At 42.9% G+C, this 60,948-nt stretch overlaps 2 protein-coding genes and 1 pseudogene across 6 annotated transcripts; all 3 read left to right on the forward strand.

The window, feature by feature from the left end:
- The first annotated feature begins 27,509 nt into the window (after positions 1–27,509).
- On the forward strand, positions 27,510–28,410 carry LOC123726915 (transcription factor Sox-14-like; annotated as a pseudogene).
- An 11,001-nt stretch (positions 28,411–39,411) lies between these two features.
- On the forward strand, positions 39,412–42,261 carry LOC106568993 (GTPase IMAP family member 7). Its single transcript, XM_014139928.2, has 3 exons — positions 39,412–39,750; positions 40,421–40,480; positions 41,025–42,261. Exons 1-3 carry the CDS (start codon positions 39,726–39,728, stop codon positions 41,951–41,953), a joined length of 1,014 nt encoding a protein of 337 aa, XP_013995403.1. The 5' UTR covers positions 39,412–39,725; the 3' UTR covers positions 41,954–42,261.
- Positions 42,262–42,961: 700 nt separating this feature from the next.
- On the forward strand, positions 42,962–48,284 carry LOC106568992 (GTPase IMAP family member 8). Of its 5 annotated transcripts, none has more exons than XM_045693869.1 (4): positions 42,962–43,212; positions 44,193–44,295; positions 44,499–44,777; positions 45,720–48,284. In XM_045693869.1, the coding sequence occupies exons 3-4, from the start codon at positions 44,624–44,626 to the stop codon at positions 46,610–46,612; spliced, it is 1,047 nt and encodes a 348-aa protein (XP_045549825.1). In that variant the 5' UTR covers positions 42,962–43,212; positions 44,193–44,295; positions 44,499–44,623; the 3' UTR covers positions 46,613–48,284. The 5 variants fall into 5 exon arrangements, with proteins under 5 accessions (XP_045549825.1, XP_013995401.1, XP_045549826.1 ...); XM_045693870.1 differs by having other exon boundaries at positions 43,022–43,674; XM_014139926.2 differs by having other exon boundaries at positions 44,193–44,777.
- The last annotated feature ends 12,664 nt before the right edge of the window (positions 48,285–60,948 follow it).

Consider the following 60,948-nt stretch of genomic DNA (forward strand, 5'->3'; position numbering starts at 1 on the left):
TGTCCGTGTGCCATCTGTTGCCTGCTCTGCCTAATGACATCAATGTGAAACATTTCTATTAGCATTTCACTTCTTTCTTATGAACATTTTATCAACTAGTCTTTGAGATATTAGGCTACTAGGGTTCTTAATTTGTGTTTTGGTGTACTGAAAAATACTCTGATGTCCGTCTTTTTTCTGCCATTTTTCTACCTGGCTGGCTGGCTGGCTACACACACACACACACACACACACACACAGTGTGTAGGTTATTTACAGTAGGAGATGGGTTTCTATCATCTTCAATCATTCTATATGGACTTCGATCTAAAAGGTAGCTAGCAAATGTGAAACGGATTAAAATGACAAGAGTTGACAGCTGTATGAGTTCATCATTTACACAACATATGCTGCATCCTTTTGTAATTTTAATCGTTTGTTTCATATTGGCTGGCTTCCAACAATAGCTGAATTTGCAAAGCTAGTGAGCACCAATTCCGTTTCAGTGGTGTTTGCTATAATCTTTTCTACCCGGGTTAAATAAAGTTGAAATAAAATAAATAAATAAAGTTCCCTTGCGACAATTTAGCTTTTGCAACGAGACCATTAAATATATTTAAGACAATGGTAAGAAGATAGTGTAGTTCTGTTCAGTTTGGACTTCAGTTTATCGCTAACCTTATCATGCTGATCTTGGAATAAATTGACTATAGCAAAGATTCCATCTTTGACGAGGCCACATAAATGGAATAGGTACTAGCTAGCTTAATAGTTCATATTTGCCCGCTAGCGCTGCATATTCAGCTAGTAGTGTGTGTGCGCGAATGTCTGGATGAACCTCACGTCAGTTACGTTCATTGAGTGCCTTTCAGACAGTAGATACGACCTCTCTGTTACGGAGCAAGCTAAGGAACTGGCAGTGGATCAAACCATTGTGAGGCAAAGGGTGGGGGTGTCGCAATCTATTGAAACTTAAAAATGCGCTATTAAGTGTCTATAATCAGCACAATTGCTTTCATTGCGTATTATTAATATTATTTAAATTACATAGTTATGTTTCAGTGATATATTGGGGGGGACAAATCATATTTTTCCCAGGATGGGGGGGGGTCGTGTCCCCCCCGTCCCCCCGGGATTTCCGCCCCTGCTTTCAAGCAGCACTTCATTTACTGCAAGACATTTTAAATCTCTAGCCCGCATTTTGATTTGTGCCCTGGTCCTATAAGAGCTCTTTGTTACTTCCCACGAGTCGGGTTGTGACAAAAAACTCACGCTCATTCTTATGTTTAATAAATGTATCGTATAGTGTGTGTGTGTGTGTGTGAGTGTGTGTGTGTGAAGCACACACACAATGATGGCAAAAAACAACATTTGAGAGTGCGCTGACCCTGGTGCGCAGCTGGAGGTTGAATGTTAAAAAAGAACTCCCGAGAGTGGGATTTTTTTTTGATAGCCAAGTCAGTTACGACAATCTATCAGGGAACAGCGGGTTAACTGCCTTGCTCAAGGGCAGAACGACAGAGTATAAGTTTGTTCGCTCTGGGCCACGAACCTGCAACCTGTGAGTTACCGAAGCGAGGCTCGAACCACTAGGCTACCTGCCGCCCCGATACAAATCGTCGTATATACTCATTAAGTAGTTCACATACAGTATGTTAGCATGGGTATTTGAACACTGCTCAGGTGTCTTCAAGTATCTCTTCTTTTGTAGCCAGCGTTACAAGCTGGCTAACGAGGAAATGAATCAACAACTTCAGTGCTCGTGAAACTTCGGCGGTAGAATTTTGTTTGAACGTTAAATGACAAGTAACCAGTCTTGTTCAGTACATTACAATACATACGGGTATTTCAAGCACACAGGTAAAAACACTGGAGTTGCAGTAATTAACATTTACCAACACCAATAACAAATTTGTGCACCAAACATTTTTTGTTGACAAAATGTTAAGACAAATTGGGTGAAATTGAGGTATGTAAAGCCAGGGTTTTGCCCATAATAAAAAAGGAAAGTCTGTATTTTCCAAGTGATTAGTTTGCCGCCAACATCCGGTTAAAGTTTTGACAAAATCGATGGCTACAAATTCATTGCATACGAAAAGTGTCATGTTCTGTGCGTCTTGACGTTTGGTATGTAGTAATATGTCGACATATGCAGGCTTTCTAAGTGGCTCGTTGGATTAGTGGTGATCTTGTCGTTTTGGGTGCGAGAGGTCCCGGGTTCAAATCTTTTGCCACCTTGGTCCTCACATTCTTTTCAACATTTTCATTATGTTTGTAGCAAGGACAATGATCCTAAACTTTTCTTCCCTCGAACATTCACATCGTCTGTCCATAAATTCATCTTGATCTGGAATGTGTTTTTATAGGTTGCTTTACTGATTATGTTGCCAGCTCTGACCTCTAAGACTGAAAGTAGGCCTAATGACGCTTGAGAATAAATGTCTAGTCTCAGAAATAACACAGGGATGGATCTAACCTCACGTTTAGCTTTTTCCAAATGTTGATGAAAAAAAATGTACAGGTTACTTGCTGTATTGTAGCCCAATGAATGACTGTTGTTATACTGATCTCTTCTGGCCTTCTTCAGTACTGCAATCGTGTGCAGTTAAACAAATACACTGTAGGCCTAATCTGCCCTACCAAGCAAAAAGGCAGTAACTGCTCATTTGGTCGAAAATGAGTTCATGTCATTTTTGCAACCGTAAATACATGCTTAAATATGTGGACAAATATCCTGTCTCTATTGTATTGTGTTTTGGAGAAAATGGGGGTCATGTTAGCAGTAACCGCATAAAGTTACTGTGGAACCAAGGTAAATAAAAGCCATTTTTCTCAGTTCCACGCTATGAGCAGTTACTCCCTTTCTGCTTGGTAAATGCCTGCTGCTGGTCCATTACACCTTACATCAATCAATCAATCAATCAATCAATCAATCAATCAATCAATCAAATGTATTTATAAAACCCATTTTACATCAACCAATGTCAAAAAGTGCTTTACAGAAACCCAGCCTAAAGCCCCAAACAGCAAGCAATGCAGATGTAGAAGCACATGTCATGCTATTGTCAGCTCTAACCTCAGTGTGTGCATTGATTTTTCTTGGTGTGCTTCTCCAACTTGCTCTAAATCTAGATGCTTCTCCAATCATGGTATTGGGGTTTGTTTTCAGATTGGCTTTCTGTCATGTCTTAGTGCTTTTATCATGTCTCCTGTCTTGTTCATCATTGCTCAGTGTTTACTATGGAATCAGGGGGGAAATGCAAGAAATATGCTTCAGAGAAACACAACAACGAGGCACATTCATAAGGAACGTTTTGATAAAGAGGAGGATTACCAAGATTTTCCAGTCCCTTATCTTTTGCCTGTGTTGTGTATTGCTGAGCTCTACCCAGCCCACCTCAGAAACGGGCACAATGGCTCTGTCAAAAGGGAAATAAACAATACAAATGAACAGTAAACATTACACTCACAGAAGTTACAAAGAATAAAGACATTACAAATGTCATATTATGTATATATACAGTGTTGTAACTATGTACAAATGGTTAAAGTACAAAAGGGGAAATAAATAAGCATTTCTATGGGTTGTATTTACAATGGTGTTTGTTCTTCACTGGTTGACCTTTCCTTGTGGCAACAGGTCACAAATCTTGCTGCTGTGATGGCAAACTGTGGTATTTCACCCAGTAGATATGGGAGTTTATCAAAATCGGGATTGTTTTCAAATTCTTTGTGGATCTGTGTAATCGGAGGGAAATATGTGTCTCTAATATGGTCATACATTGGGCAGGAGGTTAGGAAGTGCAGCTCAGTTTCCACCTCATTTTGTGGGCAGTGGGTCTTCTCTTGAGAGCCAAGTCTGCCTAGGGCGGCCTTTCTCAACAGCAAGGCTATGTTCACTGAGTCTGTACATAGTCAAAGCTTTCCTTAAGTTTGGGTCAGTCACAGTGGTCAGGTATTCTTCCACTGTGTGCTCTCTTTTTAGGGCCAAATAGCATTCTAGTTTTCTCAGTTTTTTGTTCATTCTTTGCAATGTGTCAAGTAATTATCTGTTTGTTTTCTCATGATTTGGTTGGGTCTAATTGTGTTGCTGTACAGGTGCTCTATGGGGTGTGTTTGTGTTTGTGAACAGAGCCCCAGGACCAGCTTGCTTAGGGGACTCTTCTCCAGGTTCATCTCTCTGTAGGTGATGGCTTTGTTATGGAAGGTTTGTGAATCTTTTCCTTCTAGGTGGTTGTAGAATTGAACGGCTCTTTTCTGGATTTTGATCATTAGCGGGTATCGGCCTAATTCTGCTCCGCGTGCATTATTTGTTGTTCTACGTTGTACACGGAGGATATTTTTGCAGAATTCTGCATGCAGAGTCTCAATTCAGTGTTTGTCCCATTTTGTGAATTCTTGGTTGGTGAGCGGACCCCAGACTTCACAACCATAAAGGGCAATGGGTCCTTTAACTGATTCAAGTATTTTTAGCCAGATCCTAATTGGTATGTCGAATTTTATGTTCCTTTTGATGGCATAGAATGCCCTTCTTGCCTTGTCTCTCAGATCGCTCACAGCTTTGTGGAAGTTACCTGTGGGGCTGATGTTTAGGCCAAGGTATGTATCGTTTTTTGTGTGCTTTAGGGCAACGGTGTCTAGATGGAATTTGTATTTGTGGTCCTGGCGATTGGACCTTTTTTGGAACACCGTTATTTTGGTCTTATTGAGATTTACTGTAAGGGCCCAGGTCTGGCAGAATCTGTGCAGAAGATCTAGGTGCTGCTGTAGGCCCTCCTTGGTTGGTCTCTCTCTCTCTCTCTCTCTCTCTCTCTCTCTCTCTCTCTCTCTCTCTCTCTCACACACACACACACACACACACACACACACACACACCACACACACACACACACATCTGGTCATGTGGGTGGTGGTCACTCCTCTATGGGGTTTAGGAAGGGGGTATATGGAGGCAGGAATAGTACTGGGATGTGCAGCAAACCAGTCTGTGATTGCAGCAGAGTGGTGGAATGCCACATTATCGCACCAGGGACACCTGAGCAGAACATGAACCTTTTGTACACAAAATGCATTCAATGACCACATTCTTTGAAATCCATGAACTCTTTTCCCGTTCATACTCCACCACCTGCAAAACGATATATTTGCATAATATATCATGTCAGTAGGAATGAGTAAAGAGTTCATGGATTTCTAAGAATGTGGTCATTCAATGCATTTTGTGTGAAAGCAATTAAAAATTATTCACTGTTTGCTCCACATACACTTCTGTTTCACTGACTGTGAGAAGAGTTTGGACTATGTGACTTCACTTTTGACCAATGCATGAAACTGAAACATTTGAAAAAAACTGTATTGCAACAAAAGAGGGCAAATCACTGTGTATGTAAAACATTTGTCTCTTTTCTTTATCCCTTGGTAGGTCCCTGTTTCAAATGCAGTAGTTCATAAATGATGGAATTGGTGAAGGATGACCTATCACAAAACTCATAGCCGTTCATGAGAAAGATCAATATCATCTTCACAACCTACTTTGTTTCAAAAAAATATGAGGAGTTCAATTCATTTGAGGTGGATATAAAAGCAACTATGGGTCAGTATAACGTTGATGGGTCAACTGACTATGGGTCAGTTGTGCTAGTTTGAAAGTCATGAATCATGGTCAAGAGTTGTGACGCTTTCGTTCGCTCAGATGTCAAGTGCTCCTACCGAACGCTCACCAAGGAGGATACAAAATTAACTGGACTGAATTTGAAGCTAATCCAACTGGGGAGCACTCTCACGCCCCTGCCATTTAAAAGGAAAGCATTGCCCCGCTTAGCCGACACCTTTCACTTTCAAGCAGGGGCGAAAATCTGACATCAACTTTGGAGGGGACAATTACATTACATTTTCTCAAGAGCAATTCTTGAGGGGGACACCAAAAGTAGTGCTGTAACACATAGCCTACGTTGTAATATGTTAAATGTATATTGAGGAACCATAATTACTACTACTGGATAATTGATAGGTACAGTAGTTAACAGAAGGGTTGTCCCAACTTGTTCAAATGTTTAAATCATCATAATACTACTACTAATAATAGTTATAGCAGTGTTCCTTATCAGTCCAGTATGTCTGCAGGTATTTGTATTTACAACCAGCAATACCAAGAAAGGCCAGTAGGTGGCAATGGTACTGTACACTGTATGGGTGCAGTTTTTGTAAATACAATGAACATGGTGTGATCTCGTCTAAAATAATCTCCATTGAGTAACATCACAAAGTTGTTCTCCGTATTGAATTGACCTTTTAATTTTACTTTTTCTGATACATTTATAAAGTCATTAAATATGTGCCACTGCCCTGAGTCTACTACAATAGCTTTACAAGAACAAAAAGCTAGAAATAAGTACAGTTCTATAACTACTTCAATGAATAACCCAAATAAATCAACCAAAATATCCTTCAGTCTGTATCTCAACTCTTCAAACAGCAGCTATGGACAAGTATGTCACACAAAGTATGCAATTTTAAATAAAATAACATGAAATAAATAATTAGTAAGTGTACTGCCATGTACTAAAAACTGAAAACTACTAAACAAAAGAACAAATATCATACTATACACCAGGGGTTCTCAAACAGGGGTCCATGGAGCCCTAGGGGTACCTGGTGTAATTGCAAGGGGTCCGTGAAATAAAAAAGTGTAATGAACGTATTCAGTACCACAAGGTTTCCAGTAACTTTACATATAATATAGAGGGGGTGGAGGTCCCTGAGGACCGCTCAAAACCTTGCCTGCCTTGCCTCAAAATATGCAGGGGTTCTAGTACCCCTCACTGCTATACACACTACAGAACAAAAGAACCGAACATATGTTTGCGGGTTTCAATGGATCCAACAAATTGCTGGCAGATATTTTCCCTCTTGAGACTGTCCAGCCTGTCTTTATGTACATTACAGACAACTACGCCGTTCAGTCTCTCTTGGCCCATGCTAGCTCGTAGCCAAGTCTTTAACCTGCGGAGTGCACTGAAACTCCTCTCAGCCTCACATGAAGACACTGGCACCACAAACAAAATTCTGATCAGCACCTCAACTTGGTCAAACAACCCCCGCACCTCCACTGGAAGCCTCCTGAGGACCTCTGCTGCCTCTCCACTGCTGCTACAGGGGTATTTGTTGTGAAAGAGAGGGATCTGCACTGAAAGAGAATCTATGTTCAGCTCTGGGTACTGATCTAGAGACTCATCCAACTCCCCCGTGAGAAGCGCTCTTTCCAACTTTTGCAGGACGTTTAGACTGTGCTGGTCAAAACGGTCGCCAAACTGAACCTCCACACCATCCAACACTTAAAAAAATTCTGCCCTATAGTGATCCACTGCTTTGCCAGCAAATCGTCTTGAGTGCGTCTCAATGGATTCAATGGATTCAATAGAGTCAATCAATGTTGTTGCTTTCTCATACAGTGCAAGGTAGCTTTCGTCATTTCTCTTGCCCCTAAGAGATGACCGCACACACTCGACTGCAGCCTGCATACCAGAGACAGTCTGAGTTTTCTTCTGCAGTGAAATGTTTAGACATTCAAGCTCTCCAAGAACAGCAGAGGCAAGTGTGAGGCCCAACACAGTCTTACCTTTGCTGAAGTGCTCGAATAAGCCACTGGCAGTTGAAGCTGTCTTGGATGCAGTTTTTGCCATCTCCTCTAGGCTGCTTAGTACCCGCTCATACTGCCCTAGCACAGCTCTAATAGCAGTATTCCGCACAGTCCACCTCGTTGGACATAGGGGTTTCAGGGTGGTCAGATTTGTATCTTTGGACGTGGCAATTGATTCAAACATGCTCTTAAACTTTCCTGACTGGCCATAGAGGACACCTAACTGATGGACCCAAGAAAGGGAATCCCGGATCAGTGGGGAGGCTGTGCAGCCAGCCTGTGTAATCAGATTTACACAGTGTGCTCCACAATGCACATAGAGGGCTAATGGCTGCTGCCTCCTCACAATTGCCTGTGCACCTGTGTATTTTCCTGCCATGTTTGAGGCACCATCGTAACTCTGCCCACGTAAGCCAGACATGGGCAAATTGAGCCTCAACAACACATCAGTTGCCACTTTCGCAATGCCCTCGCCTGTTGTCTCCGACACCCTGTATAGCCCAATAAACTCCTCGTGAGGGACAAGGTCATGGTCAACATAACGCAGGCAGACACTCTCCTGTTCAGCACCAGAGACATCTTGAGTACCATCAACAATTACTGAAAATTGTACAATCGGAAGAGACCTAATCTCAGCTGCAATGCCTTGAATGACTGTATTGGCCATGATGTTCAGAATTTCATTCTGTGCTTTGGGGCCTGTGTACATTGTGGTATGCTCTGTTAACCACTTCAGTAAAATGGGATCATCCTCTTCTGGCCTAAGTTTCAAAAGCTGGTATAAATTCCCACTGTCATCCGTGTGGCCTCTAAAGGCTTGTCCCTGTCTTACTACATGGCGCACCGAACTAACAATTTTCATCAAGCAATGCCTTGCGTCCTCCTGTTGTTTACCCCACGCGCTGGATAACTGGGCACTGATTGGATTTAGCTGGTGTGCTGTTACAGTTACAAAGTGGCGGTGGGTTTGGCAGTTTTGATGTGCTGTGAATTTTTCAATGGCTTTTCTCCAGTTCCTAAATCCTGCACTAATGAAGGCAGCATCTGCTCTTTGGCCAAAAGATGGCTGGCTTGAAAACCCTTGGCTACAGTGAAAACACAACACTCCTTTTATTGATGGGTTATAATGAAGCCAGGGGAAATCGTGAAACCATCTCTCTTGAAACGTCAACACTCTGTTGGCAAGAGTTTGCGGTTCTATAAATTGTGGGTGTGGCTGATATGGTTTTGTGCCATCACTGAGGTAACTGGACAATGCTGTGCCACTGTCCCCTATACTGGTGCTGCTGGCAACAAGGGTGACACCTGGTCCTGCCGTGGCTGTGACACTGTCCTCTGAAGTCTCTCTCCCTGGCTCTTTCCCTTTCACCACCCTCACTGACTCACAGTCTGTCTCCTAGAAAAGAAATAAGGTGTTTGCCGTACTCCTAACTACCGGTACTGTTAATGTCGCGACAGTTCGTTTCTGGTAATAGAACAAAATAGTCATCACATAGTAACTTCTGATTTAGCTGTACTTTAATTAATGCAAACACGTGTTTAAAAAAGTTTTAAAAAATGTGAACCTTTCATAATGTTGCCAAACAAAGACTCAAACTTACCTGAGACTCCCTGTCTCTGCCAGTCTGTCCCTTCATATCTGTCGCCAACTCTGCTGTCCGTGTGCCATCTGTTGCCTGCTCTGCCTAATGACATCAATGTGAAACATTTCTATTAGCATTTCACTTCTTTCTTATGAACATTTTATCAACTAGTCTTTGAGATATTAGGCTACTAGGGTTCTTAATTTGTGTTTTGGTGTACTGAAAAATACTCTGATGTCCGTCTTTTTTCTTTTTTCTGCCATTTTTCTACCTGGCTGGCTGGCTACACACACACACACACACACACACAGTGTGTAGGTTATTTACAGTAGGAGATGGGTTTCTATCATCTTCAATCATTCTATATGGACTTCGATCTAAAAGGTAGCTAGCAAATGTGAAACGGATTAAAATGACAAGAGTTGACAGCTGTATGAGTTCATCATTTACACAACATATGCTGCATCCTTTTGTAATTTTAATCGTTTGTTTCATATTGGCTGGCTTCCAACAATAGCTGAATTTGCAAAGCTAGTGAGCACCAATTCCGTTTCAGTGGTGTTTGCTATAATCTTTTCTACCCGGGTTAAATAAAGTTGAAATAAAATAAATAAATAAAGTTCCCTTGCGACAATTTAGCTTTTGCAACGAGACCATTAAATATATTTAAGACAATGGTAAGAAGATAGTGTAGTTCTGTTCAGTTTGGACTTCAGTTTATCGCTAACCTTATCATGCTGATCTTGGAATAAATTGACTATAGCAAAGATTCCATCTTTGACGAGGCCACATAAATGGAATAGGTACTAGCTAGCTTAATAGTTAATATTTGCCCGCTAGCGCTGCATATTCAGCTAGTAGTGTGTGTGCGCGAATGTCTGGATGAACCTCACGTCAGTTACGTTCATTGAGTGCCTTTCAGACAGTAGATACGACCTCTCTGTTACCGAGCAAGCTAAGGAACTGGCAGTGGATCAAACCATTGTGAGGCAAAGGGTGGGGGTGTTGCAATCTATTGAAACTTAAAAACGCGCTATTAAGTGTCTATAATCAGCACAATTGCTTTCATTGCGTATTATGAATATTATTTAAATTACATAGTTATGTTTCAGTGATATATTGGGGGGGACAAATCATATTTTTCCCAGGATGGGGGGGTCGCGTCCCCCCCGTCCCCCCCGGGATTTCCGCCCCTGCTTTCAAGCAGCACTTCATTTACTGCAAGACATTTTAAATCTCTAGCCCGCATTTTGATTTGTGCCCTGGTCCTATAAGAGCTCTTTGTTACTTCCCACGAGTCGGGTTGTGACAAAAAACTCACGCTCATTCTTATGTTTAATAAATGTATCGTATAGTGTGTGTGTGTGTGTGTGTGTGTGAGTGTGTGTGTGTGAAGCAGGCTTACAATGATGGCAAAAAACAACATTTGAGAGTGCGCTGACCCTGGTGCGCAGCTGGAGGTTGAATGTTAAAAAAGAACTCCCGAGAGTGGGATTTTTTTTTTTGATAGCCAAGTCAGTTACGACAATCTATCAGGGAACAGCGGGTTAACTGCCTTGCTCAAGGGCAGAACGACAGAGTATAAGTTTGTTCGCTCTGGGCCACGAACCTGCAACCTGTGAGTTACCGAAGCGAGGCTCGAACCACTAGGCTACCTGCCGCCCCGATACAAATCGTCGTATATACTCATTAAGTAGTTCACATACAGTATGTTAGCATGGGTATTTGAACACTGCTCAGGTGTCTTCAAGTATCTCTTCTTTTGTAGCCAGCGTTACAAGCTGGCTAACGAGGAAATGAATCAACAACTTCAGTGCTCGTGAAACTTCGGCGGTAGAATTTTGTTTGAACGTTAAATGACAAGTAACCAGTCTTGTTCAGTACATTACAATACATACGGGTATTTCAAGCACACAGGTAAAAACACTGGAGTTGCAGTAATTAACATTTACCAACACCAATAACAAATTTGTGCACCAAACATTTTTTTGTTGACAAAATGTTAAGACAAATTGGGTGAAATTGAGGTATGTAAAGCCAGGGTTTTGCCCATAATAAAAAAGGAAAGTCTGTATTTTCCAAGTGATTAGTTTGCCGCCAACATCCGGTTAAAGTTTTGACAAAATCGATGGCTACAAATTCATTGCATACGAAAAGTGTCATGTTCTGTGCGTCTTGACGTTTGGTATGTAGTAATATGTCGACATATGCAGGCTTTCTAAGTGGCTCGTTGGATTAGTGGTGATCTTGTCGTTTTGGGTGCGAGAGGTCCCGGGTTCAAATCTTTTGCCACCTTGGTCCTCACATTCTTTTCAACATTTTCATTATGTTTGTAGCAAGGACAATGATCCTAAACTTTTCTTCCCTCGAACATTCACATCGTCTGTCCATAAATTCATCTTGATCTGGAATGTGTTTTTATAGGTTGCTTTACTGATTATGTTGCCAGCTCTGACCTCTAAGACTGAAAGTAGGCCTAATGACGCTTGAGAATAAATGTCTAGTCTCAGAAATAACACAGGGATGGATCTAACCTCACGTTTAGCTTTTTCCAAATGTTGATGAAAAAAATGTACAGGTTACTTGCTGTATTGTAGCCCAATGAATGACTGTTGTTATACTGATCTCTTCTGGCCTTCTTCAGTACTGCAATCGTGTGCAGTTAAACAAATACACTGTAGGCCTAATCTGCCCTACCAAGCAAAAAGGCAGTAACTGCTCATTTGGTCGAAAATGAGTTCATGTCATTTTTGCAACCGTAAATACATGCTTAAATATGTGGACAAATATCCTGTCTCTATTGTATTGTGTTTTGGAGAAAATGGGGGTCATGTTAGCAGTAACCGCATAAAGTTACTGTGGAACCAAGGTAAATAAAAGCCATTTTTCTCAGTTCCACGCTATGAGCAGTTACTCCCTTTCTGCTTGGTAAATGCCTGCTGCTGGTCCATTACACCTTACATCAATCAATCAATCAATCAATCAATCAATCAATCAATCAATCAATCAATCAATCAATCAAATGTATTTATAAAACCCATTTTACATCAACCAATGTCAAAAAGTGCTTTACAGAAACCCAGCCTAAAGCCCCAAACAGCAAGCAATGCAGATGTAGAAGCACATGTCATGCTATTGTCAGCTCTAACCTCAGTGTGTGCATTGATTTTTCTTGGTGTGCTTCTCCAACTTGCTCTAAATCTAGATGCTTCTCCAATCATGGTATTGGGGTTTGTTTTCAGATTGGCTTTCTGTCATGTCTTAGTGCTTTTATCATGTCTCCTGTCTTGTTCATCATTGCTCAGTGTTTACTATGGAATCAGGGGGAAATGCAAGAAATATGCTTCAGAGAAACACAACAACGAGGCACATTCATAAGGAACGTTTTGATAAAGAGGAGGATTACCAAGATTTTCCAGTCCCTTATCTTTTGCCTGTGTTGTGTATTGCTGAGCTCTACCCAGCCCACCTCAGAAACGGGCACAATGGCTCTGTCAAAAGGGAAATAAACAATACAAATGAACAGTAAACATTACACTCACAGAAGTTACAAAAGAATAAAGACATTACAAATGTCATATTATGTATATATACAGTGTTGTAACTATGTACAAATGGTTAAAGTACAAAAGGGGAAATAAATAAGCATTTCTATGGGTTGTATTTACAATGGTGTTTGTTCTTCACTGGTTGACCTTTCCTTGTGGCAACAGGTCACAAATCTTGCTGCTGTGATGGCAAACTGTGGTATTTCACCCAGTAGATATGGGAGTTTATCAAAATCGGGATTGTTTTCAAATTCTTTGTGGATCTGTGTAATCGGAGGGAAATATGTGTCTCTAATATGGTCATACATTGGGCAGGAGGTTAGGAAGTGCAGCTCAGTTTCCACCTCATTTTGTGGGCAGTGGGTCTTCTCTTGAGAGCCAAGTCTGCCTAGGGCGGCCTTTCTCAACAGCAAGGCTATGTTCACTGAGTCTGTACATAGTCAAAGCTTTCCTTAAGTTTGGGTCAGTCACAGTGGTCAGGTATTCTTCCACTGTGTGCTCTCTTTTTAGGGCCAAATAGCATTCTAGTTTTCTCAGTTTTTTTGTTCATTCTTTGCAATGTGTCAAGTAATTATCTGTTTGTTTTCTCATGATTTGGTTGGGTCTAATTGTGTTGCTGTACAGGTGCTCTATGGGGTGTGTTTGTGTTTGTGAACAGAGCCCCAGGACCAGCTTGCTTAGGGGACTCTTCTCCAGGTTCATCTCTCTGTAGGTGATGGCTTTGTTATGGAAGGTTTGTGAATCTTTTCCTTCTAGGTGGTTGTAGAATTGAACGGCTCTTTTCTGGATTTTGATCATTAGCGGGTATCGGCCTAATTCTGCTCCGCGTGCATTATTTGTTGTTCTACGTTGTACACGGAGGATATTTTTGCAGAATTCTGCATGCAGAGTCTCAATTCAGTGTTTGTCCCATTTTGTGAATTCTTGGTTGGTGAGCGGACCCCAGACTTCACAACCATAAAGGGCAATGGGTCCTTTAACTGATTCAAGTATTTTTAGCCAGATCCTAATTGGTATGTCGAATTTTATGTTCCTTTTGATGGCATAGAATGCCCTTCTTGCCTTGTCTCTCAGATCGCTCACAGCTTTGTGGAAGTTACCTGTGGGGCTGATGTTTAGGCCAAGGTATGTATCGTTTTTTGTGTGCTTTAGGGCAACGGTGTCTAGATGGAATTTGTATTTGTGGTCCTGGCGATTGGACCTTTTTTGGAACACCGTTATTTTGGTCTTATTGAGATTTACTGTAAGGGCCCAGGTCTGGCAGAATCTGTGCAGAAGATCTAGGTGCTGCTGTAGGCCCTCCTTGGTTGGTCTCTCTCTCTCTCTCTCTCTCTCTCTCTCTCTCTCTCTCTCTCTCTCTCTCACACACACACACACACACACACACACACACACACCACACACACACACACACATCTGGTCATGTGGGTGGTGGTCACTCCTCTATGGGGTTTAGGAAGGGGGTATATGGAGGCAGGAATAGTACTGGGATGTGCAGCAAACCAGTCTGTGATTGCAGCAGAGTGGTGGAATGCCACATTATCGCACCAGGGACACCTGAGCAGAACATGAACCTTTTTGTACACAAAATGCATTCAATGACCACATTCTTTGAAATCCATGAACTCTTTTCCCGTTCATACTCCACCACCTGCAAAACGATATATTTGCATAATATATCATGTCAGTAGGAATGAGTAAAGAGTTCATGGATTTCTAAGAATGTGGTCATTCAATGCATTTTGTGTGAAAGCAATTAAAAATTATTCACTGTTTGCTCCACATACACTTCTGTTTCACTGACTGTGAGAAGAGTTTGGACTATGTGACTTCACTTTTGACCAATGCATGAAACTGAAACATTTGAAAAAAACTGTATTGCAACAAAAGAGGGCAAATCACTGTGTATGTAAAACATTTGTCTCTTTTCTTTATCCCTTGGTAGGTCCCTGTTTCAAATGCAGTAGTTCATAAATGATGGAATTGGTGAAGGATGACCTATCACAAAACTCATAGCCGTTCATGAGAAAGATCAATATCATCTTCACAACCTACTTTGTTTCAAAAAAATATGAGGAGTTCAATTCATTTGAGGTGGATATAAAAGCAACTATGGGTCAGTATAACGTTGATGGGTCAACTGACTATGGGTCAGTTGTGCTAGTTTGAAAGTCATGAATCATGGTCAAGAGTTGTGACGCTTTCGTTCGCTCAGATGTCAAGTGCTCCTACCGAACGCTCACCAAGGAGGATACAAAATTAACTGGACTGAATTTGAAGCTAATCCAACTGGGGAGCACTCTCACGCCCCTGCCATTTAAAAGGAAAGCATTGCCCCGCTTAGCCGACACCTTTCACTTTCAAGCAGGGGCGAAAATCTGACATCAACTTTGGAGGGGACAATTACATTACATTTTCTCAAGAGCAATTCTTGAGGGGGACACCAAAAGTAGTGCTGTAACACATAGCCTACGTTGTAATATGTTAAATGTATATTGAGGAACCATAATTACTACTACTGGATAATTGATAGGTACAGTAGTTAACAGAAGGGTTGTCCCAACTTGTTCAAATGTTTAAATCATCATAATACTACTACTAATAATAGTTATAGCAGTGTTCCTTATCAGTCCAGTATGTCTGCAGGTATTTGTATTTACAACCAGCAATACCAAGAAAGGCCAGTAGGTGGCAATGGTACTGTACACTGTATGGGTGCAGTTTTTGTAAATACAATGAACATGGTGTGATCTCGTCTAAAATAATCTCCATTGAGTAACATCACAAAGTTGTTCTCCGTATTGAATTGACCTTTTAATTTTACTTTTTCTGATACATTTATAAAGTCATTAAATATGTGCCACTGCCCTGAGTCTACTACAATAGCTTTACAAGAACAAAAAGCTAGAAATAAGTACAGTTCTATAACTACTTCAATGAATAACCCAAATAAATCAACCAAAATATCCTTCAGTCTGTATCTCAACTCTTCAAACAGCAGCTATGGACAAGTATGTCACACAAAGTATGCAATTTTAAATAAAATAACATGAAATAAATAATTAGTAAGTGTACTGCCATGTACTAAAAACTGAAAACTACTAAACAAAAGAACAAATATCATACTATACACCAGGGGTTCTCAAACAGGGGTCCATGGAGCCCTAGGGGTACCTGGTGTAATTGCAAGGGGTCCGTGAAATAAAAAAGTGTAATGAACGTATTCAGTACCACAAGGTTTCCAGTAACTTTACATATAATATAGAGGGGGTGGAGGTCCCTGAGGACCGCTCAAAACCTTGCCTGCCTTGCCTCAAAATATGCAGGGGTTCTAGTACCCCTCACTGCTATACACACTACAGAACAAAAGAACCGAACATATGTTTGCGGGTTTCAATGGATCCAACAAATTGCTGGCAGATATTTTCCCTCTTGAGACTGTCCAGCCTGTCTTTATGTACATTACAGACAACTACGCCGTTCAGTCTCTCTTGGCCCATGCTAGCTCGTAGCCAAGTCTTTAACCTGCGGAGTGCACTGAAACTCCTCTCAGCCTCACATGAAGACACTGGCACCACAAACAAAATTCTGATCAGCACCTCAACTTGGTCAAACAACCCCCGCACCTCCACTGGAAGCCTCCTGAGGACCTCTGCTGCCTCTCCACTGCTGCTACAGGGGTATTTGTTGTGAAAGAGAGGGATCTGCACTGAAAGAGAATCTATGTTCAGCTCTGGGTACTGATCTAGAGACTCATCCAACTCCCCCGTGAGAAGCGCTCTTTCCAACTTTTGCAGGACGTTTAGACTGTGCTGGTCAAAACGGTCGCCAAACTGAACCTCCACACCATCCAACACTTAAAAAAATTCTGCCCTATAGTGATCCACTGCTTTGCCAGCAAATCGTCTTGAGTGCGTCTCAATGGATTCAATGGATTCAATAGAGTCAATCAATGTTGTTGCTTTCTCATACAGTGCAAGGTAGCTTTCGTCATTTCTCTTGCCCCTAAGAGATGACCGCACACACTCGACTGCAGCCTGCATACCAGAGACAGTCTGAGTTTTCTTCTGCAGTGAAATGTTTAGACATTCAAGCTCTCCAAGAACAGCAGAGGCAAGTGTGAGGCCCAACACAGTCTTACCTTTGCTGAAGTGCTCGAATAAGCCACTGGCAGTTGAAGCTGTCTTGGATGCAGTTTTTGCCATCTCCTCTAGGCTGCTTAGTACCCGCTCATACTGCCCTAGCACAGCTCTAATAGCAGTATTCCGCACAGTCCACCTCGTTGGACATAGGGGTTTCAGGGTGGTCAGATTTGTATCTTTGGACGTGGCAATTGATTCAAACATGCTCTTAAACTTTCCTGACTGGCCATAGAGGACACCTAACTGATGGACCCAAGAAAGGGAATCCCGGATCAGTGGGGAGGCTGTGCAGCCAGCCTGTGTAATCAGATTTACACAGTGTGCTCCACAATGCACATAGAGGGCTAATGGCTGCTGCCTCCTCACAATTGCCTGTGCACCTGTGTATTTTCCTGCCATGTTTGAGGCACCATCGTAACTCTGCCCACGTAAGCCAGACATGGGCAAATTGAGCCTCAACAACACATCAGTTGCCACTTTCGCAATGCCCTCGCCTGTTGTCTCCGACACCCTGTATAGCCCAATAAACTCCTCGTGAGGGACAAGGTCATGGTCAACATAACGCAGGCAGACACTCTCCTGTTCAGCACCAGAGACATCTTGAGTACCATCAACAATTACTGAAAATTGTACAATCGGAAGAGACCTAATCTCAGCTGCAATGCCTTGAATGACTGTATTGGCCATGATGTTCAGAATTTCATTCTGTGCTTTGGGGCCTGTGTACATTGTGGTATGCTCTGTTAACCACTTCAGTAAAATGGGATCATCCTCTTCTGGCCTAAGTTTCAAAAGCTGGTATAAATTCCCACTGTCATCCGTGTGGCCTCTAAAGGCTTGTCCCTGTCTTACTACATGGCGCACCGAACTAACAATTTTCATCAAGCAATGCCTTGCGTCCTCCTGTTGTTTACCCCACGCGCTGGATAACTGGGCACTGATTGGATTTAGCTGGTGTGCTGTTACAGTTACAAAGTGGCGGTGGGTTTGGCAGTTTTGATGTGCTGTGAATTTTTCAATGGCTTTTCTCCAGTTCCTAAATCCTGCACTAATGAAGGCAGCATCTGCTCTTTGGCCAAAAGATGGCTGGCTTGAAAACCCTTGGCTACAGTGAAAACACAACACTCCTTTTATTGATGGGTTATAATGAAGCCAGGGGAAATCGTGAAACCATCTCTCTTGAAACGTCAACACTCTGTTGGCAAGAGTTTGCGGTTCTATAAATTGTGGGTGTGGCTGATATGGTTTTGTGCCATCACTGAGGTAACTGGACAATGCTGTGCCACTGTCCCCTATACTGGTGCTGCTGGCAACAAGGGTGACACCTGGTCCTGCCGTGGCTGTGACACTGTCCTCTGAAGTCTCTCTCCCTGGCTCTTTCCCTTTCACCACCCTCACTGACTCACAGTCTGTCTCCTAGAAAAGAAATAAGGTGTTTGCCGTACTCCTAACTACCGGTACTGTTAATGTCGCGACAGTTCGTTTCTGGTAATAGAACAAAATAGTAATCACATAGTAACTTCTGATTTAGCTGTACTTTAATTAATGCAAACACGTGTTTAAAAAAGTTTTAAAAAATGTGAACCTTTCATAATGTTGCCAAACAAAGACTCAAACTTACCTGAGACTCCCTGTCTCTGCCAGTCTGTCCCTTCATATCTGTCGCCAACTCTGCTGTCCGTGTGACATCTGTTGCCTGCTCTGCCTAATGACATCAATGTGAAACATTTCTATTAGCATTTCACTTCTTTCTTATGAACATTTTATCAACTAGTCTTTGAGATATTAGGCTACTAGGGTTCTTACTTTGTGTTTTGGTGTACTGAAAAATACTCTGATGTCCGTCTTTTTTCTTTTTGCTGCCATTTTTCTACCTGGCTGGCTAGCTACACACACACACACAGTGTGTAGGTTATTTACAGTAGGAGATGGGCTTCTATCATCTTATCTTCTATCATTCTATATGGACTTCGATCTAAAAGGTAGCTAGCAAATGTGAAACGGATTAAAATGACAAGAGTTGACAGCTGTATGAGTTCATCATTTACACAACATATGCTGCATCCTTTTGTAATTTTAATCGTTTGTTTCATATTGGCTGGCTTCCAACAATAGCTGAATTTGCAAAGCTAGTGAGCACCAATTCCGTTTCAGTGGTGTTTGCTATAATCTTTTCTACCCGGGTTAAATAAAGTTGAAATAAAATAAATAAATAAAGTTCCCTTGCGACAATTTAGCTTTTGCAACGAGACCATTAAATATATTTAAGACAATGGTAAGAAGATAGTGTAGTTCTGTTCAGTTTGGACTTCAGTTTATCGCTAACCTTATCATGCTGATCTTGGAATAAATTGACTATAGCAAAGATTCCATCTTTGACGAGGCCACATAAATGGAATAGGTACTAGCTAGCTTAATAGTTAATATTTGCCCGCTAGCGCTGCATATTCAGCTAGTAGTGTGTGTGCGCGATTGTCTGGATGAACCTCACGTCAGTTACGTTCATTGAGTGCCTTTCAGACAGTAGATATGACCTCTCTGTTACGGAGCAAGCTAAGGAACTGGCAGTGGATCAAACCATTGTGAGGCAAAGGGTGGGGGTGTCGCAATCTATTGAAACTTAAAAATGCGCTATTAAGTGTCTATAATCAGCACAATTGCTTTCATTGCGTATTATTAATATTATTTAAATTACATAGTTATGTTTCAGTGATATATTGGGGGGGACAAATCATATTTTTCCCAGGATGGGGGGGGTCGTGTCCCCCCCGTCCCCCCCGGGATTTCCGCCCCTGCTTTCAAGCAGCACTTCATTTACTGCAAGACATTTTAAATCTCTAGCCCGCATTTTGATTTGTGCCCTGGTCCTATAAGAGCTCTTTGTTACTTCCCACGAGTCGGGTTGTGACAAAAAACTCACGCTCATTCTTATGTTTAATAAATGTATCGTATAGTGTGTGTGTGTGTGTGTGTGAGTGTGTGTGTGTGAAGCAGGCTTACAATGATGGCAAAAAACAACATTTGAGAGTGCGCTGACCCTGGTGCGCAGCTGGAGGTTGAATGTTAAAAAAGAACTCCCGAGAGTGGGATTATTTTTTTTGATAGCCAAGTCAGTTACGACAATCTATCAGGGAACAGCGGGTTAACTGCCTTGCTCAAGGGCAGAACGACAGAGTATAACTTTGTTCGCTCTGGGCCACGAACCTGCAACCTGTGAGTTACCGAAGCGAGGCTCGAACCACTAGGCTACCTGCCGCCCCGATACAAATCGTCGTATATACTCATTAAGTAGTTCACATACAGTATGTTAGCATGGGTATTTGAACACTGCTCAGGTGTCTTCAAGTATCTCTTCTTTTGTAGCCAGCGTTACAAGCTGGCTAACGAGGAAATGAATCAACAACTTCAGTGCTCGTGAAACTTCGGCGGTAGAATTTTGTTTGAACGTTAAATGACAAGTAACCAGTCTTGTTCAGTACATTACAATACATACGGGTATTTCAAGCACACAGGTAAAAACACTGGAGTTGCAGTAATTAACATTTACCAACAGATGGCATCAATGTGCCATCTTACACCAATAACAAATTTGTGCACCAAACATTTTTTTGTTGACAAAATGTTAAGACAAATTGGGTGAAATTGAGGTATGTAAAGCCAGGGTTTTGCCCATAATAAAAAAGGAAAGTCTGTATTTTCCAAGTGATTAGTTTGCCGCCAACATCCGGTTAAAGTTTTGACAAAATCGATGGCTACAAATTCATTGCATACGAAAAGTGTCATGTTCTGTGCGTCTTGACGTTTGGTATGTAGTAATATATCGACATATGCAGACTTTCTAAGTGGCTCGTTGGATTAGTGGTGTGCTTGTCGTTTTGGGTGCGAGAGGTCCCGGGTTCAAATCTTTTGCCACCTTGGTCCTCACATTCTTTTCAACATTTTCAGTATGTTTGTAGCAAGGACAATGATCCTAAACTTTTCTTCCCTCGAACATTCACATCGTCTGTCCATAAATTCATCTTGATCTGGAATGTGTTTTTATAGGTTGCTTTACTGATTATGTTGCCAGCTCTGACCTCTAAGACTGAAAGTAGGCCTAATGACGCTTGAGAATAAATGTCTAGTCTCAGAAATAACACAGGGATGGATCTAACCTCACGTTTAGCTTTTTCCAAATGTTGATGAAAAAAATGTACAGGTTACTTGCTGTATTGTAGCCCAATGAATGACTGTTGTTATACTGATCTCTTCTGGCCTTCTTCAGTACTGCAATCGTGTGCAGTTAAACAAATACACTGTAGGCCTAATCTGCCCTACCAAGCAAAAAGGCAGTAACTGCTCATTTGGTCGAAAATGAGTTCATGTCATTTTTGCAACCGTAAATACATGCTTAAATATGTGGACAAATATCCTGTCTCTATTGTATTGTGTTTTGGAGAAAATGGGGGTCATGTTAGCAGTAACCGCATAAAGTTACTGTGGAACCAAGGTAAATAAAAGCCATTTTTCTCAGTTCCACGCTATGAGCAGTTACTCCCTTTCTGCTTGGTAAATGCCTGCTGCTGGTCCATTACACCTTACATCAATCAATCAATCAATCAATCAATCAATCAATCAATCAATCAATCAAATGTATTTATAAAGCCCATTTTACGTCAGCCGATGTCACAAAGTGCTTCACAGAAACCCAGCCTAAAGCCCCAAACAGCAAGCAATGCAGATGTAGAAGCACATGTCATGCTATTGTCAGCACTAACCTCAGTGTGTGCATTGATTTTTCTTGGTGTGCTTCTCCAACTTGCTCGAAATCTAGATGCTTCTCCAATCATGGTATTGGGGTTTGTTTTCAGATTGGCTTTCTGTCATGTCTTAGTGCTTTTATCATGTCTCCTGTCTTGTTCATCATTGCTCAGTGTTTACTATGGAATCAGGGGGAGTGCTAAGGGTCGGTAGTCATTTAGGCAGGTTATCTTAGTGTTCCTGGGCACAGGGACTATGGTGGTCTGCTTGAAACTTGTTGGTATTACAGACTCAGACAGACACTTGCCAGTTGGTCAGCGCGTGCTTGGAGTACATGTCCTGGTAATCCGTCTGGCCCTGCGGCCTTGTGAATGTTGACCTGTTTATAAGGTCTTACTCACATCGGCTGCGTAGAGCGTGATCACACAGTCATCCGGAACAGCTGGTGTTCTCATGCATGTTTCAGGGTTGCTTGCCTCGAAGCGAGCATAGAAGTAATTTAGCTCGTCTGGTAGGCTCGTGTCACTGGGCATCTCTCGGCTGTGCTTCCCTTTGTAGTCTGTAATAGTTTGCAAGCCCTGCCACATCCAACAAGCATCAGAGCTGGTGTAGTATGATTCAATCTTAGTTCTGTATTGACGCGTTGCCTGTTTGATTGTTCGTCGGAGGGCATAGCGGGATTTCTTATAAGCTTCTGGGTTAGCGTCCCGCTATGCAGAAACCAAATGGGATGGCGAATCACTGCAGAAAGCTGAAGTAGTCCTGCTGGTTAAGTGTGCCTTGAATTCAAAATAAATCACTGACAGTGTCACCAGCATTAGAAATATTTTATTTGACCTTGTTTCAATGTTGATAGTAAAATGGTATGTTTGAATCAACATCATTGTTTCAATGTCATGATATCAATCTAAATAAAGCGGTATATTGAAATAAAACCTGAAGCCACAGTCCAATGATTTCTGCCTGAAAAGTGACTCCTACTGGTACATGAGGAGTAAAAAACTTCAATGAGAACAAGTTTACCATCCAAATGCCTACCTCTATGTACCCTGCTTGGCTTTCGAAACAAGCTGCATTGGTTTCAGCTGAGCTATCACGTCAACACATTGAGCTATTGATCAGCTCAAATACTAATTTCTGTACACTACCTAAATAACATTGAATAGTTAAAAGTAACTCCTCTAACTTTTCTTAAACAAGTTGTATGGGAAAGTAAATTCAGAGTGAGGTTGGGTTTATATAGGCTGCACTGACATCTGATTTTCCCGACAAAGGACACCATCATGTAGCTCGGTATACTGTCATTCATCCATGGTTAATTGGATTGTTGGAAGCTTTTAAGTAGTTACCATTAGCCCTATAAATAGGATGCCAAATTCATTATATTAATAATAGCTTTGGATATTGTCTTGTATATGAAGGATGGTTGGTTGATTTCAAATTTAATCTACAAGTTATTAATATGTTGGATTCACGTCTCCATCTCAACCAAAAATCAAAGTTGAAGAAAAGGATTAAATCAAATCAAACTTTATTTTAAGTGCATTTAAAGTGCTAACCCTAACTTAGATTTTTTTGGTTGAGATGCAGACTTGAATCCAGCATATCAATCATTCATGTGCAGGTGTTCCTAATGTTTTGTACACTCAGTGAATATTATGAATAACATATATAAAATGCAATATCCATTAATATCATATATTTGACATCCTATTTATAGGGCTAATGGTAACTACTTCTAAACTTCCAAAGATCCAATCAACCATTGATGAATGATAGTATACATCTCTACACATTGAAATTATGGTGTCCTTTGTGGGCAAATCAGATGTCAATGTAGCCTACATAAATCCAACCTCACTCCGAATTTACTTTCACATACGGCTCGTGTAAGAATAATTCGAGGAGTTACTTTCAACTATTCAATGTTATTTAGGTAGTCTACGCAAATGAGCTTGGAAGCTGATGAAATATATCTAATCAAATATGTAATTCAGCATAATTTCAACCACCCAATAAACGTTATGAACACCTACTCTTTTCATGACATAGACTGACCAGGTGAATCCAAGTGAAAGCTATGATCCCTTATTGATGTCACTTGTTAAATCCACTTAAATCAGTGTAGATGAAAGGGGAGGAAACAGGTCAAGGAGGATTTTTAAGCCTTGAGACTGTTGAGACATGTATTGTGTATGTATACCATTCAGAGGGTGAATGGGCAAGTGTGGGCATAAGTAATAATTGTTTAAGTTTGGTAGGCTACCTGAAAAGACGTGGCATGACCTGGCAGTCACCTACTAATGTGGCCCTACTGTTATTTTGTCAGGTGATATAAAAAAAGGTTACACTTTCCTTAGCAACGTTTCCTGTTTCTTTCAGAGTGAAAAACATAAATGTCTCTGTTTGAGTGAAGAAATCCATTGTAATTTCTACACATTTTAGTTGGAGATTACTATTATTTAAAAATGAACCTTCATTTAACTAGGCAAGTTAGTTAAGAACAAATTCTTATTTACAATGACTGCCTACACCAGCCAAACCTGGGCCAAATTGTGCACCACCCTATGAGACTCCCAATCACAGCCAGTTGTGATACAGCCTGGATTCAAACCAGGGTGTCTGTAGTAACATCTCTAGCACTGAGATGCAGTGCCTTAGACAGCTGCGCCACTCGGGAGCCCAAGACAGGTCTTGCATTTAGTTGTCATTTCAGGACCATGGAGGCCACAGCAATCCAGACGAGATGAGTATCTAAATTCAGAATACATTCTCTGCTGGTGGTGAAAAACAAACAGTGCCCTAATACTGTGTACAAATGTGACATAATGGTAGTGAGTGATTTTTCACGTCCGTGAAATGTATGTTGTAATTATAGGGTTTCAGGAACCAGGTTTCCATCAGCCAACCTTTTAATGTACATAAAGTACATGGCCTGATGGAAACAGCAAATTTGTTGGTAAAGTTACTTTCCAAATGTCGACAAAACAAAATGCGCTAGACAAGGTGGCATCTTTTGTGTCGGTAAAATTATTTATGCAAGAAATGGCAGAAGAAGTGCCTTTCTGCGCAATATTGATAACCATCATATTGAAGTAAATTTGGCGTCACATGTTGTTTGGTCCTCCCACTACGGCTAGTGAACGCCTGCAGATTATTAGTCTACTGATGAAATAAGTTATGATGAACTTCACAGGGTGGTGAAACTGCAAGGTCATGAGCTTGATGCTCCTTTCCAATAAATATTCAAGGAACTTATTCTTGTGACATGATGATCGATGTTTCCCTGCCATTTGACAAATTAAAATAACCTCGCTCTTTTGTCCATAATAATCTCAGAATGTACGGAATACCACCGTGGTAAAGTTGGTTTCAGTTTTGACACACCAAAGGGTGTGCAACATGTAAGGAAGGAATAATGGACAATTGAAATGAGGTTGCCAAGTCAAGTGGTTGAAGAGCTATTGAAATGTGAATTTTGTGATCATGCACATTGTTGACAGTCCCTAACTAGTTGCATTGACGGTGCGCCAGGCTGCCAAAACCGTTGCGGTGTGATTATGATCAGAATCGGGAAAATAAGACCTGTGCAATGTTGTACACCTGTTGTCCTTCATAAAGAATGGAACCTGACGTATGTAACACAAATCTTTCGCGAGCTATTGAAGTTTGAAGGTCCGAATGTCTGGCGAATATAGAAACCAATTTTACCACTGGTGGCTATACTAGCACTGTATCTGAGCTGTTGGCTGGAGCGCACGTGTCAAAACCAGAGTGGGCACATTCCCTATATCAGGGTTCCCCAAACTCAGTCCTGGGGCCCCACCTGTTTTTTTGCCCTAACACTACACAGCTGATTGAAATAACCAACTCATCATCAAGATTTTATTATTTGAATCAGCTGGGAGCAGGACCAAGTTTGGGAAAACTTTTTGTGACAAAACCCTCAGTAAGGTTGAAAATGCAATGGAAATCCATTTAATTTGTATTTTATTTATTTGGTACAGTAATGTTTATGTGCACTACTTCATCAGGCACAGACTTGAAGTCAATTTGATGGAAACACATCTCTGGTGGGAAAATGCACATATTTTCTTTATGTGGATTTTAGAATATTCGCATGAAAACCTGTCCACAATTGGATGGAAACCTAGCTAGGGTTGGCAAAATAAACTACAAAAAAAGAGAGCGCTTTCCTTCCTCAATTTCTTTTTGCATATAAACTCAGCTAAAAAAGAAAGGTCTTCTCACTGTCAACTGCGTTTATTTTCAGCAAACTTAACATGTGTAAATATTTGTATGAACATAACCAGATTCAACAACTGAGATATAAACTGAACAAGTTCCACAGACATGTGACTAACAGAAATTGAATAATGTGTCCCTGAACAAAGGGGTGGAGGTCAAAATTAAAAGTAACAATCAGCATCTGGTGTGGCCACCAGCTGCATTAAGTACTGCAGTGCATCTCCTCCTCATGGACTGCACCAGATTTGCCATTTCATGCTGTGAGATGTTACCCCACTCTTCCACCAAGGCACCTGCAAGTTCCCGGACATTTCTGTGGGGAATGGCTCTAGCTCTCACCCTCCGATCCAACAGGTCCCAGATGTGCTCAATGGGATTGAGATCCGGGCTCTTCGCTGGCCATGGCAGAACACTGACATTCCTGTCTTGCAGGAAATCACGCACAGAACGAGCAGTATGGCTGGTGGCATTGTCATGCTGGAGGGTCATGTCAGGATGAGCCTGCAGGAAGGGTACCACATGAGACAGGAGGATGTCCTCCCTGTAACGCACAGCGTTGAGATTGCCTGCAATGACAACAAGCTCAGTCCGATGATGCTGTGACACACCGCCCCAGACCATGACGGACCATCCACCTCCAAATCGATAATGCTCCAGAGTACAGGCCTCGGTGTAACACTCATTCTTCCGACGATAAAAGTGAATATGACCATCACCCCCGGTGAGACAAAACCCATAGGCGACGTGTTGTCGGTGATGTCTGGTGAGGACCTGCCTTACAACAGGCCTGCTGTTTTAGGCATCTCACAGTACGGACATTGCAATTTATTGCCCTGGCCACATCTGCAGTCCTCATCCCTCCTTGCAGCATGCCTAAGGCACGTTCACGCAGATGAGCAGGCACCCTGGGCATCTTTCTTTTGATGTTTTTCAGAGTCAGTAGAAAGGCCTCTTTAGTGTCCTAAGTTTTCATAACTGTGACCTTAATTGTCTACCGTCTGTAAGCTGTTAGTGTCTTAACGACCGTTCCACAGGTGCATGTTCATTAATTGTTTATGGTTCATTGAACAAGCATGGGAAACAGTGTTTAAACCCTTTACAATGAAGATCTGTGAAGTTATTTAGATTTTTACGAATTATCTTTGAAAGACAGGGTCCTGAAAAAGGGACGTTTCTTTTTTTGCTGAGTTTAGGTTCAACGTTTAGGAACGGGATTATATTGCTTTCTACACTCCAATTGGTTTGCCTGAGTGTGACAGTCCAATTATGTCAGGTTGCGCGCAGACCTGCCCAGCATCATTTCTGCCTTTCAACTTGGCTATGTTTGGCTCCCATTCACGCGCCTCTCCACAATATTGAGCTTGCATTGCAAACAAGTTTATTTTCTTGAGAAATACACAAGTGATTAAACTCACAAAGGCATTTGTATTTACCTTTTCTTTAAACTCTGTTAATTAGCCTATACCCAATTTGGATAGCCTTCGTTTTCTCTCCTGTACCACATCTCCACCAGCACACCAAAGGAGTATGAGCAGTTGATGAGGTGAATACTTATACCTTTATATTTACATCTATAGATCTTTATAACTTTTCTTTGATGTTGATGCTCATTTCACCGTGCGCTTTTGAGATGGCAAAACCTTTGGATCACATAAAGAGACCCATGAACGCTTTCATGGTGTGGTCTCGCGGTCAGAGGCGAAAGATGTCACTGGAGAACCCCAAAATACACAACTTTGAAATCAGCAAAAGACTTTGCGCGGAGTGGAAGTTGCTAGGTAAGCAACCATACATTGATTAGGCCAAGACCTTGCGAGCACAACACATGAGAGAACATCCCAACGACAAGTACAGACCCCGGCGCAAATCCAAGAGTTTGCTCAAGAAAGACCGTTTCCTTTTCCCCTTGCCCTTACTCGGGGATGCAGAACATTTGAAAGGATTTTCCATGGAGCCCCTTTTTGGCTTCGGCAGAGAAAGCTAGAGCCATTTTGTCGCCGACGTCGTCGCCATATTGGCTGCTTGGCCCTGGTAAATTCAGCACTGGCGCTGTCCCGAGGATTTCAGAAATGCCCAACTAGCTGGCTGCCAACGTCTTGTATTACGCGCCATCTTTGGGATACCAGATTTGCGCGTTTGGAAGTTTGGGATCATGCCCCAGCCAGCACACTCACCCGTCACCCACGAACCCATGGTACGTCGTGCCCTGTAACTGTGGCGCGTGGTCGGCAATGAGTTTACAGCCTCAGGTTGCATACATTATTTTTCCAGGTTTGAACAAGACTGGGATAGACCCGTACTACTCCTCACCACGCTTTTCTGATGACCAGAAGTTATTTTCGGTCATAAGAGACGGTAGCAGCAACATTATGTACACAATAAGTAAAAAAAAATAAGTTACAAAAAACGCAAAACAAATAGCAAAATAGCACAATTGGTTGGGAGAATGTAAAACGTCAGCCACGTTCTTAGGCGCCAGTTATCCCCATTGAGACCGTGTCTGTGCCTCGATCTAGGTTGGGCAAAACTAAACATACCTCCTCCATTCCGGTCATTATTGAAAGAGATTGTGATCTCTCACATCTCAAAATAGGGCTACTTAATATTAGATCCCTCACTTTCAAGGCAGTTATAGTCAATTAATTAATCACTGATCGTAATCTTGATGTGATTGGCCTGACTGAAACATAGCTTAAACTAGATGAATTTACTGTGTTAAATGAGGCCTCTTCTCCTGGTTAGACTAGTGACCATATCCCCTGAAAATCCCGCAAATGCGGAGATGTTTCTAACATTTACGACAGCAAATTTCAGTTAATAAAAATAATGTTTTACTGTGTTTTCGTCTTTTGCTCTAGTCATGAAATCTATACAGCCTACTCAATCACTTTTTATAGCTACAGTTTACAGGCCTCCTGGGCCGTATACAGCGTTCCTCACTGAGTTCCCTGAATTCCTATCAGACCTTGTAGTCATGGCAGATAATATTCACATTTTTGGTGACTTTAATACTCACATGGAAAAGTCCACAGACCCACTCCAAAAGGCTTTTGGCGCCATCATTGACTCAGTGGGTTTTGTTCAACATGTCTCCGGACCTGCTCATTGCCACAGTCATACCCTGGATCTAGTTTTGTCCTGTGTAATAAATATTGTGGATCTAAATGTTTTCCTCATAATCCTGGACTATCAGACCACCATTTTATTACATTTGCAATCGCAACAAATAATATGCTCAGACCCCAACCGAGGATCATCAAAGTCATGCTATAAATTCTCGGACAACCCAAAAATTCCTAGATGCCTTTCCATACTCCCTCCACCTACACAAGGACGTTGGAGTACAACAATCGGTTAACCACCTAACTGAGGATGTAAATTTAACCTTGCATAATACCCTAGATGCAGTCGCATCCCTAAGAAACTAGTTCCCTGGTATACAGAAAATACCCGAACCCTGAAGCAAGCTTCCAGAAAATTGGAACGGAAATGGCGCTCCACCAAACTGGAAGTCTTCCAACTACCTTGGAAAGACAGTACCGTGCAATATCAAAGAGCCCTCACGCCTGCGCGATCATCCTATTTTTCCAACCTAATTGAGGAGAATAAGAACAATCCAACATTTATTTTGATACTGTCGCAAAGCTAACTAAAAAGTAGCATTCCCCAAGAGAGGATGGCTTACACTTCAGCAGTGATGAATTCATGAACTTCTTCGACGAAAATAAAGCAAATTACGGACTCCTCTTTGAATCTGTGTATTTCTCCAAAGCCCAGTTGTGCTGAGTCTGCACAAAACTGCCAGGACCTAGGATCAATGGAGACACGGAAGTTTTTTAATCCTATATCTCTTGACACATTCATGAAAATAGTCATGGCCTCTAAACCTTCAAGCTGCATACTGGACCCTACTAAACTACTGAAATAGCTACTTCCTGTGCTTGGCCATCCTATGTTGAACAAAATAAATGGTTCCCTATCCACCGGAATTGTACCAAACTTACTAAAAGTGGCAGTAATAAAGCCTCTCTTGAAAAAGACAAACCGTGACCCGGAAAATGTAAAAAAACGAAATCAGCCTTTATCGAATCTCCCATTCCTCTCCAAATTGTTTGAAAAAGCTGTTGCGCAGCTTGCCTGAAGACAAATAATGTATACGAAACGCTTCCGTCTGGTTTTAGACCAAATCATAGCATTGAGACTGCACTCGTGAATGTGGTAAATTACCTTTTAATGGCATCAGACCAAGGCTCTGCATCTGTTCTCGTGCTCCTAGACCTTAGTGCTGTTTTGACACCAGTGATCACCACATTCTTTTGGAGAGATTGGAAACACTAATTGGTCTACACAGACAAGTTCTTGCCTGGTTTAGATTATATCTGTCAAATATATCAGTTTGTCTCTGTGGATAGTTTGTCCTCTGACAAATCAATTGTAAGTTTTGAAGTTCCTCAAGGTTGTGTTTTAGGACCACTATTGTTATCACTATATATTTTACCTATTGGTGATGTCATTCGGAAACACAATGTTAACTTTTTTTATGCGGATGACACACAGCTGTACATTTCGATGAAACATGGTGAAGCCCCAAAATTAACTACCCTGGAAGCCTGTGTTTCAGACATAAAGAAGCGGAGGGCGTCAAATGTTTTACTTTTAAACTGTGACAAAACAGAGATGCTAGTTCTAGGTCCCAAGAAACAAAGAGATCTTCTATTGGATCTGACAATTAATCTTGATGGTTGTACAGTCGTCTCAAATAAAACTGTGAAGGACATTGGCGTTACTCTGGACCCTGATCTCCCTTTTGGCGAACATGTCAAGAATATTTAAAAGACAGCTTTTTTCCATCTTCGTAAACATTGCAAAAATCCTAAACTTTTGTTCAAATTTGGTCCTGCCATACATACCTACACGTATGCTACGGTCACAAGACGCAGGCCTCCTTATTGTCCCTATAATTTCTAAGCAAACAGCTGGAGGCAGGGCTTTCTCCTATAAAGCTACATTTTTATGGAATGGTCTGTCTATCTATGTGAGGGATGCAAGCTCAGTCTCGACCTTTATGTCTTTACTGAAGACTCATCTCTTCAGCAGGTCCTATGATTGAGTGTAGTCTGGCCCATGGGCGCGAAGGTGAACGGAAAGGCACTGGAGCGACGAACCACCCTTGCTGTCTCTGCCTGGCCGTTCCCCTCTCTCCACTGGGATTCTCTGCCTCTGACCCTATTACGGAGGCCAAGTCACTGGCTTACTAGTGCTGGCCATGTACTGTTATAATCTCCTCCCGGCACAGCCAGAAGAGGACTGGCCAGCCTAGTTCCTCTCTAGGTTTCTTCCTAGGTTCCTGCCTTTCTAGGGAGTTTATCCTAGCCATCGTGCTTCTACATCTATATTGCTTGGGGTTTCTGTATAGCACTTTGTGACATCTGCTGATGTAAAAAGGGCTTTATAAATACATTTGATTGATTGATTTGTACTTTATTTGTAAGAGTTGTTCATTTTAGAGGTCGACCGATTAAATCGGCCGATTTCAAGTTTTCATAACAATCGGTAATCAGCCTTTTTGGATGCCGATTATGGCCAATCCATGAGGAAACTGCGTGGCAGGCTGACCACCTGTTACGCGAGTGCAGCGTCTAAAGGACCTTGTGGCTGCAATGAGCCAAGTTAAGTTGCTAGCTAGCATTAAACTTATCTTATAAAAAACAATCTTCACATAATCACTAGTTAACTACACATGGTTGATGATATTACTAGGTTAACTCGCTTGTCCTGCGTTGCATATAATCAATGTGGTGCCTGTTAATTTATCATCGAATCACAGCCAACTTCAACTTTGCTAAACGGGTGATGATTTGGCAAAAGCGCATTCGTGAAAAAAAGCACATTCGTTGCACAAATGTACCTAACCATAAACATCAATGCCTTTCTTAAAATCAATACACAGAAGTATATATTTTTAAACCTGCATATTTATTTAAAATAAATGCATGTTAGCAGGCAATATTAACTAGGGAAATTGTGTCACTTCTCTTGCGTTTAGTGCAAGCAGAGTCAGGGTATACGCAACAGTTTGGGCCGCCTGGCTCGTTGCGAACTGTGTTTCTTCCTAACAAAGACCGTAATTAATTTGCCAGAATTGTACATAATTATGACATAACATTGAAGGTTGTGCAATGTCACAGCAATATTTAGACTTGGGGTTGCCACCCGTTCGACAAAATACGGAATGATTCCGTATTTCACTGAAAGAATAAACGTTTTGTTTTCAAAATTATAGTTTCTGGATTTGACCATATTAATGACCAAAGGCTCTATTTCTGTGTGTTTATTATAATTATGTCTATGATTTGATATTTGATAGAGCAGGCTGACTGAGCGGTGGTAGGCAGCAGCAGGCTCATAAGCATTCATTCAAACAGCACTTTACTGCATTTGCGAGCAGCTCTTAGCAATGCTTGATTCACAGCTCTGATTATGACTTCAAGCCTATCAACTCCTGAGATTAGGCTGGCAATACTAAAGTGCCTATAAGAACATCCAATAGTCAAATGTATGTGAAATACAAATAGTATAGAGAGAAATAGTCGACGCGTCATAATTCCTATAATAACTACAACCTAAAACTACTTAACTGGGAATATTGAAGACCAGGGAATATTGAACCACCAGCTTTCATATGTTCTCATGTTCTGAGCAAGGAACTTAAACGTTAGCTTTTTTACATGGCACATATTGCACTTTTACTTTCTTCTCCAACACTGTGTTTTTGCATTATTTAAACCAAATTGAACATGTTTCATTATTTATTTGTGTCACGTTCTCTTAGGAGCAGGAAAGGAGCAGAGTCAAATGCAGGAGACTGAGGTCCGGTAGATCAAAAGTTTATTTCCACCGTAGACAATAAGGTGTCCGAAAAAAAGCACAGGGTGCGCATAACACCCAAAACAGGAGAATCGTTCGGAAACGTTTAACGCACGGGGCGCAGCCCGGCAAACACCGTACAGAACAGTAACACGCTGAATATAAAGCCAGCGCCAACTAACACCTGTCCTCTAGCGACAGATAAACAATCCCGCACAAGAATCCCAACTGAAAATGCACACTAAATAACCCCCCACTAATTACAGACACAAAACAGGTGCGGGATAGACAGACAAAACCAAAAGACACAGAAACAACGATCGGTGGCAGCTAATAGGCCGGCGACGACGACCGCCGGGCGCCACCTTCGTTAGATACTGTGACAGTACCCCTCCCCTGACGCCGGCCTCGGGGACGGCCCGGAGGGCGAGGCGCCGGACGATCCGGACGGCGGCGGTGGAATTCTTGTAGCATGGGTGGATCTAGAATGTCCGCCGCTGGGACCCAGCACCTCTCCTCCGGACCGTACCCCTCCCAGTCCACGAGGTACTGCAGGCCCCCTACCCGACATCGGGAGTCCAGGATGGCTTGGACTGTGTACGCCGGGGCCCCCCGGGGGAGCGGGGGGACCTCCAGCACCTCATTGTCCTGCAGCGGACCAGCTACCACCGGCCCGAGGAGAGACACATGAAACGAGGGGTTAATGCGGTAATATGAAGGGAGTTGTAACCTGTAACACACCTCGTTTATCCTCCTCAGGACTTTGAACGGCCCCACAAACCGCGGACCCAGCTTCCGGCAGGGCAGGCGGAGAGGCAGGTTCCGGGTCGAGAGCCAGACTCTGTCCCCCGTGTTAAACACGGGGGCGTCAAGCTGGTCAAGCTGACCGAGACCCCCAGCCTCTCCATAAACGATCTCCACACCCTGGACGTGAACTGGGGACCCCGATCAGATACGATGTCCTCGGGCACCCCATAGTGCCGGAAGACATGGGTGAACAGGGCCTCCGCGGTCTGCAGGGCCGTAGGAAGACCGGGCAAAGGGAGCAGACGGCAGGACTTAAGAGAACCTGTCCACAACGACCAGGATCGCCGTATTCCCCTGGGACGGCGGGAGATCCGTGAGGAAATCCACCGAGAGGTGAGACCAAGGCCGCTGTGAAACGGGGAGGGGCTGTAATTTCCCTCGAGGCAGGTGCCTAGGAGCCTTGCACTGAGCGCATACCGAACAGGAAGAGACATAACGCCGAACATCCTCAGCCAAGGTGGGCCACCAGTACCTTCCCTTCAGGCCCCGCACTGTCCGTTCCACCCCAGGATGACCCGAGGAGGATAGAGTGTGGGACCATCGGATCAGGCGATCGCGAACACCGAGCGGAACGTATTTCAAACCCACGGGACACTGCGGTGGAGTGGGTTCTGACCGACCCGCCCGCTCGATGTCCGCATCCACCTCCCATACCACCGGTGCCACCAGACAGGAGGCGGGAAGTATGGGAGTAGGATCGATGGTCCGCTCCTAGGTGTCGTAGAGACGCGACAGTGCGTCAGCCTTCCGGTTCCGGGAACCTGGAATGTACGAGAGGGTAAAGTGAAACCTCGTGAAAAACATGGCCCACCTTGGCTGACGGGGATTAAGCCTCCTCACTGCCCGAATATACTCCAGGTTACGGTGGTCGGTCCAGATGAGAAAAGGGTGACGTGCCCCCTCAAGCCAATGTCTCCACACCGTCAAAGCCCTGACCACGGCTAACAGCTCCCGGTCCCCCACATCATAGTTGCGCTCCGCCGGGCTCAGCTTCTTAGAAAAGAATGCGCATGGGCGGAGCTTCGGAGGAACGCCCGAGCGCTGCGATAGCACAGCTCCTACCCCAGCCTCGGACGCGTCCACCTCCACTATGAATGGCAAAGAGGGGTCCGGATGCGCCAGGACAGGTGCGTTGGTGAACAGAACCTTCAGACGATGGAAGGCTCTGTCCGCCTCTGCTGACCATCGTAGCCGCACCGGCCCCCCTTCATCAGTGAGGTAATGGGAGCCACCACCTGGCCAAAACCCCGGATAAACCTCCGATAATAATTAGCGAATCCCAAGAACCGCTGCACCTCCTTCACAGTGGTTGGGGTTGGCCAATTACGACCAGCCGTCACGCGGTCACACTCCACCTCCACTCCCGAGGTGGAAATGCGATATCCTAGAAATGAGACGGCTCGTTTGAAGAACTCACATTTCTCAGCCTTGACGTATAGGTTATGCTCCAGCAGCCGCCCAAGCACTTTACGCACCAGGGACACATGCTCGGCGCGTGTGGCGGAGCAGATCAGGATGTCATCAATGTACACCACCACACCCTGCCTGAGCATGTCCCGAAGGACCTCGTCCACAAAGGATTGGAAGACAGCGGGAGCGTTCTTTAACCCATACGGCATGACGAGGTACTCATAATGGCCCGATGAGGTACTAAATGCGGTTTTCCACTCATCTCCATCTCGAATACGCACCAGGTTAATAGCGCTCCTGAGATCTAATTTCGTGAAAAAGCGCGCCCCGTGAAATGACTCCACTGCCGTAGCAATGAGAGGTAGCGGGTAACTGAAACCCACTGTGATAGCATTTAGACCTCTATAGTCAATGCACGGGCGCAGACCTCCTTCCTTCTTCTTCACGAAAAAAAAGCTCGAGGAGACGGGGGTCTTAGAGGGCCGAATGTATCCCTGTCTCAAGGAGTCAGTGACGTATGTATCCATAGCCACTGTCTCCTGAGACAGAGGATACACGTGACTCCTAGGAAGAACCGCGTCGGCCTGGAGGTTTATCGCACAATCCCCTCGTAGATGGGGGGGTAATAGAGTCGCCTTCGTCTTACTGAAGGCGATAGCCAAATCGGCATACTCTGAGGGAATGTGCACGGTGGAGACTTGGTCTGGACTCTCCACCGTAGTCGCACCGATGGAAACTCCTATGCACCTACCTGAGCACTCCCTCGACCACCCCGTAAGAGCCCTCTGCCTCCACGAAATCTGAGGGTTGTGCGTGGCTAGCCAGGGGATTCCAAGTACCACCGGAAACGCTGGGGAGTCAATGAGGAACAGGCTGATACGCTCCTCATGACCCCCCCACGTCTGCATAACCAGTGGCACTGTGACCTCCCCTACTTGGCCTGACCCTAGCGGTCGACTATCTAGGGCGTGCACGGGGAAGGGGTGGTCCAGCTGAACCAGGGGAATCCCTAACCTCTTCGCTAACCCACGATCCATAAAACTCCCAGGTGAACCTGAATCGACTAGTGCCTTATACTGGAAGTGAGGAGAAAAATCAGGAAAACAAACGGAGATGTACATGTGGTCGACAGGGGGCTCTGGGTGTGGCTGGTGCAGACTCACCTGGGGGGTCGAAGTAGTGCTCTGCCTGCCCTCCGAACTCCCGGGGGGACCTCTCCAGCACCGGTCCACAGTGTGTCCTCTGCGCCCACAGCGGGTGCAGGAGAGACCCCCCCCCTCCGGTCTTCCTCGACGCAGCCCCCCCTATCTCCATGGGCTGTGGAGCGGGAGGACTGGGAGGCGGAACGAACAGACCCCGACTGGAACGTCCCCGGGCAGCCAGCAGGTTGTCCAGTCTAATGGACAAATCCACCAGTTGGTCTAGGGTGGAGGCGTTGTCCCTACAGGCCAGCTCCCGGCGGACGTCCTCGCGAAGGCTACACCTATAGTGATCTATCAGGGCCCGCTCATTCCACCCCGATCCAGCGGCGAGAGTCCAGAATTCCAGGGCGAAATCCTGAGCGCTCCTTGTCTCCTGTCCCAAATGGAATAGACACTCACCCGCCGCCCTGCCCTCCGGGGGATGATCGAAAACCGCCCGGAAGCAGCGGGTGAACTCAGGGTAGTCGCCCCGAGCCGAGTCTGGGCCATCCCAGACCGCATTGGCCCGCATCGTTTTTTTTTTGGGTCCCCCAATAACTGGTATCGGCATGGAAAAATCATAATCGGTCGACCTCTAGCTCATTTGTTAGGCTATTGGTTACAGGTTTAACACAATATTGATTATTGAATTATCATTGATCTAGTTCAGTCTTATCAATCACTTAAACATATTTAATAATAATCTCTTACCTAGCTTGATGACTGTGGGCATTTTTGCTTACTTTTTGTTCTAAATAGAAACTGCTAGAAGGGCCATGGGTCATATTAGATTGTGTAGAAATGCAGGAAATTAGCTTTAGATGCCCAAACATTAAAAAAAGTTATTTCCCCCCACTTCTAAAACCAAAGTTGCGCCCCTATATCTGGATACACTTATTGTGAAGAAGGTTAGTTTGTAATATTTATAGCCACCATTATTAATTGTACTGCACAAGTGTCCAAGAATTCAAAGAAGCTTTGATAAGATTTTGGGCCTCCGAGACTTCATTGCAGAGACACTGCAAGGACTACTGTTGCCAGAAAATGTCCCGCCCTCACAAGATCCTTCTGAGCCTGTGTAGGGACTTGATTAGAACAGAAAAGCAGGCTGATTTAGTTTAATTGACATTTTGTTATTGATAGTTTGTATGGAATTTGTTTTATATATATTTTTTCACCCCGCATTATTTCCTTATTGAAATCTTTATTAATCACCTGTACAGTAGGTGGCGGAATGCACATATAATTGTTGCGAACGTGATTATACCAATGAAGAAGATGGGCTCTGGTCTATCTTGGGCAAAGATTTTTAAAACTAAACCAAGATAGACCACATCCTGTCGTTTCAAATGGGAACAAATAAGCCAGAGTGGGCAGAACAAGCAAAGAGGTGGGCAGAGCCGAGCACACGCTAGCGAGATCCTATTGGTGCGTTCTAGCATGTTTTTGCATATTTCCGTTGGGGAATGCCTACTCAGTGAAGTGCAGGTATGCAATAACTCAATTCGCCTTTGCACTCCTTCTAAAAACTTTGGCAAAGGGTAAAATCTACAAAACGTAGTCAACTTTGTTTGTAACAGATTGTGGTTTTAGGAACAGAAAACTGTATTTAGATCAAATGTGTCATCGATGAGTAAATCATCAGAATGTCGGCCAAAATCCATCTTCTCCCACTGCTGGCCACTCACTACCACAGTGGAAACCTCACCCAGATGCTTCAAATTTATGCGTCTGGTGAAATATCTGTCTCATTGTTCTATCTGTGTCTTGGGTTAGTTATCCAAATCTTTGGCTCTGTTCTGCTCCGCGAAGGGCTAGAAGTATGACTGCATGGACTGCATGGACTTCCAGCAAAGCCACTTCACAACACAACACTAATCAATACATTAATGTCACTATAACGGTGACAAACGGTGCCCACAAACTGTTAGGGCCTACATAAAGCTGTCCCAACAGCAGAGCCCCAACAGCAGTCCCAACACCTTACCAATGCAACACCTGGCTATCAGCGGAGCCTTGTCTGGCAGCGAAACAGTTCATTCAGCCTCATTTACTTTTTAAAAAACATAGCTGATATGGCTGACTTGCTTAAACAAATGTGGTTTCTACTAACTATTGAGCTGTACAAAATATGGCATAAGGGGACGACAAGCAGATAAGAGGCAATCCGCAATTTCGATTAAGACATTAATAAGAAAGCTAGGATGGACATAGTCAATATAACTATTTGTTCAGCACTTTTGAAATGTACAGCGACAGAATTCAGAACATGGGCCGTTCTTACAGTGTACTCTCAGTACACCAAGTCAGAACCGTAGGATAAATAAAGGGGGCATACAAGCAGACAATGAAAGCTCTTACAATATTCAATGATTACATTTCTCAAAAACAGGTTATAGGCTACATGTGCACCACCAAGTCAGAACATTAGGCTAAATTAAGAGGTGAAAATATACCAAATCATTAGGGTGGGACACATGGGTTACTAACAGCTTACTACACAACATACACTTAGTATTACTTTCTTAGCTACAGTATACATATCTCCCTGGCATATTACATAATTTATGCAGCAGCATATAAGATGTTTTTTTAACCTTTTTGTGATGTGCTCACTTGAACAGGAAGGTGGCGCGACAGTCCATTGTGGGCAAATTTTGAGAAAGAGGCCGGATTTACAATTCTGAGTTGAATGACCGTTTAAAACGTAGTTTCCCAGTTTGAGCTCATTTATTCCCAACTTCCCAGTTGCAATGCTTGCAGTTAGCCACTGTCACTGATTCCTTCTAAACCACTCATTGTTGAATTTGCGATTTCCAACTTCTTGTTTAATGTTAATGTCCAATGGCAGATGAGCACCAATTTCTTTTATCTATAATTTCTCTTCATTATTTCTCTTCATATGACAAGGATTAAAAAGGATTTGCCAGTAGATTCACGATGATGACTGCTAGCTAAGATTTTGAAAGTAAGATGTTGACATGATCAGTCCAATCAAAGCAACTGTACATATAACGTGATTTGACGTCATTTTATCTGTGGCCAATGACCTTGAGCCTTCTTGGAAGGGCACTTAAAGTGTAACTCTATGGCAGGATCCAAAGGGCTTAAATGTTCTATGTCTACCCTCACTAAGGACTTAGACTTGGCAATGACGTAGTGTCCCAAGGAGTGACAGAACACTGAGCCAATCATGGTGCAATGCTCCTATTTTCTGCTGGCTTGCCCCACTTCCACGGAAAGCACTGAGCTAGGCTGAAACATGCATTTTGGAGCTGCCTTACTCAAACTGATATGTGACACGTATTAATACCAAAATAACATGCAAAACAGGCAAGTCCAAACATTTTAAATATGGTGCTCAAAATGCCCCACCTGTCCTGAATGACGGGTCGCCACTGCGTAGGCTACATGCTGTGTGATCTTCCCACTCACTGAAGCTTGCCTTCCTATCTGAGTACGTGCCAAACAGAACTCGGGCGGTACGCTGCGTAATTAAGCATTTTATTTCCTCAATCTCAATTTGTTCAGAGGATCCGATGGGATGGTAAAATCACAGATATTTGTTATTTAAATTATCAATGGCATCTTCCAAATCGACAGATGGTGAGTATCAAACAATGCACGATGTGACTATTTCTTGTTTAAACTCGCATGTTCATGTTTATGGTTTATTTGGAGCCTACCGCAGCCTGTCCAACCTTGTTTCTGGAAAACTACCGTCCTGTAAATGTTGAATCCAACCCTAATCTAGCGTACATAATTGTTATAATTAGCTGGTTGATAAACGGAATCAGGTTAGTTAACCTACAGGGCAGTAACTCTCCAGTAACAGGGCTGGAGACCCATGACACATTGTCACTGACATAACAATCAACAACAGTCTTTGTTTTATCTCATGCAATTCCTCATTAGGTTTATTAGGATCCACAGTCTGGTTCAAACTGACCTTTTGACTACAAATTCGTTAGATTGCTGTTACATTTCGATTCAATATAAAGTGAAAGTAAAGCCTAAGTAAAACGATCGTGCTGTTTTACTTAATAGCTAGGCCTACCCATTGCATAATTTTGCGTGAGGTTGAGTAGCCAAATTCCTCGTTCTGTTCTCTATTCACTCATTCTCGCTTCTCGGCATCAGCTATGTCATATTTGGATCAGACATTGACTGCACATGTTTAAACTTGGTCGAGATTACAATTAAAATGCCACCTCTATCAAAGTTTACCTTATCAAAAACAATTATTTCCATGACTAAACCTGTTTCTCTTCTGCAGAAGATTATCCGCTGAAAGCATGGCAGAGAAGGTCCAGCATTGATGGTAGACGTCCCAATAGTAAGAATGACTTTATCTATAACTTACAGGAAATACTGCAATATTTATAAAAGCTATTGTTACGGAGTCTAGTTGATAGGTAATCGACTAGCCGGACTGTTCCCCGGACTCCGCGTGTAGGGATTTGTACAATGCATGAACAAGGCTATTGAACTAGACATTGGTGTCTGTCTTTATTACTTTATCCAATATATCATACTGAAACAGCTATCAGTAGTAGCCTAGAACCATTCACTTTCAATGACCAAAGTTATAATGATATAAATAATTGTATTTATTTGTTGCTATTTCATAGTAGGCCTTATTTTATTTTGTTCACCAAATCATATGAATGAACTGACTTATATTTGGGGGGTAGCTCCAACCGGGACTCAAACCTGGGTCCAGTGACCATCAAGCCAACACCTTAACCATTGCACCAAGCACTCTTGATGAGGTTGCTAGGTGTTGGGTTACGGTCGCTACAATATCTAACAATCCGAAAACTACTATTTCAAACAATTCCAAATCACAATACTGAAAGGTTGCATTTACTTCCTTTCAGTGTCCATGTCCAGAATTGCGCTGGTGGGGAAGACTGGTTCTGGGAAGAGTTCATCAGCCAACACAATCCTAGGGAGAGATGCCTTCAGATCAGGTGTCAGTGGGTACTCTGTCACCAGAGAGTGTTCTAAAGAGACAGGGGAGGTGGGGGGCCGAGAGGTCACCATAGTGGACACACCTGGCTTGTTCGATACTTCTCTCTCTGAGGAGACAGTAAAGAGAGAGATAGCTAAATGTGTCAACATGTCAGCACCAGGTCCACACGCCATCATAGTTGTGATTAAAGTAGGTACCTTCACAGAGGAGGACAGAAGTGCAGTGAAAAAGGTTGAGGAGATATTTGGGAAAGATGCTAGAAAATACACCATGATCCTTTTCACCCATGGAGACAAAGTTAAAGGGGGTATTGAAAAATGTGTGGAGGAAGCTGGTGAAGATCTCAAACTGATTTTGAATACATTTGGGAATAGGTACCACATCTTCAATAACATGAAAACAAACGACCGTACCCAAGTCTGTGAGCTGTTTGAAAAGATTGATGACATGGTTGCTGACAACAATGGGGACTTCTACTCTAACTACACATACCAAAAAGTTTCCAAAATGCTGGAGGAGAGAGAGTCAATGCTCAAGGAGGTATATGAGAAGAAACTGCAAGAAGAAGTTGAGGCACTTAAATCAAAATATGATAAAGCTCTGTGTGCACTGCTGGCAGAAAACCTGACTCTAAAAGGGGCTGAAAAGGAGGGCAGAAACAGACAACGTGAGAGAACTCTGAAGAGAAGGGACAATCACATTCAAGAGACAAAGAGATTTTATGATGGTTTAAAGAACAGAACGCGATATGTTGTAGAGCAAGTCCCAGGCACTGAGGACTTTGATGACATTGTTGGGCGATACCCAGAGACCTTGTCCTTAAAATGGAACTAACTACTGTATAGGCCTAGTAGTGGTAATTTGCAGTGAATGCACAATTGATGTGCTGGTAAACTACTTTGTAGCACAACATGTGATGATAGGCCCTACTTTAAATTTGAATGATCTTTAAATAATAGCAGAATCACAAATGATATGTGTATATTTGGTAGGCCTGTTTCTCATTTTTCTAAAGCAAATGCCAATTCTGTTAGCTAAGTCTAAGAAAATATAATTGTTGCCTTGTTGATACATTTTTATAAAATGTTATAATACAAGTATTGTCAATTTTTTTTGTCACCATTAAAACCTATTTGATGTGCCTATAGTGTTCATTTATTTCATCAGTCATTTGTGTCACGGCTCCTCCTCTGCAAGTGCATGGGTGGTTCCTCCTGCAGGCAGAGGAGGGTCGTTAGTGATTGCAGCTGGTGTGATTGGAGCCACCTGGGCTCAGGGTATTTAACAAACTGCTCCACTAACCTCTCTGTCTGTCTCGCTTGGCTTGCTCCCTCCCTCCCTCCCTCCCTCCCTCCCTCCCTCCCTCCCTCCCTCCCTCCCTCCCTCCCTCCCTCCTCCAGGTATGATCCTGTTTTGTTTGTTCCCTTTTTGGTTTATTTAGCTTCCATTCAGTCATGTTTACACACACATATTCACGCATCCATGCACCTTACATTATGACATTTCCATACCTCATTCCTTTTTCTTTGTTTAGAATTAATAGTTTTGTTTTATAATAAAGAACTTTTTGAATTGGCCTATACCAGTTGTTGATGTCCTCTCATTTTTGCCACAGGCTATGAGCCGGCCTGTGAAATTTGGATAATCTATTTGGGACATATTTGTCCTTTATGATATGTTTTGTGTGACTCTTCAACACCTGTTTTACTGTACACTGGAAGATGCTGTAGTCTCTTAGACTACGGGCTGTATTCGCTAGGCACCGAAAGAGTTACCAAATTGACGAACACGTAGTCCCTCACTGTTTAAATCGGGTAACTCTAATCGAATAAGAAACATTTTAAATTTTCCGTTGCAGAACGTTTTGCTACGTTTTAATACGGTGTCGGGCTACACTGACGAATACAACCCAGACTTCCCCTTGAGCTCGTGCGCAATAGCCTGTTGACGACGTTAGACGCGTTTAAGAAATTAAGAGAATTTCATTTTCAACCAGAGAATTAAGCCATGTTCCGGGGTTCCGCGAGGAATGGTAGAATCACGGATTTTCTTCTAAATTAAATGATCAGTGGAATCTTCTCAATCAACAGACGGTGAATATAGATCGAACCATTTTGTTGACGAATAGGCATATAGGCCTAGGCTACAGTGTAAAATGCCAGACAAATTACTGTTTTCTTTTCCACAATTCCACAAAATCCGACTTATTAGACTACACAGACTGTTTTAAAACCATCAATCAATATTTCAGTACAAATAATATCCACGTTTAAGTTTCGATATCATGTGAAAGTAAAACAAAGTAAAATGGTCGTGCTGTTCTGGAGGCCAAGCCGAAATAGAAAGAAAATAAAATACATTAATGTGTTAACGTTAAGTAATGATCAGTTAACTTTTCTGGTGAGCTTTGCGTTGTTTTGCTTGAGATCGAGTACTCAGTTATTCAATTGGACTATCACAAATTATATTTGAATGCACAATTCTTACGATCTGCAATGTTTGGGCAACTGTTGTTCAGTAAGACAATCTACGGCAGTTTTTTGGAACAGTATAAGGTCCGTGATAATTTAGAATTTACTCGAATGAAATTCGTCTTTCAATTTATACAGCAGGAAGTTGAAAAACGAATTGTTTAATCATTTATTGAAATGGCCAGAACACTTGTAAATATTGCAGATTCTTTTGCATAGTGAAATCTTGATTACGCTCAAGAATGAGCGAAATATGACAATTAGCAAACAAATGTGAATCAAGGAGTTATATCGTCTCTTGCAGCTAGAGCTATGCATTTTATGTCTCATGTCATTCTATATATATATATATATATATATTTGAATGCTACATTTAAGTTATGTGGATTTGCAGTGTAGGTAGACTAGTATATAGTAAACTTTGATTCCTGTTGGTTTGTGTAATTACCCTAAATATTACATTTAAAAAAGGCATTAGATTAACACACTCCGATTGTTTGTGTTTTAACCTCTACTCACCTTAAAGATTTTGCTTACAATTACACAAGGTTATGTTCAAACCAGTTACCTATGCTGCAATAACTTTCCTTCCATTTTCCCAGTGACTAAATAGTAAACCAGGATGGACACATCATCCCTCAGGATTGTCCTGTTGGGCAAGTCAGGAGCTGGGAAAAGTTTATCAGGAAACGCCATCCTGGGAAGGTCAGCTTTTGAATCAAAATTAAGCTTCAAGGCTGTGACAAAAACATGTACAGAGCAGACTGATAAAGTCTCTGGAAGACAAATCTGGGTGGTCGACACACCAGGAATTACCAGTACTGAAGAAGAGCAAATTGAAGAAGAGCAAATTAAAGCAGTGTGTCAACATGCCCTTGACTCATCCATTCCCTGTCTGTTTCTGGTAGTACTCAAGGTAGACAGGTTCACCGAGGAGGATCAGAAAATAGTGAAGAAAATTGAGAAGATTTTGGGGGATAAAGGAATAGACAAGAGTTACATTCTGTTCACACATGGTGATGCTCTCAAAGGCATGAAAATAGAGGATTTCATCTTTGAAGATGACGAGGGTGTGCTCCCAAAAGTTGTTCGGAGATTTGGTTTGAAATACCATGTGTTCAACAATGACACTGGAAGTCAAGATCAGGTTGAGGAGCTTCTGACTAAATCGGGATACCTGACATGGAGTAAGTATCTTATTATTTGGCAGGTCGTCTTTGCAAAAGATTTATAGACTCGAGGGTCTTTCTTGGTTAAAGGTCCAGAACAGTCATTCTGATTCCCATGTAAAATAGCCTTTTGAGTGACTAGAACATCACTCATAATACTTTTCCTGATTTAAAAAAAAAAGAAGCATTTTCTCTCATGTCAAACTACCAGGAAGTCTGAAAAGACAGACTTAGTGGGCAGGGAGCTAGTAGGCTGAGTGGGCGGGAGCACACCTTGACTGGTTGTTCTATGAAAATGCCTATGTCAAGCAACATGGATGCAGTGAGAAGGGTTGCAGTGAGATTATCTCAAGCACATTTATTGATACACAAACATCATTGAAATTGCATGCAACATCCAATCCTGTCATGCATCACATCATGGTTTTACAAATGATTTGTTTATCCAACTGTTTGGTTATTGTAACAGCATCAATATATACAAAATGTTGCCTGTATAATGGAATTGTCCGAACTGTTTATCAAGCTAGTTCATCTTGGACAATTTCATTTGAAACTTTACAGGGTACGGTCTGGGTACATTTCATTAAATCCAAGTGTTTGACATTGGGGAGGGGACCAGTAACTTTGATCAAACTGTATCAATGTAGAAGCAACAGTCATTTTTCCTACTTTGGTAGTCCTTATTTGACCTGGTTTCATTCACATTTCATGAAAAACATGATTTTGACTGTTTGGGAACTTTTAAGTAAGTTAAATAAAAAAAAAAAAATAGTGATTGAAATGAGAAACCACTAGGCAATTAGAACCAATAAATGAAGATATTAAATGTCGGCCACATTTTCCAGAGCAAGTTACATGTTTATCAACACCTAGGTCTATGGGTGCATACCAATAGTAAGCTGACAGTCATATCTATAGTAAGGGTATTTTTCATGACTGTCTATGGTTATCCAACAGGTGTCCCAGAAAACACAGAAGACAGAAGAATCGTGTTGCTGGGTAGAAGTGGAGTTGGGAAGAGTGCATCAGGGAACACCATTCTGGGTCTGACAGGGTCTGAACAGTTTAAGTCTGACTGTGGCTTTGGCTCCGTAACCACACATAGTAAGGCCAAAACAGCACCGGTAGCAGGAAGGGAAGTTACTGTGATAGACACACCTGGTCTTTCTAATGAGAGACACTCTGCTGAGCATCTATTTGATGAGATGATGAAGGGTTTTGTGTTCTCTGCACCAGGGCCACATGCCTTTGTCTTTGTGTTTGAGATTGGGAGGGTAACACACAATGACACTAACATGCTTCGTCTACTTGAAAAGCTATTTAAAGCTGATGCTATGAAATATGCAATGGTTCTTTTCACTCATGGTGATAAACTCAAAAACCAATCAATCGAAGAAAAAATACATGCAAACGAGGTTGTAAAACAAATAGTTGTGATGTGTGGTGGCAGGTACTGTGTCTTTAACAACGAAGCTGCGACCAACAAACAGCAGGTCAGGAATTTACTAGAGAGAATAGATGAGATGGTGGCAGAAAACAATGGCCAATGTTACAGCTCTGAGCTGTTCCAAATGGCAAACAATTTAATGCAAGAGGATAATGCAATTCGGAAACGAAAAAGAGATAGGCCTACACCAACAGATACGCAGCCACATGACAGCAACAGGACATCTGCTAGATCCAACAACAATGACCCAACACCTGATCAAGAAGATCTAGGATGGGTCTTGTCAATGATTAGGAGGTGTATACCATGGTTATGGTGGGTCATAGAATTTTTTAGATCACTTTGTGCAAGCCATTCCCCAGAAAGGGAAGGCCTACTGCTAAGGCAAGGTGTGAGCTATTAGCAGCAAGAATACCGCCCACTAGATTCTAAAAGACATTAAGGCAGATTATGTCACTAAGGGCTCGATTCAATCCGTATCGCCAATTTGAGCCGACATACAGCGTTTACCGTAAACGCGGGAACATTCCCTTTAAAATTCTATCTTTATAGTGCTGAACTTTGGCAATACAGATTGAATTGAGCCCTAAGGCTGGAGTTCAATCAAAGACATTTGTTATCAAGTTTACTGTACATGCGGATTGCCTCTTATCCTCTTGTCGTCCCCTTATGCCATAGTTTGTACATCTCAATTGTCATTAGAAACCACATTTGTTTAAGCAAGTCAGCCATATCAGCTATGTTTGTTTTTTTAAGATAGTAAATGAGGCTGAATGAACTGTTTTGGTGCCAGACAAGGCTCCGCTGATAGCCAGGTGTAGCAGTGGTAAGATGTTGGGACTGCTGTTGGGACAGCTTTATGTAGGCCCTAACAGTTTGTGGGCACCGTTTTAGTGCAATTAATGTATTGTTTAGTGTTGAGTTGGGTAGCGGATTTGTTGGCATGCATCCCGCATTTTTTTTTCTTGCCCTACCAAGATTTAAATGCTAAAATCACCACTGCGCAAGATCAACCAGTATCGGATCTACTATTGTTGGTCTCCCTCTGTTTTCCGTGGCCTTTCTCTGCTGGAGATCTGTTGGCGGATTGGATTGTCTGACTGACTATAACTTTTTTGCATATGGTATTTCATTTGTTTTAGTGTGATTTATACCGTGTTGGTTTATGTGTTCAGTTGTAGTTGAAGACTACTGAGAAATCCGATACTCTTTATTGTTTGTGTTGCCGGAGTTTATTGCAATCTGATTGTGGAATGAGACAGGTTTTACGCATCACATTATGGAAGGACAATTTTGTGACTGAGGTGACTTGGGTTCACTGCACTGATTTACCAGGCTGGATTTTTTTAATTTTAGGTATGGGACACTTACCAGTGAACCAAGGATGTTATTATTTTGTGGCTTTTATATTGATTGTGTGATTATTGTGATAATACAACAAACGCAAAAGAACAGTGGTTTTGAAGTTATTTTCAATGTTTTAAAGGTTTATGAAAAGTGTATTTCCATACTGACTTTTACACGAGTCCTTTGTATTGGTTTTGATTTGACGGACCATACGGGACTCATTCCCTCACAAACAAAAAGGAGAAATCAATATTTTCTCTGGTAGGCACAACCTACCTGGCACCCCTAACAAACAATAACCTCAAGTCAAAACCGTTACAATATGCTAGTCGGAACTAGGGAACTCAGAAATTTCCGACTTGCTAATTCATTGAATGTGGCATGTGTATAACTACAATCATCAGATAGCAAGTCGGACATTTGTGATTTTCCTAGTTCCGACTAGCATGTGAACGCGGAATTACTATGGAGTACTGTTCATTGGTAGTTTTCGATCAGTTTAGTGTCTATTATTTCTGCTTCAAATTAAATGCATTATTATTGTTATGATGACAGTATGGGTAACAAGGGTAAATACACTTTATGTAACTGTGAACATTATTCTCACTTTTACTTACATACTGTAGCTTCTGTTTGCTGTTTATTTGTGAAATTAACCCATTTGTATTCTTTTAATGCTCAGGTTCAATAAAACACGGCAAATGAAAAAAGTTGCCTTTATACACTGAGTGTACAGAACGTTATGAACACCTGCTCTTTCCATGATCCAGACTGACCAGGAGAATCCAGGTGAAAGCTATGATCTTTTGTTGATTTCACTTGTTAAATCCACTGCAATCAGTGTAGATGAATGCGAGGAGACAGGTTAAAGAAGGCTTTTTAAGCCTTGAGATAATTGAGACAAGGATTGTGTATGTGTGTAATTCAGAGGGTGTGGGCAAGACAAAATATTTAAGTGCCTTTGAATAGGGTGTGGTAGCAGGTGACAGGCGCACCGGTTTGTGTCAAGAACTGCAACACTGCTGGGTTTTTCACGCTCGAATAGTGGTATATGGTGTAGGGTTAGTTGGTGGTGCAATTTTTTTCCTGTCCCCTACTTTTTTATTTTTGTATCACAAAATGTAAAGTGATTGACCACACACTACCGCACAGTAGGTGGCGGCATGCACAAACAAAATCGCCATGGCACCAAAGAAGAAGCCCAGTTCCTTCACAACCGCTCTGCCAGAAATAGAACAATGAGCCAGATATTTCACCGGATGTATAAATGTGAAGCATCTGGTTGGCGTTTCCACTCATTACCAAATATGGTGATGAGAGGAAGCCCAGTGGCCGGCAGTGGGAGAAGATGGAGCGAGATGGATTTTGGCCGACATTCTGCAAATTTTCTCATCAATGAAACATTTGATCTCCATACCGTTTTCTTTTTCCAAAACTAATATCTGTAACACACAGAGTGGACTGCGTTTTGTAGACTTCACCCTTTGCTAAAGTTTCAAAAAATGGCATTGTTTCGAAGGAGTGCAAAGGCAAATTGAGATACTGCACACACCCACTTCACATAGTAGGCGTTCCCTAACGGAAATATGCAAATAAATGCTAGAACGTGCCAATAGGATCTCACTAGCTCATGCTGGGCTCTGCCCACCTCTTTGCTTGTTCTGCCCACTACAATTAATTTGCTCCCATTGGAAACGACAGGCTCTGGTGGAGCTGTAGCGTGCACCTGACAGGAGGAAGTTGAGAAGGCGAAAGCAGAAAGCGTCTCGAGTACAGTTAGTGAGAAAGATGATTGGACAACAGTGAAAAAAACCCCAGAAAAACAGCTATAATCGTTGTGGAAAATTTGTCTGATGAATCGTTGCTGGATGGAGTATGTTTTTTGCATAAGGATGTTCATTTGGGAAACCATTTTAAAGTGACAAGGATGGTGGAGAAGGCATTGGGAAAAGTGGATGCAGTCAAAGTAACCAGGAGTGGTATGGTGTTTTATCATGTGTATCTAAAGAGCAAAAGGAGTGTGCATTGTGGCGCGAAGTTATCGACCCATGAAGTGGACAGCTTTGATTTTCGGAGCAGGGCACCGGTAAAAGGTGATACCTCTGGCATCCTGTTAGAGACTGATAATATCTTAGGCAAAACATTCCAGGGGTAGTTAATGCGTGTTGCTTGATCCCTATGGAGAATGGAAAAAAGGAGCAAAGTTTATCTGTATTATTGATGTTTAATGAAGATTATCTACCACCGTATGTAAAGTTGGGATATATAAGATATGCCGTAAGAGCATTCCGTGCAAAACCCGATGCAATGCATGAAAAGTGTAAAAAGTTTGTCAAGTGTCAAATTTTTCCAGACAAAAGGAATATGTTTTTCAAGAGTCTGTCAATGTAAAATGTTGCAACTGTGGCGGGGATCATATTCTCTGAGTGCCCTGTCAGGGTGAAAAAGATTGAGGTGTCAAGGATCATGGCTGTACAGCAAATTTCCTATATGGAGGCGGTGAAGAGAGTTGAAGGGGAAAGAGGCCACAGTTCTGAAGAAGATATGGCGGTGGATGCATGCAACCAGTTGCAAATGTGGAAGGACCACCAGAGGGCAGGCTGGACTCACGGATAGTAGCCCAACTAGGCATGTGAGTCAAGGGGACCTGAGGCAATTAAGCACAGCTGATGGTACTAATGACCTATTATCTTTTCCCTACAAGAGAGAGGAGGGAACCAGCAAGAAGGAGGAAAAACCTATCTCTGGAAGAAGGCTACCAAGAGAGAGATGCTAACCACGAAGAACCATCAAGACGGTGACAAACCCGTGACTTTTGTTGTAGTTTAAAGAGAATCGTATTGTGTTCCTGTTTCATCTGGAGAAGATGTATGTTTTTCCTTGGGAGATTTTGATTGATTATGTTGGAGTGTTTGTATTGACCAAAATCCCTAAATAGAGAACTATGTTCAATCAAGAAACCAACTCCTGACTCGTTTATTCCACCTTTCCGCTTTAGAGTGACGCCAAATTACTTGGTCCGCTCACATTGGTGGAGAATGTGGACATTTGGTGGACGAGTGACACGAGGAGTGACACGAGGATAAGTGAGTACCGGGAGATCCTCTCCCGGTACCAGCTGACTGCCAGACATGGAGCCGTAAAGTTCCATTAATGGACCTATACGGCTGACCAACCCGTCCGTGCCCAGATCTTCGCACTAATACGGCTGACGAAACAGTGGCTGGAACCCGGAAAAGGGGTAGGACATGTAATTGAGACCCTTGTAGTGGACAAGATATTGAGGGAATTACCCAGTGACTTAAAAAGGGTCGTGAGGCAAGCCAACCCGTTGTCAGCCGACGACATAGCCCAGGCGGTGGAAACATACCGATCTACAGGGGAGTTGTTAAAAGGTAACAAGGAGGAATGGAAGGATTCTACAAATCCCGTACCACGACTCACCCCGGCACGTCCGCCACCGAAACGTCCAAACCCCATCCGGAGGTGGGAGAAGTTGTCCCCCACCCAGTAGGGTCGGTGTTATAAATGTCAGTCTCAAGACCATTATGCTCCACAATGTCCTAGCAAGGACGAGTCCATGGTCAGAGTCATCGCTACACATCCCGGTTCGAGAGGGCAGGATCAACATTGTTGGTTAGCAGAAATAGCACCAGCCCCAGAGATACCGGTTCGAGTAGAAGGACAAGACGTGGTAGCCATTCGACTCGGGAAGTATGGTTACGTTAGTAGAGGAGCGGATGGTGACCTCCACAACACTGCTACCAGACAAAGTAGCCGTGTCCTGTATCCATGGAGACACCCACTATTACCCCGCCGTGAATCTGTCTATTCTCACTCCAAAAGGAAGGTGTACAGTCAGGGCAGGGAAAGTACCCCAGCTGAAGGTGCCATTATTGATCGGGGGAGAATGTCCCCTATATAAAGCATCGGCAGATGACGTTATGAACGGGGACAGGAAGGAAGAAAAAAACAAAATCAAAGCCCGAGGTAGTAGTCCTACAAGGAGACGTAGCCTCGACCTCATCCTCTGGAGCAGAGGAAGAAATAGCGACCCAACGTTTACGACAGATATTCCAGGAAACCACCGATGAAGACACCTACGAAGGGTTATACACGACGCAGGAAGGAAGGAGCAACCAGGCGCTATGGGATATATTTGAAGCCCCATCCGAGGAGGGAACCTGGAAGGGATTCTCCTCGGTCACCCCTGGCGGGTATGGGGAACCACCTCCTCACCCCTCTACCGAGGTCGACCTGCCCCAGGAATTAAAGGGACAGTTCGGCACCTCGCAGCATAGAGACCCGGACCTAAGGGAGGCCATGAGGAAGGTGAAGGTGATCGACGGGAGGAACGTCGACGGATCAGGTAAGCCCCCTCACTTAGCCCATTCCCACGTCCTAGGAGGACACCTGGCACGGGACAAAACTATCGACAGGATCATGCAGAGATTCTATTGGCCCCCTGTCACCCAGGATGTGGCCAGGTATTGCAGGACGTGTGATCAATGTCAGCGTACAGCCCCACGGCCACACCTACGTAACCCTTTGATTCCTCTCCCCATTAGAGACCCCCTTTGAACGCATAGCTATGGACCTCGTGGGACAACCCCCAAAATCCGCCAGAGGACACGAGTACATCCTAGTGGTTGTAGATTACGCTACCAAGTTCCCAGAGGCCATACCCCTGTGTAACATGGCGTCAAAGGGAATTGCCAAGGAATTGTTCCTGATGTTCTCTCGGGCGGGCCTTTCCAAGACAATCCTAACTGATCAGGGAACCCTGTTCATGTTCCGGTTGATGAAGGACTTGTGTCGGTTATATCAGGTTCAACAGATACGTACAAGCATATTCCACCCTCAAACGGACGGATTGTGCGAACACTTGAACAAAAAGATTAAAAGCATGTTGAGAAGAGTGGTGTCCAGAGACGGGAAAAACTGGGACATGCTTCTCCCACACTTAATGTTTGCCCTGCGAGAAGTACCCCAGGCGTCCACTGGATTCTCCCCATTTGAATTGCTCTATGGCAGACCCTGTCGAGGGATCCTTGATTTAGCCAAGGAGATCTGGGAGACCCAACCATGCCCCTTTAGGTCCACAATAGAACATGTTACCCTGATGAGAGACCGCCTGTCGGCAGTGTGGCCCATACTAAAGGAGCATATGGAGAAGGCGCAAAGGACCCAAGGCCGGGCCTACGATAAGTCTGTGACACCGTGGGAGAGAAAGTGATGGTGCTCGTGCCCACGGCTGAACACCGTTTGCTGGCGCAGTGGAGGGGGCCTTACGATTATGCGATTATCTGAAGACAGCACCCTGCATACAAAAGCATGAAAAACATTTTTCAACCAGGCAGGTGCGCCACAAAAGTCAGAAATAGCGATATAATAAATGCCTTACCTTTGAAGATCTTCTTCTGTTGGCACTCCAAAAGGTCCCAGCTACATCACAAATGGTCCTTTTGTTCGATAAAGTCCGAGTCCCAAAAACTCAGTTTAGCTGGCGCGCTTCATTCAATAATCCACCGATTTCCCTCCTTCAAACTGCATACAAAATTAATCCCAAACGTCACCAATAAACTTCTCCAAACAAGTCAAACAATGTTTATAATCAAACCTCAGGTACCCTAATACGTAAATAAACGATACAATTTAAGACTGAGAATCGTTATTGTCTTTACCGGTGATAAACAATAAAAAACGCACTCTCATTCACGCGCATGAAAACACTACAGCCAAAATGGGAGCCACTTAAAAATGAGCTAGAATTCGTAGTTTTTTTCAAAAACAAGCCTGAAACTTTCTAAAAACTATTGACATTTAGTGGAAGCCCTAGGAACTGCAATCTGGGAGGATTTCGCCTCATAATAAACATGACAGCCATTGGAAACAGTGGTAGGCTGAATTAAAAAAGGTTTGGGGTTGGTTTGTCCTCTGGGTTTCGCCTGCCATATCAGTTCTGTTATACTCACAGACATTATTTTAACAGTTTTAGAAACTTTAGAGTGTTTTCTATCCAAATCTACCAATTATATGCATATCTGAGTAACAGGCAGTTTACTTTGGGCACGCTTTTCACCCGGACATCAAAATACTGCCCCCTAGCCCAAAGCGGTTTAAATACATTTTTGAGCAAACGGAATGAGCAACAGCCACGTTTGGCTACATATGGACCGTTAGTGTAATTCCCGCGAGAGAGTAATGGTTAATGTGATTGGATGTTAATTATTTGACTAGGCTACCTGTATTTGACATTGTGTTGTTATTTCGCTGAACACTAGATGGTTTAATTTTATTTTTGGCAGTGAAACGAGGCTACTCAGGCGAGGAAAAAAAACATCACCCAAATGTATAGCCCCATTGGAAAATCTAAATGGACTGTTTGAAAATGTGAATTTTTTTCTTAAAATAAATAAATGTGAATCACATTTTTATTTGGCGTACCCCCGACGGCATTGCGTACCACAGTTTGGGAATACCTGCTCTACAGGAATGACCGAGTCCATCCAAATCATCTTGGCTCCTGGATTCCTGTCCATGCATTTCAAGGCTGTGTTGAAACTGACTTATCAATGACCCAAAACCAACTCAGTTAATCCCTACCATTGTGACAATAAGCCATCATAATGCTGCATCAAATGTACATTATCCTGAGGGCGTTGGCAGACACAATGTAAGTAACATAATTGATGTCCCCCTAATTTCCCTGTATACCTCTGTTGATCCTACAGCTATTGTATGCAGTAATCATGAGCCTATGAACCAGAGTTAGTGTTAGTACTGAGGCGGTGTGCCCTAGTAGGAAGACCACTGTGTGCAGCTCACCCTGCAACATCAGCTCCAATATAAATAACATGAACAAGTCTACTTCGGATAAGCTTCCCAGTAAAGCATCAAAAACAATCAAGCAAAAAGTGCAAAAAAAATTGCCCATATTAACATATGCAGCCTGAGAAACAAGGTCCATGAAGTCAATAACTTGCTTGTAACAGATGACATTCATATTCTGACTGACTATCTCGGAAACGCACTTAGATAATATCTTTGATACAGTGGTAGCAATACATGGTTATAACGTATATCGAAAAGACAGAAATGCCAACGGGGGCGGTGTTGCGGTCTATAATAGGAACCACATTCCTGTAAAGCTTAGAGACGATCTCAGGTTAAATACTGTTAAGTAATATGGCTACAGGTTCATCTGTCCTCACCTAAAGCCCATTCTTGTAGGTAGCTGCTATAGACCACCAAGTGCTAACAGTCAGTATCTGGATAATATGTGTGAAATGCATTATATTGTATGTGATATCAACAGAGAACTATATTTTCTTGGTGATTTAAATATTGACTGGCTCTCATTAAGATGCCCACTCAAGAAAAAAATTCTAACTGCAACCAGTGCCTGCAACCTGGTTCAAGTTGTCATTCAACCTACCAGGGTATTTACAAACAGCACAGGAATGAAATCATCAACATGTATCGATTGCATCTTTACTAATGCTGCAGAAATGTGCTTTAAAGCAGTATCCAAATCCATAGGATGTAGTGATCACAATATAGTAGCCATATCTAGGAAAACCAAAGTTCCAAAGGCTGGACCTAATATAGTGTATAAGAGGTCATACAAGAAATGTTGTAGTGTCTCATATGTTGATGATGTAAAGAATATTTGCTGGTCTGTGGTATGTAATGAGGAGCAACCATACACTGCACTTGACACATTTATGAAATTGCTTACTCCAGTTACTAATAAGCACGCACCCATTAAGAAAATGACTAAAAACTGTTAGGTCCCCTTGAATTGATGAGGAATTGAAAAATGATATGGCAATATCGTTCGCTATTATCCTCAGTAATTTTCTATCCAGATTGTCAGACCCCGGTGGCTTGTCATTGTTGATAGACAACAATTTTTTTCACCTCTTCCGCACTGACTTTACGGAATTCATGAGTACAATTCTTGTCTTTCATAATTTGGTCCGATATACTTGGATGTGTTGTGTCAGCGTTTGTTGCTGGCATGTCATACCTAAGTTCTCTTATCTTGCCAATGAAAAAGTCATTAAAGTAGTTGATAGTGATGAGGCAAAAGGTATGGCAAATAAGTCTGATTGACAAACGTACTGCAAATTCAGAAATCATGTGACTAATCTTAATAAAACCAAAAATAAACTATACTATGAAACAAAAATAAATTATATAAAGAATAATAGTAAAAAGCTTTGGAGCACCTTAAATTACATTTTGGGAAAAAAGACAAACTCGGCTCCATCATTAATTGAATCAGATGCCTCATTCATCACAAAACCCACTGATATTGACAACTAATTAAATTACTTTTTCATTGGCAAGATAAGAAAACTTGGTGAGTCCCAACGGCATGACCTGGTACTCATAATGTCCGCTGGCTGTGTTGAAGGCTGTCATCCACTCATCCCCTTCGCGTATCCGAACCAGGTGGTAGGCATTCCGAAGGTCCAGCTTGGGAAAAAAATGGTGGTCCCCTGGAGAGGTTCAAAAGCCGAGGAGAGGAGTGGTATGGGGGTAACGATTTTTAACAGTAATGTCATTCAGTCCCAGGTAGTCAATGCACGGACGCAGGGTCTTGTCCTTCTCTCCACAAAGAAAAACCCTGCGCCAGCAGGAGATGCAGATGGACAGACGGCCCCAGTAGCCAGAGACTCCTCTATGTACTCCTCCATGGCCTTGGTCTCCGGCCCGGATAGAGAATATAGCCGACCCCGAGGTGGTGTGGTGCCTGGGTGAAGATCAATGGCACAATCATAAGGACGGTGCGGGGGAAGGGAAGTAGTGAGTGCCTTACTGAACACTTCCAGGAGGACATGGTATTCTGTGGGGATAGCAGAGACATCCACAGTCTTGCTAACGTCCTGAGGAAGTCTCGGGGAAAGCTGTGCTGCTTGAAGACAGTTGGAATGGCAAAATGGGCTCCAACCCAGGATGGAGCTCGTGGTCCAGTCAATAACAGGGTTGTATTTTTGAAGCCAGGAAAATCCCAAAACAACAGGAACATGGGGAGATGCAATGAGGAGGAACTGTATGGTCTCACTGTAGTTACCTGAAACCCGTATACGAACGGGCACAGCACTATGGGTGACTCCACCTATTGAGCGGCCGTCCAGTGCCCTAGCATCCATGGGAACCGAGAGAGGTAGAGTGGGAATACCAAGCTCAGAAGCAATAGTAGCATCCATAAAACTTTCATCAGCCCCAGAGTCAATGAGCACTCGGAGAGACTTAGATTGGTCTACCCACAGAAAAAGCACAAAAAAAGGTGTGCGGGTGATGGGAATTAGGGAACTCCCAGTCTGGCTCACCAGAGTACTGGTACCCACTAGAGACAAGGGTTTCCTAACAGGGCAGGTAGCTATATAATGTCCTACCCCTCCACAGTACAGACAACAGTTAGAACTCAGCCTACGTGAGCGTTCCCCAACCTATAACCTAGCTCTTCCCAATTGCATAGGCTCAGGAGTATCCAACTCACCCGTCGTTGATGATTCACGAGGGAACTCGGGTGGCTTCGGATCCTCTCAGAAAAACTGCCTTCGGGAACTTCCGGATTCCTTTGAAGGTGAGCGAGCCATAGCAGATGAACGTGTGTGCCCGAGGCCAGACCTCCTCTCACATCACTTCTAATGGTTAGGGCGATGAGGGAGTCGAGATCCACCGGCAATTCCCGAGCAGCTAGCTGATCTTTTACCACCTCAGATAATCCATGAAGAAAGGTATCGAACATTTTACTGGCCGCCTCTCTCCCAGATACAGGAGACTCGAATACCTTCCTCACCTTTGCCATGAAATCCTCCAGATGACAACAAATGGCGGATTGTTGCTCCCAAACTGCCGTAGCCCAGGAGAGCGCCCTTCCTGACATTAGCGTGATAATATACGCTATCTTCGATCGGTCTGAAGGAAACGAAGATGGCTGTAGCTCAAAAATAAGAGAGCACTGAGAAAGAAAACCCCGGCAGGTACCAGGATCCCCAGAATATTGCTCCGGAGGAGGTAAGTGGGGTTCTCGGGGAGCCGGGGTAGGCTGTACAAACTCACCACAAATAGGGAAAAAGTTACTGGGTGGTTTCTCAGGAGCTAACTCCCTGATTTGCTCCATTATAGCCTTAAACCCTTGGTTGTTGCGTTCCGTCAAGGAACCAAGCCCTTCCAGAAAGTCCTGTAACAGCTCCTCATGTCTCCCCATGGTGGCTCCCTGCAGGGAGACAGCGTGGCGGAGCTGGTCCAAGTCTGCTGGGTCTGTCATGGCCAGTTTGTACTATAAAGGCACAAGGCGAGACCCAGATGCAGACACATGAGGCAGATGGTTGGAGTCTTTGATAAATCCAAAAAGGGGTAGGCAAAATAATGGTCGTGTACAGGCAAAAGAATGGTTGTGTACAGGCAAAAGGTCAAAACCAGTTCAGACTCCAGGAGGTACCGAAGGGCAGACAGGCTTGAGGTCAGGGCAGGGAGAATGGTCAGGCAGGCGGGAATAGAGTCCAGAAAACAGGCAAGGGTCAAAACCGGGAGGACTAGCAAAAAGAGAATAGAAAAGGAGCACAGGAAAACACTGGTTGACTTGAAAACATACAAGACGAACTGGCACAGAGAGACAGGAAACACAGGGATAAATACACCAGGGAATATAAGCGACACCTGGAGGGGGTGGAGACAATCACAAGGACAGGTGAAACAGATCAGGGTGTGACAGGTGTATCATACAATGCGTCCATATGGCAGACAGAGACACATTCATAACTATGATTCAGTATGTCACGTTTGGTATGGTTACATAAGACAGATGGTTACTTAATGCAAAAACAAAAGTAGGGTGGTATGTTGGGTGGGCATATAACGCGAATATCTAGCAACTTAAAGGTTGCGAGTTCAAATCTCTTCATGGACAACTTTTGCATTTTAGCTAATTAGCACCTTTTCAACTACTTACTACTTTTTAGCTACTTTGCAACTACTTAGCATGTTAGATAACCCTTCCCCTAAACTTAACCTTTAACCTAATTCCTAAACTTAACCCTAAACTTAAGCCTAACCCTTAGTATAGCAAACATTAGCCACCTAGTTAGATTTCTGAACATATCATACGTTTTGCAAATTCATAACATATTTTCCAATTTTATAACATTTTGTAAATTTCGCAAATTCGTAACGTATGATACGAATTGTAATTCGTAACATATCATACGAAATGGGTGATGGGCATCCACAAATTACTACGTACCATACGAAATGTCTCGGATTTACGTTCAGAATAATACGAAATGCTCTGTAACTAGATTGCATCTCGGCCCTCACAGCTAACTTCCATTTGGAGAGCATAAGCTGGGGACATTTTTGAGTCATTCAGTTAGTTTCCTCTTGATTGCTAGCAATAGCATACATTCTTTGTTTAACAGTGTTATCTGACAAAGGTATTAATGTGAGTTTCCGCGCCTCTGCTTCCCCACACAATGTTTTCACTATATCAATTGCTGAAGGTAATATCAAAGTCTCTGCAATATGGTATGGTTTCTTTCATAGCGGGCCTAGCCATTCACTGTGGGAATGATTCAAGTGCAATGGTCAAGTGCGGCCTTTTCCCATGATCTAAGGGCACTCTGATGGAATTTTATCTTTTAGATTTGAATGACTTTCGATTTAAGGTTAACCACCTTAAAGGATTTTGAGATACAAAGACAAACATTTTCCTATCAGGCGACCCCACATGGGGTCGCGAGCCCTAGTTTGGGAACCTCTGGGCTATACAATGCCCTCACGAGAGTCCCCATTCTGTCATGCACCTGTGTACTGTTTTTATGGATACCCCCAACAGCTTTGCAATACATGGGATGGGCAAGCAAAGGAGTCGGGATACGTAGTCTTCATGAATGCTTATCCTTGGATGTCCAGTCATCCCCTCCTCAAATTCAACAACATTGTGTTCTTCTGCAGCTTGATTGAAATTGGTGACCAAACGAACTCACTTAGGGCACTTCCAGGGGAATCTGAATTTGGCTTGCGACGGAAGTTAACACTTCATACTCTTGGGAGCATATGAACTCCAAGAAGTCAAGGTCGAGGGGAGCTCACTCTAGCAATTGCGTCATGTGATATTTTTGCCTCAAGACAGTTTGGAGCAGCAATTCTTGAAAAAAATGAAGATTTTTTAGATATGTTTTCTTAGAGTTAAGGTGAATGTTTGGAGTAGTGCAAACGGACTCCCCTGATTCATGGCTGGGGCCAAATTCATCTCTGAGCATCGGTACTAAATAAGCTAGGCAGGCAGTGCTGACAGCTCTAGTAGATGCTCTTTGACCCCCATGGCGCAGCCAACTTTGAACTTTCAATTTCGTTATCTGGGCCTATAGCGTAGGAACAAAAGGTGTTTCCAGAACAAAGTTTTTCAATTTGGTGGTGTAAAGATAGGATGGAACTGTGCTCCTCCATATTTCTGTTTAGGCTTATGATTATCACCCACTGTGTTATTTGTTTAGCTAACCATAACTAGCCAGACAATAAATGTTTGAACATGGGTCTTTGATAATGTGAACCAGAGTGCGGTGTCGAGGCTGCGCTTAGCCGGTGATTCACCGTTGTGCAATTATAGGGGTTACAAATAGCAATAAAAAAATCACCTATATCAACAGCTCTTTGGTCGCCCAATGGTGCAGGCATTTAGGTGAATCGCTAACATAGCAGCATGAGTCCAATTGAGCCCCCTGGCCAACTGAAAGATGTCCTGCCAGTAACAGGGATGCGCTGACAATTGCTTTTAATTTCTACAATTCAAACCAATATTATGAAAGGCCCATACTAGTCCCATGCAAAATATGAATCATGCAAACTGAATGTCCATTAGTCTCGTGCAATTCATACTCCTCTGCACGTTCACGCCAAGACGAAATGGTAGCCTGCAGCTATAGGTCATGTCAATCCTACTAGCTAGCAAAAAAAGCTATTACATTTACATTTGTCCTTATCCAGAGCGACTTACAGTAGTGAATGCATACATTTCTTTTCCGTACTGGTCCCCCGTGGGAATCGAACCCACAACCCTGGCGTTGCAAACACCATGCTCTACCAACTGAGCCACATGGGACTACGCTATTCACAATGCCCCTATGCACAAATCGAGGTCCATACAGAAATGGTTTGTCGAGATCGGTGTGGAAGAACTTGACTGGCCTGCACAGAGCCCTGACCCCAACCCCATCGAACACCTTTGAGATGAATTGGAACGCCGACTGCGAGCCAGGCCTAATTGCCCAACATCAGTGCCCGACCTCACTAATGCTCTTGTGTCCACCTGTGGTAAATTCAAATGATTGGACATGATTTGGAAAGGCACACACCTGCCTATATAAGGTCCCACAG

This window comes from Salmo salar, chromosome ssa14 (genome assembly GCF_905237065.1).
Source record: "Salmo salar chromosome ssa14, Ssal_v3.1, whole genome shotgun sequence".
In the NCBI taxonomy this organism is placed as follows: domain Eukaryota; kingdom Metazoa; phylum Chordata; class Actinopteri; order Salmoniformes; family Salmonidae; genus Salmo; species Salmo salar.

Coding starts and splice junctions, on each gene's coding strand:
- LOC106568993 (XM_014139928.2), top strand. CDS start 39,726: ATGGCATCTTCCAAATCGACAGATG. Junction 39,751..40,420: donor ATCTTCCAAATCGACAGATG/GTGAGTATCAAA, acceptor TCTCTTCTGCAG/AAGATTATCCGCTGAAAGCA. Junction 40,481..41,024: donor TGATGGTAGACGTCCCAATA/GTAAGAATGACT, acceptor ACTTCCTTTCAG/TGTCCATGTCCAGAATTGCG.
- LOC106568992 (XM_014139926.2), top strand. CDS start 44,213: ATGGACACATCATCCCTCAGGATTGTCCTGTTGGGCAAGTCAGGAGCT. Junction 44,778..45,719: donor ATCGGGATACCTGACATGGA/GTAAGTATCTTA, acceptor GTTATCCAACAG/GTGTCCCAGAAAACACAGAA.